We start from the raw sequence: 69,032 nt of genomic DNA on the forward strand, positions 1-69,032 counted from the left end.
CTAAGGTTTCGTAACATGGCGTTAGTAACGCGATCGGGTCCCGGTGCTGTGTTGGATTTAGCAGATTGTGCCGCAGCAAAAAGTTCAGCCCTTGTGATAGGCTCGTCCAGCGCTGCATTTGGCGCGCCCTCGTATCCAAGCGTGCATGGCGGACCACCGCCGTCACCGACGTATTTCGCATGGAGGATTTTCAAGAGCTGTTCTTCCGTGCCTGTGAAATCTCCCACCAATCTCCGGATCGTCCGGGATACCGTAGATTTCGTGCTGCCAGGGTCAAGCAAGCTTCGCAAAATAGCCCATGTCTTCGCCGTGCTTAACGTATCCCTCATCGAGTCACAGAACTGCACCCAGCTTTCCGTCTCGAGTTTGCGAGCATATTCGTTGGCGCGCTCCGAAACTTCGGCTATTTTGAGACGCAGCCTACGATTGAGGCGCTGGCGCTTCCATCGCTTAATTAGGCTGCGTCTACTTTCCCACATATGAAGGAGATGCCGGTCCACAACCGGTGCTTCCGATGTAAGGGCAATGCGTTTCGAAACGGACCCATGCGCATCACGAAAGTAACTGGCCCATGCTTTAGCATCCTTAAAGGTGTTTGGTGGTAGGGGGATTTGTCTGTATTTAGACCAGTCCGTTATCGTCACCTGGCCAGTAGTACGACGGACCTTTGGCGAAGCTATGGACACACTAATGATGTAGTGGTCACTGCCTAATGTTTCGTCGAGATTAGTCCAGGTGGCGTCAGGTGAGTTTAACGTAAATGTTAAGTCGGGAGAAGTGTCGACACTGACACTGTTTCCCAACCGCGTAGGGACTGCGGGGAGTGTGATGAGATGGAGCCCGTGATTCTCTACAGCTTTTTCTAAAAGTCTCCCTTTTGGAGTGTCGCGCGTGTATCCCCAGCTTGTATGAGGGGCGTTAAAATCACCCAGGAAAACGAGGCGATCCTGCTTGCGCAAAAGGGAGACTGCCCCACCAATCAGAGCTTCGAAATCTGTGGCCTTTTCTTTGGGCGGGCTGTATACATTTACAATAAAGGTGCTGGGCTTGCTGCGCTTGCGTGCGTAAATCTCAATAACTTGGTGTGAAGTTTGACATCCTGATATGTAATGTACATTCGATGAGATATCCTTAGCCACCAGCGTCGCGATTTTTGGGAAGTCCGTACTGGAAAAGCTATAATAACCCCGTAGCGTGACTGGCTTGGCGCCTGTTTCCTGCAGACAAATAATGTCTGGTTTAACTGGTGTTGTCTGTATGAACTGCAGTAGAGCTGCCGCACGTTTATGAAAGGTGCGGCAGTTCCAATGCCAGATCTCTAGGTGGTTTACGTGTGTGCGTATATTACGCGGTGGATTCGCCATGATGGATAGTGGCGATGTCCGCGGCGTCCGCCTGTTTCGGTCGCCGGCTTGCCGGCGAACTCGGGCTATCATTCGTGCGCTTCCTTGAGATACTTTTAGCCTTCGATACAGATTCGTCGACATAAGCTTTAAGATTCTGAAATTCGGAATACAAGTGCTGCTGAAAAGCCTGCATGCTTTCGAGTTGCTGCATAATTTGTGGGAGGATACATTCAGGTGACCCTGAAGACATTTCATTTTGGCACGAAACGTGGCCAACCGGGTGGCGAAGTTGTTTCTGTGGGGTTTGTCTCTGGTGAGCTTTGAGGGACGCCAACTCTTTCTTAATCTCAGCCAGACTCTCGCGAAGGAGTTTGTTCTCGGCTACAATTCGTTGATACTCTGGATTGTTAGTGATAGGAGCAGTGGGAGACGCGGCGTCCGCTCGCCTTACCTCCTCTGGACGAGGCGACCTGGGGTAGCCTGGAGCCCTGGCCTTGTGGCCTTTGGAGGAGTGAGATGCGGGGTCTTGTTGCGGTTTAGAAGGACTTCCCGTGTGGGACCCTCGACCGGGACCTTGACCGGGACCTTGACCGGGACTGCGACTGTGACCGTCCTTGGAGCGGCTGGTCCTTGGAGCGGGGACTATCGGAGGCAGGTGGCAGGCCGGGCCAGTCCACATCCAGGTCTTCGGCTTCCGAGCTGAACCAGCGGAGCTGCTTCTTCGTCATTGTCGAACCGGGCCCTCGTGGCAAGTGCGAGGTTGACGTGTTGCTAGTTTTGGAGCGTTTGCGGCGCAGAGGTTTGAGCCTCTTCTTGCAAGTGCGATCTCCCGTGAGGTGGTCTTCGCCACAGGTGGCACACTTGGGCGAGCATTCGTGACTGGGAACAGGATCTCGCATGCCACAGATTCGACACACCGGAGTGTCAGGCTGAGGGCATACGTCAGACCTATGACCAACGTGGTAACAGACTTTGCACACTTGCGTGGTATTCTTGTAGGGGTAGCAAGGGAGCTCGCCGCCACGATAATAGACGAAGCGTGGTACATGTCCACCATAAAAGGTGATTACTGCTGTTTTAGTGTCGCCGAGCATTCGTGCCTGGAGGACTTCCACGCCTTGGGTACGCACCCTGAGATTTGCTTTAATCTCTTCCGATGGGGTGTGTGGCTGAAGTCCGTGTATTACGCCTCGGGTGGCACCCTCGCCGGTCGCCACATAGGCGTTGACTGCATGCGGCCGTCCATTGACCATCAAACTAGCGATGCGACTGACTTTCTCTGCAACCTCTTGGTGCGGCGTGGAGATTATAAAAATGTTCGAGCCAGGCTTGATGCGAAGCAAAAACTGCTCACCAGTAATCAAGCCTCCACATGCAGTGATCACCGCGTCGGCGAGCGTCGGGCTTGTGAGACTTTTTATGGGAAGGCCCTGGTGCGGCCTCACTATGACCTTGAAATCGTCTCTGGGAAGAGGTGGCAGTCTGCGATATTTCGGCTTCCTGCGCGGACACTCCTTGGTCCGTTCGTCAGAGGGTAGTGGCTGGCTGGGGACGCCGTGATGGTCCGGCGTCTGTTGCTTGCGCTCTCGAGCCCGTGCCTTTCGCTGACGTAGCGTCAGCGCTAACTGCCAATCTCCATCCAGCTCCCGCTGCCTGGGGGTGCCGGCGTCCGAGGTATTCGAGTCTGCCCGATGGCGCAAGATCATGCGCGTCTGCCTCTCGGAAGTCCATGCCATCGTTGTCGTGAGATTCTTCAGTAAGGCGAGGAGAACGCGAGCGGCCCGCGTCCAGAGCCGCCGGAGCAGAGGCGGCCATCGGCTGCTCGTGCCCCGTCAAGACGCTGGAGGCGTCGCTGCTGCCGACTCGTTAGGCTTCACACTTGGCCTGGTACGTCCAGGGTCGCAAGAAAGGGAGAAGGCAGGTTCTCACCTGCAAAACTGGTATCCAAAGGCGTCGAAAATGTTCGTGGTTCAAGTCACAACCAAAAAAGTCCGCCGCACACGGAACAAACTGACCAAAAAACCGAAAATTGCGGAGCTCCATGCGAGCGCGTCTGCACTCTTCGGCGCCCCTAGCGGCGTTTCTGTTTACAGGGAGGTGCTGGTACATAAAAGCGATGGTGATGTTCACATGTCGGCGCGCTTCTTTTTCTTCTTTCTTTTAAGAGTCGTGATATTTGATTGGATTTCGGTGGCGATAAGGTGAAGATGGTTAGAGAGTTTCTTCTGCTGGTGAGGCACGAAACGCGCCCGGGCTAGATAGAGCCTTTGATTGGCATCGGAGGTGATTTTTTTAGTTTTTTTTTATAACTTCGTATACCAGATGCACTTTCGTTGAAAATTCTTGCTGTCGTTGGCAAAGCTAAGCAGCAAAATCGGCAGTTCGAGAAACACTAGACAAGCGTAACAACGTGGTTTTTGTATCGCGTTTAGAAGAGAATGAACTATGTCATATATCATTGCGCGATTTGTCGGACACGGTTCTCGACCACGTAAAAATTTGTCTTCCTGAGGTAGTCGTTCTACACACGGAGCGACAGAATTCCTTTTTTTTTCCGTTTTCATATCGCTCATCGTATACGATACACCCCGCTGAATTACGGAAGTTTCAACCTCACGACAAAGACCTCGCCACGTCCTTTTCATGTAGTGTTCATTGAATGTTCGGGTTTTACAACGTTGGTACGCAGCAATAATTAAATGTATGATGCCGTTTACCCCGCTGCGAAATGAGGGATTTCTCGTCCGTGCTAATACCGGTATACATCAACTGCAGCGATCGCCGTGTTGAGCCGAGCTACGAAGCTAATTGTTAGGCCAAACACATCATATTAAAATGTAACATTAAAACGAAGCGAAAACGACTCAGGAGGCTACTAGAGTGGTACGTAGACGTTTTGGACTTTACCGGACAGGGCCGTACTTGACCGCTTATGTTTATTCGCAAATCTTGCCATATCCAATTGATATTTGTCTGCGTGAAACACTGGCCATTCCGGATATATTGCGGTACTTGCGGATTTAGAAACCTGTAACGTAACACAAACAATGTACCTTGAAGAGTGCGCACAACCGCAAACACTCCGCGTTCGGTGATGCACGTCGCATACTTATTCAGAGAGCAGTTTCCTTTTTTCTCTAGTTGTTAGAACAACCAAAAACGGTACAGCGGTTTCCCGTTGACCTTTCGCTGGCTGGCATCGCAATAAAAGATAAGAAAATCCGCAGGTCGGCCGAAAACACGCAAAAATTGTTCGAAAACGCCACTCATCCAAGCAATAGCCGCGCACTCCGCGCCGTCGCGCACAAGCCAGAAAGGAGGAAAGCGCTGGTTGCCAGTCCGGTCCTCCTCGCCCGATGCAACGGTCTATAAGAGCTCGTCTGGGCACTACTGCGTCGTCTTTGGATGCCAAAACATGCAGCGCAACAAGAGGATATTAGCGTTGTCTGCGACGATTACGACGCGCCACGGAAATAGTGCCGGTGCGGTTTTTAGGGGGCGAAGCTCCTTAAGGCGGCACCCGTTCGTCCCTCGTCGTGCTCGTAGTAGTGAGTAACAAGTCTTACCCTTTGACCTCCAAGGTGGTGCCGGTGGGAGATTTTCTCCTGTGCGTTGTTGAACAATAAAAAATTCGCAGCGTGCGCGTTAACTAAAAGCCGAATTCTTCTGTCTCTGTAGAAGTGTAAGTGTTAGCTAAAAGCCGACTTCTTCTGTCTCTCATTCCCATTAGCAGCCATTGTTTACCTCCAAGGTAGTGCCTGGTGAGATTTCTCCTGTGCGTGATTAAACAATAAAAATTTTGTTCAAAACGCCGTTGATTGATGAAATAAACCAACGAAAGACGCCAGATGTTTTGTAAAAACAAAACGAAAGAACGCCAGATGTTTCTAAACCAAAACGAAAAAGACGCCAGCTGCTTAACGAAAGACGCAAGGTGTTTTCTAAAGCAATGGTTTTCTAAACAATGAAAATTCACAGCGTACATGTAAAATTAAAGTGAGCTGCAAGTCGTCATAACTCATCGAACCTTTAGTATAAACGCGCCCGATCTCACGTCGGTGATGATGTACTGGGCAGAATTCACGGAAGATTCACGGTTTACCGATGAACCTCCGCAGCTTCGCCCACTCATCATCATTCACTCCGTGGATATGCTGTGATTTTTTCAGTTCGCCGCGAGTGGATAACTGTGATTCAAGCAAAAAAAAACGATGGTTGATCCCTCCGTCATAAGAATCGGAATAACACGAAAGTAAAACGTGCCCTTATAGAAGTAACTGAATGTTTACTGTACATTGATATAAGAGAGTTTGCACAATGTATATTGATGTCTGGCAGCTATAGCACCGTTTGAAGTGGATGCACCCACTTTGATGCTTGGTGGTACATATCCATGCCGACAACTAACGTCCATGTTCAATGATTAAACAAACCCTTGTGGTAGCTGTAGTAGTTAGCGTAATCAGAGAACGAGTGTAGTAGTTAGCGTAATCAGAGAACGAGTTGTCATAGCCAGAAGAGCGTCGCGTATTGGACGCAGAACTTGGTCGCCATCCTGCAGCATGTTAAAATGAGATTGAACACCACGGCCGCACTACAGCGAAACGCAAAGCGCGTCGTGCCGCCCCGGAAGCCCAGCCGCAATTTTTGTCTGGGCGAGCGCGTAGGCGGGGAACGCGATGTTACAGCCATGTGAGGCAGGCGCGCGTCGCAGAGCTATTGTTGGTTTCATTAGCGTGATAGTATAAGCGAGGTCCACGCTTTTACGACGCTTGCGTTAAGGTCGGCACCTCGCGGTATGTTAAGGTGTTGACAAAATTGCACTTCTATTGAAAACGCGCCGAATCGGACGAACGTGTAACGCGTTGCAGGTGCTAATCGCGGAAGCGACAGCAATGATGAATTACTTTACTTTGCCGCTTCCAGAGGGCAACACCGCCCCGGCGACCGGGATAGTGGTAGATATAAAAGGCGCGTTTGTAAAGCCTGTAGAGTCTGTGAGCGTGGCGCAATGGATAGCGCGCCCGGCATCTGTTGTTGCGGATCGAGCGGTCGTGGGTTCGATGCCCGTTGACGGAACTCTTTTTCTTTGGCATCTGATCGTGTACATTCTTTCGGCGTCATTTCCGTGACGGAAATACGTCACTGAAGTCTTGGTGGACCCCGGCATAAAACACTTTCGTGTTAAAAACTAGGAGCCGAGTGAAAATGCGCGAGTAAGTACACTAACTGCATGTATTGTGCAGTGTGATGACCACCTATTTTATTTTGCGAACCTAATTTGCGTGACACGCAGCATGGTTGAAGGCAGGCGCGAGCTTTGTGTGGGGGCGCACTTCATAGCTTTGAGCATTTCCTTTGACGATAATATAGTGCAAGGTAGTGCTTTCAAGCACAAGCACTCAGCATGCTTTGCCACTTTCAACGTAGTATTAGGATTTAGTGCTTTTGATGGCATCCACGCCTTCGAGATTTCGTCTTCAAAAGGTAATAAATGGCATGGTGCTCCTCAACAGCTGGCCAGAATTTCGTGCTTTCATTTCAGTGTTTGGTGTCCTCAAATTTATTTGAACACCAAGCATCCAGCTCCGCATTTTACATATATTGGCACGTAAGTAAACAGTACTCGCGACAGTTTCCTTTACGTCGCAGGCGTAGCCAACCGGCTTAACAAAGAGTAGCACAGTTTCGCTTGTAAAGCACCATCGTTACAAGAATAAAATCGCGCAGGTAGCTTCCAAAAGGGATCGCTGAACGATACTACAAATTATACTCTCTGATAGCACGCTTTTGTGAGCAAGACGCATAATTGTAAGAGCGCTCCTGAAACAAAAACTACGTTCCGCGAAACTACCCGTAAAGCGTATCTAACATTACGCGATGCATGCTGAAATGATGAGCTTTCACAAAACTTTGTGCACAACTTGTAATATGGGGCAACAAAACACCGTTTCACTCTTTCACGAGCTGCACTGCAATTACGATTCACTCGTGCTACAGCGAGAACGTTTTTTACAAATGTAACAGCGTAGGTATCTGACGAGGTTGCTTCCGCAGCCCACTAAGGACGTACTGTATACATTGTGGACTTGCATGAGCAAGATGTTCTTGATGTTCCAATAAAATCAGCGAAAATGTCCAGGCTAGAAAAGACGCAAAACACGGTCTCCGACGGGCTGAGTTTCGGGAGTTCCACGTTTGCTCTGTATAGCGTCTGCTGGCGTGGCAGCCCGCGCACGGCCGCCTGGATCATCGGCGCGCGGCGTCATCATGCGCAGCCGTGGCCCGCGCATGATGTTTAGTCGCGTGTGCGATAGATGGCGCGACGCGCGGTTCAAATATGGTGATGCGCATGGAATTCGCTGTGTTGTGGTCTATATTTTATAATGCAGGCACCGCCTCGTGGGGACTATCTGTTTGAAGGCGCATGTAACAATATTCGTCATAAATCGTCTAGGAAATGTTTTCCTGAGCCATTCATCAGAAGTAAATTCTGACCTAAATTGCGCATATTTTTTTCAGTAAGCATGCTTATGAGCGACCGGTTGTTCCAATGCGTCATTTCGAGTCGAATAGAGCGACCAGTTTGCTCATCCGTAGATCTAATTGCTGTGCAGGACGGTCATCCTTATAACCAACTTCATGTAACTGTTTTACTACGTTAATGAAAACCAACAGATAAGGTATAGGAACGTTAATTGTACTGTTTTAAGTATATTGTGATGTAGATGTGAAGAAATTAAACTGGACGAAAAAACAAACACCGGCAGGGACCGAACCTGCAACCTTCGGATAACGCGTCCGATGCTCATCTTCCTTTCTTGAGTTTCTTCTACTGCGTATGTGTTTGTAGGTGAGACAGCGACAACCGCATCGCGTGGGGCCAGCCATTGTCACGAATACCTGTTCACGTTAAACAATTTAACTGACACTGCTGAACGCGCTCACAGAATTCCGTGGCAACATCGAAATTTCTATTCTTTTGTCTTGTGCTCATGTTCTCCCTGGCATCGAGTGCATCGTGGTAATAAAGAAATATAGAGCCGCGGTAGCAGTGTACCATCGCTCCGGACACGTGAACGAAAAGCCAAGTATGCCGTCACAGTGTTCGGAAGGTGTTCAAGTTCGTGGCCATTGATTCCGCCTTGAACCGACACCGACGGGATCGTTGCCCAGGTTGACCGATGTCATGTGCCTGTTTGTGTGGATCTGGTGTCGAGTACGGCTCACCTCACGCAGTGTACCACACGGTTTCAGTGTTGGCGACCACGGAAGAAGTGGATAATACAGGGCCGCAGCTTCGGGAAGACAGGTGGGCCATTATCCCTCCACTTTCTCACGACTGCAGTACCTACCGATAGTGTACAGTACGGTCCACTGTTGAAGGGAACACTAGAATGAGCAACTTTCATTTTGTTGGCCCCCTCACGGCTAGTGGATGCGGGAAAGATTGTTTGTGCACGTTACTATTCTATCATAAGGGTTCGGAACTGTCAACCACGAGTAGTGTTATGCAGATCTAAGTCACTATGCTTTTGCAGGAGAGCGAAATTCGGACATACCCGAAACGCAAGTGTTCCCTTTAACAGTGGACACGTCAGTACATCATCGTAGCTTTAATGGCAGTTTCTCTCTATTTTATTGTGATGGCAATTATATGGACGCTCGGCGGGTTTTTGCCGTCAGCCTTGTTGTGCCGTCACAAAAAAAAAAAAAAAAAATTGGCGGACCCTTAAGCTTCGCCTTTAGGAGTTGAACGCGATAGCGAAATCCGGCTCCAGTGCGCACTTAAACCACTAAGTGCATGCTTATGATTGTGTGTTCTTACACACACACGCGCGCGCGCTATGTATCTATAGTAATGGTACAGGCACTGGTACAAGTTTTCGATCTCAAGCATTTCCCTGTGCTAGAGTCGAGACATATTTCTCACAATGCCTCACAGATGGCAGCACGTTATCTAATGTTTGCTGTTTGCTGGATCAACGCCTCCGCTAGAAAGGAGCATGGCCTCCAAGATGGCGGGGACGCCGCGCGCCTGCCATCTCGGAGGCCATAAAAGGAGACGTTGGCTTGATATGTTTTCCACTAGATGGACATAGTTGTCCATTTTTGGAGCTCTTTGACAGTTCGTGTGTGTTTTTAGCGGCGATAGCTGCAATATCCCGGCTTTTTTTTCGAAGCATAGCGTCGCGCAAAAAACGTCGTTTGATGGCCTCGCCGATGCGCCTACAAATCGCCGAATGGTCTCATTTTCGTCGTGACACCTGTAAAAAAAAATGCGTTAAGGAGACTCCTTCCACTACATGGCATTTATGTTTGTGTCCTTTCCCGAAGCCGTTGCAAGTAGCACCTGCTTGCAACGCAAACGGCCCAAGTTCGATCCTGAACGGGACCGAAGATTTTTATTGTTTAATTTATTTGCATCTTTCTCGATTTTTCGGTCACGGACGATTTTTCGCTCACAAGTGACGTAGCGACGCCGACACTGACGGCGGCATTTCTGCGAAACGAGCTCTCTAACGCTATCGCGTTAAAATGTTTGCGAAGCGAGCGACGGGGGATTCGAACTTGCGACCCCTCACTCCGCAGCGTGCCGCGTTAAACGACTCAGTCACGAAGGCATGCATCCTCCCGCACTATAACGGCTAGCTTGCAGGCAAGGAGCGAAAATTCCGCGAACTGACAATAATGTACCAAGCTGGAATAAAGATGCTATTTATTTTCAGCATGCATGTCACAAAGTTGCAATTTACAAACGTGGGTTACAAGCATGAAGCAAGAAAACTCTTTCAATACGACTTCTGGTGCTGACCATTCTTAGCAACCCCGCAAGTAGAGTGTACTGTACCGCAAGTATATACGTCAAGGTTGCTCACCGACAGACGCAGAAGTTCGCGGAGGTGTTCGTCAGTTAGTCGGGTACGCAAGTTTTATTTGATAAACTTCATTCTCGAGAAAGTATGTTCACATACATATGTACTGCCAAACACTATTATCACAGCAGAAATAGACAATGACGAAAACATCAAAATTTCGCTCGTAAGACGCGACTGTTCTGATAAACAGAGTTTATTTCGCATATTTTTGAACAGTCGGCTGTATTTTTTGTGCATTGCGAGTGCGCAGCGGCTGCACGCCAGCGGTAGCCGTGAGGTCAAATGCTCCTGCCGTGGATGCCGGGTGCGCGTTTTCCCATCCTGCAACTCGCCCTTTCCCCACATCTCGTTTACATCCCACTGCCCCGCTTCCACGAAGGTGCTCAGACGTGCCCCACCTTTTAGGGGCTTTACCGAACCCGGGAGCACTGTTCACTGCCGGTGGCGATCGTAGTGGGTTCTAGGAACCGTATAGTGGGAGCTGAAGGGGTTAAGATACATTCCGAATAAACTTGTGCGCACCTGGACATCTTAGTTTATCACTGGAAGAGTTTCGTGTTAGCGTTTTCCTTGTTTCGGAGGCTGAACATTATTTCTAGAACTTGTGCACTTCCAAACATCTTGTTTGACTTTCACATATTAATCCTTTTGTTTTTTTTTTCGACAGTATTGCTCTATTTTGTACTGACGTCATTGCTTACCGTAATTTTTGATTGAAATCGTAACATCACTAACTAATCTCAGTCTTGTCTAACCAAACGATATTACCCAAGAGAAATGTCTTCAAGCAAGGTTTGGGAATGAGCAGTCATGTAACAGACTTCATTGCAACAGCGCAATCAGCCCACCAAAGAACATAGACAACGCCAAGAGCAAGTGTTGGCTTTTATGTTTTTAAAGGGTCACTAAAAAGAAAAACGATTTGTCTCATATTAACAAAGTACTCTTTCACGATACCGAAAACACCACGCTTGCTGCGAGAAGACGCTTAGTAAGCGAGAATACGCGCAAAAACAAAATGTGGGCCGCGACACCACTTTGAAGTTTCCGCACCATTCGCCGTGACGTCACATGTTTTGACGGCGCCTACTAAGGACTACGTAGTTCCTAATCGGTAAAAATGAAGTCCATTGTTCTCTGAGGGGCCATAGACTTTTAAAACACCATGTTTCGGGTAATTTTGTTGAGCCAATGGCGCCAAAATACGACAAATGCACTTTGAAATTCGTGACGAAACGCGAGGAGATTTCGGCGCGATATTTAAAAATGAAACATTAAACTTGATTTTCTCCTCTAATAATGATGGCGAAATTAACGACGTTATAGCTCTCAGAGCACAATTTATTCATCTAAACCAATTCAATGTTTCTCTTTAGTGTCTCTTTAAGAATAAAGCTTAATTACATGCAAGGTTCCTTGAATACATCGCAAACTTTATGGATAAGTATGGTAAAAGCTTTGCTTATTCTAAATGAGAACCATATGTTCTTTGTGTAAAACCATGAGAAATTTACTTGATCTTAGTTTTTTTTCAGTTCGCTGCGAAATTTATTAAGGCGGATCTATTTATGAGCGTCACAATAATTAACCACTGCATCTTCGATGAGCCCTTCATTGCGTGGTGCCTTAAATATATCACGCCATGTCACCTCTCCAATTGAGAGCCGAGAGAGCGCCAGAGATATCCAACTATGCGGACCGTTATGGCGTATGCTGTGCTTGTCTACCCGTATTTTGGGCAAGTAAGGTGGCCGCTTGCTGACTTCAACAAATGTCCGTAATTTAGCCCCTTTAGGTACACAGCGTGCACTCTCCTCGACTACCGTAAAATCCTGAGCAAGCGCCCCACTTTCTTCCTCGGGAGATTTCAAATATGGGCAGGCTTCTCCGCTCCCCCCGTTTTAACTGTTTCATTTACTGTTTTTGTTCGCCCGACGAGGGCGAATGAAAACAGCGAATGCATGCGCAGTCAAACAAGCATTTCAGTAGAAGCATGGGTGTGCATTCTTTATTCATAGGGGCTCTTCCGCCGCCATCTTAAATTTTGCGAGGCCCCACTCCCCCCTCCCCCCTTAAAGTCTTGTAGGATTACCCTTCACCGTAAGGGGGGCGGGCGATTTCTTGGGAGTTTACGGTATGTCACATGACGCGGTGATCATTTTACTGCTAATAAGCATCCGTGAGAAGATTGGTTCAAGACAGCGAATATTAGAGATCTCATTATTAACCTGTTCAAACGATGGCGTTCCAGACACTGCTCACAAACTCAACTTCGTCAGACAGGTATAAGGTAAAAGACACTTTTACTGAGCTGTGCTTGAAACTGCTCTGCCCTCAGTTCCGAGCGTGCCCGCCTTGCTTGCTGTTGTGCTCCTCTTCTTCGAGCCAGCCCGGAAGATGCAATTAAACAACGTTCCCGGCCACGAAGTTAAGCTGCACACACACTTCAAACGGTTAAAGCATTTGTATCAGCATGATTTGAAGACCTCCTTGCAATTTGATCTCGCAGGACCAATGACACCATCGGCATTGTGGCATACTTCAATAACCCATGCAAGCTTCCACAGCTGGCATGGCGTAGTGTCAGCATGCACGTTCACGAGGTCTTCTTTCACTGCGGTGGTGGATATTGTATCGAAGTGGGCAGATCGCAGTGCCAGTGACAATAACATTTATTGAAACCTCCTAAGGAAAATGATCACAGCTTAGCTGCAACAAGTACGCTTTTCGCCGTGGCTTCCGAAATGTTTTTATACCAGTAACTTTCTGTAGGTGTGTCTGCGTACGGCATCTGCTCGTTTAAAATTATCGGTTAAATATGTTAGTTGTTTCGGTTTAGAGTCCCAAAATCGCGATATGATTATGAAGGACGCCGTAGTGGAGGGCTCCAGAAATTTCCACCACCTGGGGTTCTCTAACGTACACCTAATATAAGTGCACGCGCCTCAAGCACTTTCGCCTCCATCGAAAATGCGGCCCACCGCGGCCGGGATTCGATCCCACGACCTTCGGGTCAGTAGTAGAGCACCATAACCACTAGACCACCATGGCGGGTACGGAATTATTGGTGGCTTCAGTGGGCGGTCCCATATGAAGATGAAGTGAACATTCGTCCAAGGAAACGTTCAGCTGGTGTTAACGTGCAAGGTTCTCCTACTTATGTCTCGGTGAATGTCAGAGACCTAGAGTTTACAACTCCATCGACCTTAGCCAGCATTGTCAATATCTACTCGATCCCGGTCGCGGTGGCCGCATTTGCTGTGGAGGCGAAAATATTTGAGACCCGTGTACTTAGATTTCAGTGCACGTTGAAGAACCTCAGCTGGTGGAAATTTCCGGAGCCCTCCATGACGGCGTCCCTCATAATCATATTGCGGTTTTGGGACGTTAAACTCCAACAATTATTATTATTTCCTCGAAATTGAGATGGACATTCTCAGTATTTTTTTCGCAGCGGAAAGTTCAGTGACCACAGGAGACGCTCCTACCATCTACACCATCAAGGAGCATTGGGCTGAATAATCTTCCATGAAATGCCGTCGGTCATGACGTCACCAGCGAGTTTCTCCTAGATTATTTGGCAGAGTCACCTTATGTCCGCCAGTGCCTTGTGCATTGTCAGTTTGGTGCATTGTCAGAGTAGATCGCGCTAGGCAATCTCCTTCGAGCTACAAACCACCGTAGCGACGGTAAGAAAGCCGCGGGTGTAATTTTTAGACGAGTTCAAGGTGTGCTTCATTAGAAATGGCGTAAGTAAGAAACTAATGAAACCGACAGAGAAATAATTGTCTGTCGGTTTCATTATTTGAGTGCGATACAGAAAAAAGCGAGCACGCTAGGACAATTCCCCTACTTTCCTACGTAAAAATGGCAACGTAATATTTTGGTCGCCTTTTTCCGTACATGCATAACGGGCCCGGCGAAGTCAACTCTTAAAACATTGATCGTGTTTGTCGGTGACACTGGATGACTTGCAAACGAAGCGGTCTCATCTCTTCCTGGGCCCAGGCTGAAACGCTTGCACACAAGCAGTCATGCAACGCTCTATTACTCAAAGTGCGCCCTCGGTCGATCCAGTAATGTTCTCGAAGCTTTGTAAGCGTTTATCTCACTCTATGCAGGAGCTGAAGATAAGCTCTGTTTACCAAAAGCGTCGAAGAGTGATGGTTTGGCGGTAGTGTGCGGAAACTTCAGGGTTGCGTTGCCGCCTCATTTCCATTTTGTGCGTGCCCTCGCTCATCAAGCATCTTCTCGTACAAGAGTGTTGCTTATGATACTGTGAAAGCGAAATTTACGAATGCGATGAAAAATTGTTTCTCTCTTTATTGTTCGTTAACATAAGGATGAGTATTGTTAAACTGGACAGTGAATGTGTTTAGCAAACTTATGTTCTCTTCACATATAATAGAGACACCGCATATGTAACTGCAGATAAGTACAAGTGCCCATCGGAGATGTCACAAAAGCTGTTAACTAAGTTCTTTCACACGGTGACTTGAATTTTTACGCAAAGCTTGTTTAACCTACAGATTTCGGCGTCGCACGCAAAAAAATATAGGCAGCTTGTACTAGTGGTGCAAGATTGAAACCAACAGCGGAGCTAGTGTTCGACCTAGCTTAGTAGTATTAAGTATGGCTAGGGTTGCCTGTTATTCTCCGATTTTGATCGTTTCGCCACACAACCCACGTGTTACGTGTTTCTTTCGGGAGCGTGTCACGTGACTGTTACGTGGTTTTGGCGGGAACAGGTCATGACTAGCTGTCACGGGATTTTGTGATTTTAGGCATGCGACTGACTACCTACGTGTTTTTTGGCGCGCACATGTCAAGTGGCTAGTTGCTACGTGATGTTACGTTATTTTAGTCACGTGACTAGTTGTTACGTGATGATAGGTAATTAATAGTTATGTGACTAGATGTTACGTGATATTACATGACTGTAAGTCACGTGACTAAATGTTACAAGATGCTACATGATTGTCACATGACTAGTTTTTACGTGCGTCTAGTCACGTGACTAGTTCTTAAGTGATGTTGCGTGGTTTTAGTCAGGTGACTAGGAGTTATGTTATTTTAGTCATGTGACTAGACCTTACAAGATGTTACGTGATTTTAGTCAGATGACTAGACGTTGCGTGACTTTAGTCACGTGACTATACGTTGCGTAATGTTATGTGATTTAGTGACGTGGCGAGCTGTTACGTAATCTTACATAATTTTAGTCACTTGACTAGTTGTTACGTGGTGTTAAGTGATTTTTAATCACGTGACTAATTGTTACGTGATGTGACGTGATTGTAGACCCGTGACTAGTTGCTACGTCATGTTACGTGACTTTGAGTTACGTAACATCATACTTTTTAGTGACGCCCATGACACTCATTGCATTCCACGCCGGACAAATCGGCGCCTGTGTTGAGGATCGATGCAAAAGATGAAGAAGAGGGCGAACCTAGCGCCTGTCTGTTCACGTGGATACTTTCTGTTCACACTACCTGGCAATACGAAATGCTTAAACACTTGTGCTGTGAAAACCCGGTGCCGGTAAGCGTAATGCGGCCGTTGTAGATGCGCCGGTCACATGCGTATTCGCATGCACCGTTTTCCAAGAATTGAGGCGCTCTCCATCGCGGGCTTGTCGGCGATGAGCCGTTTCTGACATGGAAATCTGATCATTTATCGAGGTCGCTTGTCATTTCACGTTGCCGTATTTCATTGTTGCCTGGATATGAACGCATTACCATCCTTGTTGCCTACAGCAATTGAAGTGCTGCGCTGCTTAGGGCGTGCGTGGATGAAGGGCCGACTCCCAGCGTCGACGAAGGAATCAGTTAGTAGGGAGCGTTGCTCAATGCGATGGAAAGAAAGAAAGGAGGAAAAGTTGTGCGTCAGGCACGCAGACGAAAACTTCGCTTGCCCTCATTTTCCCGATAGCGCAAGGAATCCTAAGTTTGAACACCTCACAAAGCCTGTTTGCTGCGATACAGTGTGGATAATTGATGATTTACAAATTCTCGCCGGTATATTTCGAGGTATCGGTTGAAGATGCGCCGATGAACAACTAACCAGGGTGCTTGCCGCTAGTCACCGAGAAAGTTTTGTCGTGGTCAACCCCGCTGACAGTATGTCCGCGGCCTAACTACAATTCGATTTTGAGCATTCTGATGTGCGCAGCCCTTTACCGTAGCGATTGTCTTTTTTATTATTTTTTCGAGAAGTCGTTGATTTCGTTGTTCTTGAAAGCTATGCAGGGTGTTTATTTCAGACAATACAGATTTTTTAATAAAAATGCTAAGATAGCCATGCCCCTGTCGTCTTCGCAAACGAACTCTACGCCGAGGCGGAAAAACTCTGCCCCACCTAAAGTGACTTTCAAATGAGTATTTAACAAAACATCGTTAATTAAGTTCTTTTATTAATAACTTCAGTAACTTCAGGGACGTTGTTTATATAAAAAGAAGGCCCACTTTTTTTAAATCGCGATAAACGAATGTAATTGTACATAATAATCACCGATATTGAAATCCCCATCGAGGCGAAACCGAACGAGCGCACCGGGCGCGCTGTTTCGTCAGACCGGAAGCTCCCGTGACGATTTTGAAAAAAAAAAAGTGCTTTGCCGCAGAATATGGTCACGAAAAAGGGCAAGCCGTCTCGAATACCCAACTGGACCCCTTATCCTTGCTTTTGGTGAGCAGTGCTTATCCGTTTCTTTGGTTAATTCGGAAGAAGTGCGAAGAACTCGTTCGCTTGTCTGCAACGAGCAGCGCCGCAGTGGTTGCAGCCTAAATTTAAGCTGTGCAGTGAAAGAAAAAGTGGAAGTTGCGGTTTGCTTGGGTACAGCGTGAAAGAAACATTTGAGCACTACACACCAAACGCAAAGAATAAGCGGTCCATTTGGGTATTTCGGAGGACTTGCCGTTTCAAATGCGAAGCATTTCTTAGCGAACCTCTGGCACTTTGAGCGTTTCTATATACGTATCTATCAATCTACTTAGCCGCCTACGTCTGGGTGCTCTCATGATCGCCTTCTTAACTTGGTGCAGACCAAAATTGGCATGGAAGGGTAAAAGGATTTGATCAATATGACTGTCCGGTCATGATATGAATAACGTGAAAATACTGTCACCTACGTCGTCAAACCCTTTCCTCCAGACACGTGTGGCACTTCCCCGTTTACCATGGGCCGTGGTGTACGGGTATGCGCCACAGGTGATTGATAGTTTATATCAACCCAGGAACGGCGAGAGCAGACATTGGTCATTTAAATGAGAAAGCGTTAAGAAAAACCGACATCGGCAGCGTTGACTCGACGAATGGAAAGAATAAGAATTAGGATCCCAGCAGGAATGTAACCCAAGCATTCTGTGTGGCAATCGGGTATTCTACCACAGAGCCACGCCAGGTCTATAAACTGGTTTGGAAAAACAGCCTATGCAGGCGTAATGTCGGTGCAACGTCAGTTGTGTTTGTGGTGCTGGCCTCGGAGGAATACATTAACGAAAGTTATGTGTGATATTTACACGATTCCTCCATAAAGTTCACTTAGTTTCGATAATACTGACGTATGTACTCTAACGTGACGGCTGACGTTACGTCGCGCCATGTTACCATTTAGGCGCCAGTGTTGTCGACGTGCCTGGTAAACCCACGATGTGCACATAGCTACTACACTTACAAAAACACGCCGATCCACCTCGTCACGCTTGGCACAAAGCCATAACATACAGCATAGATGTACTCGCTGACTGCTTCGCATGAAACCGATTCCCACAATGCGTGGGATCTGCTGAATTTTCTCTTACCATTTTCTGCCTCGACGCGCCTGTTTTCAAAAATCGTCACGTAAGCTTTCGGTCTGACGTAACAGGGTGACAGATTTCCTGCAAGCCCGGTGCGTTTTTTGCGATTTTTTTTTTAAATGGGCATGTGTGATAGGAATTTAGCGTACTTGACGTGCGCGGCCAAGTGCGCGTGTATGCGTATAATGGCGCGACAACGAAGAAGACGCCGATGAGCGACTCTCACGGTGGACAGTCTTTTACTTAATCTTCCAATTTACATTCTTCCTTAGTCAGCTTGGGTTGAGGTGGCGGGTACACCCTGCGAGCTAGGCGATGGTGTTGCAGTATCGCGTTATACATCGGTGGTACGGTCTCCACTTCTGCTGCAGCGTTGCCTAACCGCGGTTCGAGCGAGGCGGTGAGGGAAGCCCGGTTGACGTATTCCGAAGACTGCAAAACAACACGTAGACGCACTGTATCCTGCTACATCGCATCTGCCCGACGCTTCGTGCATACCACTGCCCGATATGCGACGTTCCCGATACACTGGCACACCTAATACTCGAGTGCCCGTGGCGCCACCAAGATGCTGATGGCAAGCCCGCAACCACCGCACGCATCAACCTCCTTGCCGAGACGTGGGAGGCCAAGATTTCCGAACGAGGACTCGTCGCCAGGGCCTGGGAGGCAATCGCGGCCAGAGGATTCCTGGAATGAGGGGCCACCTTGGGTGACCCCGAGCTTACGAGCTCGGGAACACTGTTTCCGCAAATTAAAAGTTTATGTAATCATCATCAAATTTACGTTAACCACCGGCTTATTGGCCAATCTCCCGATATGGGTGTGAGTCAGATGCAAGGAACAAGCAAGCAAGCCAGCAAACTCTAGCCTGAGCGGCCTGGACGGGGCCCGCGTTCCCGATCAAGTGTTGAGCAACCCAAGACTCGTACCCAGGGTCCTGGGTGCAACAGTCGTCGGCGTGTCCCGGTGAGGCCGAGCCGCCACATTGCTGGGCGACGTCCCAGACCACCCCAGCGCCGGGCCTCCATTCCGACGCACGCTTGGACCTTCGGTGACAGCATCGTCGTGCGGCCCTACGTGCCGTGCGTGTGTCATCTTCGCTCTGATAGACGCTGCGGGCTAGGCGACAGATTGTAGTGTGTTTTTCTGCTTGTGTTTGTGCAACGTGCCCGTCAGTTGCGTCCCCCGTCCGCATTAAAGCCTTTATGTTTCCGTGAAACTTTCCTTGCGTGTAAGAGGCCTTAGCCCACATCATCATTGCAGCATGCCATAAAATGACACGCACTACAATTATTTCATATAAACAACGTCTCTGAAGTTAGTAAAAAAAAGTTAATTTACGAGGTTTTGTTAATTACTCGTTTGAATGTAACTTTAGGTGTGGTACAGCTTTTCTGCCTCAGCGTAGAGTTTGTTTGCGAAGCCGACAGGGGCATAGCTGTCCTAGCATTTTAATAAAAAATCTCTATTGCCTAAAAAAACCACCCTGTATGCTAACGCGTGAGCTATGAACTAAGTTGCGTTAAGCTGGCATTGTGACAGCTGCTGAAATTGAGACCTTAAAGTTGCCTTTGACTGCCTCCGTTTCATTACGCACTCCTATTAGCCACACGAGCCTCCTTGTATTGCTGTCTTTGTTTTTTTTGTACTTGCGGAGCAGGCAACCGTGCCTAGAGGTAAACATCACGATTTAATGCCGGGTGGCTGAAGACCGAAGCGGATGAAACGCCACGAGATATGATAGACCAAGAAGGTAAAACAGAGAAAGTGTGGTTCGTGCAAAAATAGGCTGCAGTGCGCGTTAAAATGGCACATAAAGGTGTGCATCGCACGTTTCCAAGTAAACTGTTTGCTCATGGTCTGGAAAGCCCTCTTCGAGATATGCGCAACGGGGCCTTGCTAAACGCTGGCCAATGCGTCCTTGAACTTTTCAAATAAAACACAACATGAAGCGCACACGTAGATTCCACGTGCTGTTTTCATCGACGGAATGCTTAATAACTTACGGTTTGCCGGGCCGTTTGCGCTATCGAGATACGCCAGTGCACTGAGTGGACTTGCATAACGGGAAAGAGAGAAGCCGTTTTTTCCAACGACATGACCGGTATCACATCGAAACGCGTCATTAATTTCCTGCCTGTCGAGTTTGCAGCCCCCTGCTTATTTTTTATAAGAAGGAGCCTATGCTGAAATTCATTTGGACGTATATGCTCTAGGGAGAACACTCGCGTTTGTGAAACAGGCCAGAAAAGCTCGACAGTAATCGGTAAGTGAAAGCTTTTCTTTAGAAGGAGGCGTGCGGAAATTGCGGCACTAAGCGCCGTCGCATCATTGAATGCGTCTTTAAGAGAGTGCCTTTTTTTGCGAATTACCTCGTTTTGCATTTTCTTTATTGAGTATTTTTACATGGGAAGCAGCATTTGATACGTTATTTCAAGCTGATTTCTATGAGACGAGTTTCATTCATTTGAAGTAGACTTCGCTTTGTTGTTAGTGCATAGCAGAATAAACAAACAGAACTGGCAGAGAGGCCAACCAGACTCACGTCCGCTTGGCTACAAGGGGTAGGAATTAAGGAAAGGAGAGAAAGTAGAGACGATTAAAGGAGACAAAGCACTCATGGTTTCCTTTCGTTCGGAGGCACACATCCAAGCTGCACTCGGTCATGGAAGGCTGAATATTTTGGTTATTTTTTTATTTTAAGATACCCTGAGGGCCAATACGGTAATAAAGAGGGGAGTGGGTACAAGGAAAATAGGTTGATACAGCGAACAGGAGTTAATAACGCAAAACAAAAATGTATACAAAAACAAATGGCATCTAGATATACAACTTCAGCTATGACGTCCATATATGCAGGCTGAACAATTTGGCGAAAATGGTTCCTATAGCTACGCAATATTAGCTATGACGTTCTTGAATAACTGGTGACCACTGACGGTGACCATCGAGCCAGGAAGGCGATTCCATTCAATCGAAGTGCGCGGTACAAATGATTGCAAGAAGGCCTTAGGTCTTCATGATGGAATCCCAACTTTTTGAATATGATCTAGTCTGGGTGATGGGGCAATGAAACGAAGGACACCGATAAATATAAAACATTAAACATGAATAAAAGACGCTTTGTCGGGCTTCCGTCGAACCATCGACTTCAGTCTGGGTGATATATACGGAAGTGGAGAGATAAGTTTGTTACGTACATGCGGGTGATGAAAATAACTTATGAAAAAGGCACAGACGAAACATTTTCCGACGTGATTTCACTTATTGCCTAAAAAAAAGATAGCCTGAAAATGGCTTCACCCCATGGCAATATGCTCAAATAGGGCAATAGAATGAAAGCGGAGACACATATGACACAACATGAACCAGTGTGGCCATCTAGCGTCAAGAAACTCAACTATGACGAGCATAGTCGTCACTCGTTGCATGTGGGACCAATTTTTGTTGATGACGAGTATAGTCGTGATCGGTCATTTTGGTACATTTCATGGCGACTATACTGGTCAACGGGAGAGAAAGGGTTCATGACCTGGATCTCAGGTTGACGCGGCATACTCAAGTTCTGGGCGTATTGGGTGTTCTAGAGGATTAGTTTTAAGGAAGAAGGTGCTTTGGAAAAGTTGCTTCGTAAGTAACCTAGCATACGCTTAGTATTACGTATAACAAGCGCGATGTCTATATTCCAAGTGATATTGCATGTTATGTGACGACCGAGGTACTTGAATGGTGTTACCAGATTTACGGGAGTCTTATTAAGGAAGTACAGAGGTGTGTAATTTTAATATTCACCTCCATTAACCACAAGTTGCACCGTGGAAAAACGGCCTTAATGTCAGCTAGAGGCCTGGTTACGTCATCATCGCAAGTTATTTCATTGCAATTTACGCACTCATCACCAAATAGGTGACTGAGATGAAACGCGGGAATTCAACAGCAAAAGCTACGTAAACTTTCGTTACCTGCGGAACGACTGTTATCGAAGTCCAACTAGTTTTTTCGTAACTGTGGACGGAATAACCTACAGCTAATTCGTCCGCATTTTGTTGCGTTCTGGCTGACGTCACATTTGCATCAGCGCCAACGCAAGCACGGGTCAGAAGCTGCAACATTTTCTCGAAAGCCTAATCGAATCATGTTCTTGCTTTTTAGAAATCCCCTTTACTTGCCTCAAATAGAGGTGCCTGCTCTGTCATGACCGATTGTCCACCGGCTGATATGTCTCGATAAGCGTGCAGAAGTAGAAAGGGTCTAGTTGGGCTGAGCTCTCAGAACTGAAGCGGCGGGATGAGGATAATACCCGAGTCTCCGATTGGTTCTGCTTCCTATTATTTATTGTGCTCTAGTTTGCAACGATCGCTGCAGCTTGCGACATGGAGTTGAAAAAAAAATTCTTCATCAAGGAAGAGCGCGCAAAGTCGACTCGACGGCATTACAATTTTAAAATGGTGGTCATGCGTGCTTGTTAGTACGTGCGCATGCTGTTTAAACGGCGTATAAGCGGGACGTAGAAAATAACCACACTACACAGGCGCTATACAGGGCGTCTGTGTCATGATTATTTCATGTGTTTCGTTTATGCACTGTCTAAAGACGAGGCGTTATAGCACCTATCAAAATATTTAATTTGCTTTTAGCCAAAAGGCCCGAGCAACCACTGAAAAAATGATCGGCAGACAGCCTTATTTTATTCTGTTTGGATGGGGCACTGTTGGTCTATGCCGTGAAAATGCTTGTTTGTATGGGCATACAAATAAGCTTTTAAGTGCGCAGCATTTTTTAGCGAACCTTTGCCATTCTGAGCGTTTTTATCTATCTATCTATCTATCTATCTATCTATCTATCTATCTATCTATCTATCTATCTATCTATCTATCTATCTATCTATCTATCTATCTATCTATCTATCTATCTATCTATCTATCTATCTATCTATTTAGCCACCTACGTCTGTGTACTCTCATGATCGCCTCCTTAAGTTGGTGTTGACCAAAATTGGCATGGGAGGGTAAGAGGATTTGATGAATATGGCTGTCGGGTCATGATATGAATAACGTGAAAATCCTGTCGCGTACGCTGTCAGACACTTTCCTCGAGACACGTATGGCACATGCCCGTTTACCACGGGCCGCGGTGTACAGGTATGCGCCACATGTGATTGACAGTTTATATCTACCCAGGAACGGCGGGAACAGACGTCGCCAATTTATATGCGAGAGCGTTAAGAAAAAACGACATCGGCATCGTTAACCCGACGAAAGGAAGGAATAAAAATTAGGATCCAAGCAGGAATCGAACCCAAGCATTCTGCGTGGCAATCAGGAATTCTAGCACAGAGCCACGCCTGGTCTATAAACTGGTTTGGAAACACAGCCTATGCAGGCGTAATGGCGGTGCAACGTAAATTGTGGTTGTGGTGTTGACCATCTAATTTTACAAGTAAGCAATAAACTCTACATATGTACTCCTACGATACAGGCGTCATATCAGATTACCGTCTGTGGTTCCGGTGTTGGCTCCGATTTCATAGCAGTCTAATAAACATTAGATTTGTATTCCTATGATTCAGCAAGCTATATTGAAGCAATGGTCGACCCTGGGGGAATACATTAACGAAACTTACCTATGATATCCACATGACTGCACCATAAAGTACACTTAGTTTCGATAATACTGACGTATGTACTCTAACGGGAGGGCTGACGTTACGTCGCACCATAAGTTACCCTTTAGACACCAGTGTTGTCGACGTACCTAGTAAGCCCGCGATGTGAACACAGCTACTACACCTACAAAAACACGTCGATTCACCTCGTAACGCTTGGCTAAAAGCCAGAAAATACAGCATAGAAGTACTCCCTGAGTGTTTCGCATGAAACCGATTCCCGCGAGGCGTGGGATCTGCCGAGTTTCAAACACAAAATTCCTGTTTAGTGCGTGCACGTCGTTTTGACGCCGTGAGCTTTCACTATGTGGCATCGCATGACAAGCAGGCGATTAGCGCACACCAAATATTTCTGAACAATGGCGAAGGACTATATGTGTGGGTGATGCAGGATCGCAGTAACTTATTCTCTTACGTTTAACATGATTGTGCATAAGGACTCATTATACGATCGGGCTATTTCATGATTTTTGCTGCATCACGTGACAAAGAAGCGCTGTGGGCCTGGCTCACGAGATTTCGCCCCGTCATGGTCAGTTAGTGAGGAGCATGGAAATTTTGTACATCATTCCAGCCTTTAATTCCGCGCCTGTCATTCAGAACGTCATTCGAAAGCTTGCCTAAATTTTGCTGTATTTTTGGTGTTTACATGCTGAGTCACTTTTGTGTTGAGTGAATAAACGTTCAAGAGAGGCGAAAACAAGTCAGAATTGTCAGCCATCGATGAATTTACTGTTCTCTATAAGATAATTCAAGCAACAACTGTAATTAATCGTGGACACACGCAGACACACACACACACACACACACGTATATATATATATAAAACGACAAGTAGACAGACATATATATATATATATATATATATATATATATATATATATATATATATATATATATATATACGACGACAGGTCCGGGTATTTTCTCTATTGAATGAACTAGCAGACAGCCCATTTTGAAAAGGAAAAATGCCGTGCCACGGCCGAGACATTAGTAGAGGCATTTTTCCTTGTCAAAATGTACTGTCTGCAAGTTCATTCAATATATATATATATATATATATATATATATATATATATATATATATAATATATATATATATATATATATATATATATATATGTCTTCAGCACTGGGAAGAACCTGAAAACCACCTTTGCAGATAAGTTATGTATCCAGGGGGACACAAAGTGGACAACAATAATCCCTGTCAGATGCCCAAATAACTAAGATTGAATAACGACCTTTTTATTAAGTGCCGCGATAAGAATTAATATCTGGGATTTAACGCCCCAAAGCCACGATATGATTATGAGAGACGCCGTAGTAGAGGGCTCCGGAAATTTCGACCACCTAGGGTTCTTTAACGTGCACCTAAATCCCAGTACACGGGCCTCAAACATTTTTGCCTAAATGGAAAATGCAGCCACCTCGGCCGGGATTCAATCCGGCGACCTTCGGGTCAGATAAAAAACTAGACCACCGTGGCGGGGCTCAATGAGTGCCGCAAGCGGGCATGTTTGTATTAAAAAGTTGGAGGCAGTCGCGTTTCCATACATTTCCACATGGAAGAATTATTGTAGCATGTCTGTGCCCGGACATATCCCGCTGCAAAGTTTGCAAGACGGTGAGGATCGGAGCAATGTTCCTCCGTGATGTGACGAGCAGTCATTGCTTGCTGTCGCCAGCCGGCAGCAAAAGGGTAACCGTTATCATCTTTGCCTTTGCGTTCAATCCGTTGTCAGATTAAACGCCGCATGCAACTGCCGCAGCACATCGGGGAGGATCTTTGTGCCAGTGCTCACTGTCTTGCGTGCGTAATCATGCAAGCTGCAATTAACCTTTGCCGCGGCATATCTCGGGGTACAGGCAAGCTGGAAGAATTCTTCCAAGTGGAACTGTGTAGAAACGGGACTGCATCCAGCTTTTCAATACAAACATGGCCGCTTGCTGCAGTAATTAAAAAGTTCATTATTCAATCTTAACTATTGTCTCACATTATGTCCATCCGAATAAAAACACTTATCTGCAAAGGTGGTTTTCACGTACCTTCTAGTGCTGAATTTTAAGAAAACCAAAAATCTTATTTTTGAACACCCTGTACATGAGGCCCCTAGCCCGAGGAGGCGCCCTCGGGGCCCGGGCTCCCCCCGAACTTCTGATGACGGGGGGTGTTTTACCGAAAATGAATAACGAAAATAGGTGTTTTTCTAGAATAGTCAGGGCCTTCAACAAGTGCACCCCCGCCCCCGAAAAACATTTCTGGCTACGGGCCTGATATATATACGGGATATGTAACGCTTTGACGCCTGGTGCCAGTTATTTTTATGTGGGAGGTGTCGGAAAGCTCCATTTTCATATCATGCTCTCTTTATACGGGCACTCGAAAACTATGAAACTTTTGCATTGCAAAGCCACATACCAGTATTCTCAGCATTTCTACTTCATTAGACAGTATTATATGGAGCAGAAAGAAGTGAGTCATGTGCTTATTTCCTAATTGAGACAAATAATTCATGGCGAGAGAGGTTTAGTTTGCCAGGCAGCCCAGCCCTTTCCGCAACTATCTTCTGAACAGCAGTAGCTTAGTAGTTTATATTACATCAATATTCGCATTGTTTTTTTAAAATATAATATAGATCTGAAGTTGAAAGAGGGAGGGGCGAGTTTTCTGTTTTAAAGGGGCCCTGCAACACCTTTCTTAGTTATATTGGAATGGTCTCATTATTGACGTATGACTCTTCACGAGTCATATGCCGCAAAAATTTTTCGAATCCGTGAAGTCTAAATGGTGTTACCAAATTATAGAGATCACGCTCCGCAGCTTTCTCCCTCTACTCAACGCCGCGAGCGCGCGGAAAGGGGCGCGGGGCGTGAAGAGAGGGAGGACGGAGGTGCGAGGAGGCGCCGAAGAGTTACGTCAGCGCCGGCGGCATTTTTTTCATTTTTTTCTCTCTGGCGCCTCGGCGCAACCACGTGGTCTGTGGCGCCACTTCCGGTCGGCTTGCGTGGTCGTCGCCGAGCGGAGCTCATCGCACCATGTATCGCGCGTGCTTGAAAACTGCGAGTCGGTTTGGTAATGTTGTGTGTGCACCTCGAACTGCCGTAGTGTTTTCATCGCTCTGCCAACCATGGACGCAAACCTGCGTGCGCGTTTGGAACGAATGACAGCTGAGATGTGTTTCGACCCACACTCCGATACACCGCCTCGTCGCACTGCTCGCGCTTGAATCGTATTCAACACGGCAAAGCTGCGTGCACCCTTCTCCCAGTGGCGGTACTTCGATGCTGTTTGCTCTTCGAATGCGGGCGCACAGCGAGTGCGGGCTGACAACAAAGAACTAAAGACTAGAAGAAAGGATCGTGGGGCATCGGGCCGGCGCGGACCCATCCACCGGCTGTCTGCAGCTACCGTGAAAATGCGAGTCTGCTTGGTTGCTGCGTCGCGGTTTCTCGGGAACTGAGACTACGGGGAGGATACGCCGAGGTACGGCTCGATGACATACTGAACAGACAGTGAACGGGACTCTCGCCATACAGCGAACACATGTATCTTAACCAGGTGCGTAGCCAGAAATTTTTTTCGGGGGGGGGGGGGGGTTCAACCGTACTTTATGTATGTTCGTGCGTGCGTTTGTATGTGTGCGTGTATATATGCGCAAGCAAAATTGAAAAATTTCGGGGGGGGGGTTTGAACCCCCCCAACCCCCCTCCCCCCTTGGCTACGCCCCTGATCCTAAATTAGCCGGCGCCAGCATTGTTATCGGAGAAATGCTGCACCGCTTCCTCGGTCGTTTTTTTTTTTTAGGGCAGAGCAAGCGGGACCACGGGTGCGACATCAAGCACCGTGATAAATTGGTCGACTGTGGCAGAGGGGTAGTATATCATATACCGTTATCGTGTGGTAAATGCTATGTCGGCCAGACGGGACGATGTGTGAACAACAGACTGTTAGACCATAAAGCTTCATTGAGGGGAACACCTTGTTCTAATCTGTCTTTACATTGCAGGGAGTGCGGCTGCGCACCCTTGCTATCAGAAGCTAAGGTGCTCTCAAGATTAAAAGAGAAGGTTGCGCGAGAAATTGAGGAGGCTTTCTTCATTAACAGATCGGGCGAGACATGCGTAGCGAGGCCATCTATCACGTTGCATGCCACAGAGATAGATTACTTGAACGCCTGCCACTAATCGAGTTTATTGTTTGCTAAGGTGACTCGTGACTATGACCTGCTCGTTTATATATGTGTGTGCTTTACGAATAAAATCAGTTGATAGTTTGCGCTTGTTCGTCCCCCATCTTCTCTCGTCTTGGTATTTGCGCTATTCTACCGAAAGAATGAACCAACTCGCCCAACAAGCCACCTTACTGAACTTCCTCGGTCGGTCGTGAGAACGTGCCGACGATGCAGTTTCCAGCTAACGAGACAACACTCGAACGGCTGCCACTCTCAACGGCAACCGGCGATGGTCAAAAGCACAGAAATATTCACGATTTCGGCACTGCGCAGGGTGAAGAAAACGCAACAACGCAACTACGAGCAGACGAGCTGTTGGTGAGACCGGAAGTGCTAATATTAATGTTTGTTCGGTGTTTTAACGGCATAACACAATATAAACATACATATTATCTACTTATTGAACTCAGATGTAGCAACGAAGGTAATAATGAGGGTGTTATCGTGATTATAACATCAGCCAATGGTGGAACTGCCGACAATCGCGTCATATTTAGCGGACTAATACATCATTTGTCGAGAGAAGAGGGAGCGATTTTCAGCTGACTTTGGGAATTTATTGTAAATTCCAGGCCGCTCGCTTCGCTATAATATTTGGCTCGCGTGTTCTCGGGAGCCTCGACTACCGATTGACAGTGCTTTTTGACCCTGCCCAAAAAGTGTTGCAGGGCCCCTTTAATGTACAGAAGAAATACATCTGCTATTGTTGAGCCTGATGAGAAGCACTGAATATTGATTACGACAACTGGGGAAACAAAAAAACAAACCCACGAAACTGAAGCCTCAAGCTTGTGCTTCTTTTTAAAACAGTACACATGAGCTACGCGTATCTTGTGTTTCTTTAAAAAAAAGTGGAATGCGAGGAATTGGTTAAGAGCACGGATAGATCCTTCCTTGCGTAGCACAAAACTCGCTTCAAATTGCGCTTCCTATGTTGACCTCGCTATATGTATTTTTTTTTCAGATATTCTTTGCAAGCCAACCAGTTTCTATTATGACATCAGCACCAAAAATTGCGACAAATATTTTACTCCAACTTCTGTGCATAGCGTTGACTTCTTCTTTGGGCGCAGAAGAGCTACTCGAGCGCAAGCCATATTTATCAACCTATCAAGATGCCTGGAAGGTAAGCAAAATACGTTCGGGTGTTGTCACAATATCGCGGGAGTAAGACGTTCGTGCAATGAAATTTCGGTGTGTTATCAAGGGCGCATATGCCTTTTTGCTACATTAAATTGGAATTGGAACACTTATAATTGCGTCTTCCTAAACTACAGAACTAAAAATAGCGGGTAAACGTTGCAAAGAAAATATTCCTAACATTCGTCAATGCATTTGGTGATATCTCGATGTACAGTGGGGATGGAAAGAAACACGAACATGCGGTATATGCATTATCTGCTGTTTCGCATTTCAGTTGTAGCATGGATGGTGATGAAAATTACACCATTTCCCGCTAAAGGAGACCATGAGGCGATGCGAAGCCGGAGCACTTGCACGATCGCGTTCCATTTGGCGTTCGTTGGGCATACTACCGACCTCGCGTCGTGGAACGCGAAGAGGGACGCTACGCGCGTCGTATCTTCCATCTAGCCTGGCCGTTAATTCTCACAGGGCGAGCGGGGAACGCGGTCGACAGGCGGGTGAGAGGGGAGCAGCGTAGGAGAGGAGAGACAAGGGGAGGGGACGCGCATGCGCTCGAGCTCATCGCGGCGTTGCGCAGGAGAGGATTTCGGCATGTCTAGCCCGCGTTTCAGAGGAAGAGTGGAAAGGGGGAGGGGAGAGGGGAAGTGGAGAGGGGGAGGGAGATGGAAAGTGGAGAGGGGAGGGGAGAGGGAAAGTGGAGAGGGGTGTGGGGAGGGGAGTGGATAAGTGGAGAGGGAAATGGGAGAGGGTGAGGGGAGAGAGGAAGGGGGGAGGGTGAGTGGAGAGGGAAAGGGGAGAGGGGTAGATGACATGGGGAAGGTGAGGGGGAGTGGAGAGGAGGTGTGTGGAGAGAGTATGCGCATGCGCAGTAAGGGTGGTCACGCCGCACACCACCACCACCACCACCACCACCGGATTGAGCTCGGCCTTAAGATACTTCGCATCTAAAAACCACTGGAGCAATCCATGGTGCTATCAGTAACCATTCTAACAATTTTTTATTGCCACCAAGGTCGGAGCAGGATGAAAAAGATGGCTGACCCCTCCGTCATAGGAATCAGTATAACACGAAAGTGAAACGTGTCGTCGCAGAAGTAGTTTATTGTTTATAGTGAATTGGTATATGAGAGCGTGTACAATGTCTACTGTTGTTTGGCAGATATAGCACCACTTGATCTTGACGCATCACACTCATTTTGACGCCTAGTGGCACATCTCCGTACCGACGACTAACGCCTATGATCATGATTTAGCCCTTGCGGCAGCTGAAGCTCTTAACATATACGTGGACATCGCATATGATGAATCGCGCGCAAAGATGTCATCAACAAGCACATAATAAACACTAATACTCGATATTGCTCCTTCAAAGCGTCATGAAATGCGAAGAGAAACGCTACGCGCGTCGTGTCTTCCCTCTAGCCGTGCCGTTACTTCTCACAAGGCGAGCGGGGAACGTGGTGCGACAGCCAGGCGAGCGTCGGAGAGCTATTTTTCGATATGGATGGATGCTATGACCGATGCTCGGGCTAAAGCCCCTACCTCACGTTGTGTTGAAGCGTTGACGAACTTAAACTTGTATTGGAAACGCGCCGAATGAGACGGTCGTAGCAACGGCGCGTTCTTTTTTTTGTTTTTTTGTTTTTGAGCCTGGTGGTAGAGATGTCACCGCCCCCGTATAAGGGGAACGCTCATACAACCATCCATCCATCCATCCATCCATCCATCCATCCATCCATCCATCCATCCATCCATCCATCCATCCATCCATCCATCCATCCATTAATCCATCCATCCATCCATCCATCCAAGAGCACTGTGAGATGAAATTGTGAAAGATAAAAGATGCGTTCATGTAGCCTCAGTAATGTGTTTGGCTGTAACTCAGTGGGCTAAACGCCCGCCAGCCGTCGTCTCTCACCGAGAGGTCATGGGTTCGACTCCCATCAACGAAACGTTTTCTTAGCTTTTTTTCTTTGCCATCTGGTGGCGTTCATTTTGCTGACGTACTTCCGTGACGAAAATACGTCATGAAAGTCTTGGTGGACCCCGGCATAAAACACTTTCGTGTCAAAACAGTCAGCCGCGCTGTGCGCGTTTCTTCGGCAACTTTCGTTGCAACGAGAGACACGCCAAGGGGAAGTGGAACGCCTTCCTGCGTTCACGGCTCAAGCTAGGAACTCGACCTCTCTGGTTCATGAAGCGCTGTGTGGCATATGCATGTGCACAGACGTATAGGCCAACCTATTACTGAGGAGCGCACATCTTGGCGTTTGTGTTCTCGAACGACGACGCTTTGGATGAGTGCATATCGAGTACCAATGTTATGTGCTTGTTTATCCTATCTTTGCGCGGGATTCAGGGATATGCTGCGTCTAGGTGTATGTTAACTACTTCAGCTACCACAAGGGTTAATTCATGATCTTTCACGTTAGTCGCTGGGATTGAGATGTGCCACTAGGCGTCAACGTGGGTGCATCCACGCTGAACGGTGCTATAGCTGCCAAACACCAATAGACATTGTGCAAGCTCTCATACATCAATGCACAATAAATAATCAACTATATTCCTACGAAGACACGGTTCCCTTTCGCGTTATACCTTTTAGATGGAGGTGAAAATGATTGAGGGCTGTGTACTTAGATTTAGGTGCACGTTAAAGAACCCCAGGAGGTTGAAATTTCCGAAGCCCTTCATTTCGGCGTCCCTCATAATCACATCATGGTATTGGGACGTTAAACCTCAAAAACTATTATTGTTTCGTGTTATACCGATTTCTATGACGGAGGGATGAACCATTTTTTTTCTTTTCTACTTTTTTTACATTGTGCGAAACTCGACGAAAGTACGTAATCGCTTGCATTTTCTTTCTATCGCCTCTGTTGACCGGCCTTTGTCCTTGTATTTTTGTACTTTCAGACTTTTACGAATACTCTGAGACGAATTAGAAATCACTCCACGGGGATCGCTCCTGCATTCGAAACGCTTGATTTGCTGATCAAAGCTGCTTGACCTCAGCGCACACAATATTTGCTTAATGCTGAGTGCAAGCAGTTTATCGCGATATCGAGCTTTACCAGCTTTGAATGTGCGCTGACGTAAAAGCAAATGTTTTTGCCTGACCTGCGCACGCACTGCCAGCAAATATGCTTGGCAGTAAAATGAAGATCGATGTCATGAAACTGAATGATTTTTTTTGTGGCATGTTTTATACGCCAGGCGTGAAGGTGTTTAACGAGCTTGCGTGTTAACACAATTGAAATGTTAGGAACCAATTTGGTGGGCAGCTTTCTTTTCATTCTAAACAGTGCAATTGCACACCTCTTTTTCGCGACACCACGTTTATGAAACGGGCCCGTTATAAGCTTAAACAAGATATCGCTGAGGCTTATTTTATTAATATTGAAGGAAGTAATGATGTCACCACGTCATCACTAGCTATTACTGTTGAAAAAAAAAGAAGTCATCACTACTTACCATAATCAACGCCTTCATCATCAGTTCAACGCGTTCATCATTAATATCATCATCATCATCCTAAGCGTTCACGTGGCCGCTTGGTAACGACTCTGATTCAACACTTTCGTCATCATTGTTCATTATCGCCGTCATCAACGCGTTAATCCTCATGTTCAACGCTTTCACCATCACCATAATTATCACCATTCAAGGCCTGCTTGCCCACAGCTCTACTTCAACGTGTTGTCATCATCTTTATCGTCGTTCATCATCCTTACCAATGCGTTCGTGGTTTCGTCCACGAACATGTTTTTGTCCACATATGTGGACGCCGGGATACAAAGGGTTAAACATTGAGCTGAAAGTCAGCGCTCGTTCTGCTTTCATGTGTCTCTTCTTGTCGTCGTTTATTCCCTCTGTAGAATTTCTTCGCTGTCGACCAGCTAGCCAATTCTTTGATTCTTCTGCCTCACACTTTTGAAGTCTGCGCTAGCCTCTAAAGATCCTCGCTATTATAAACATGCTCACTTGAAACTTAATGATCGACATTTCGATGGTGTCGTAATAGTTCTTGTTTCGGTTGCTTTTGTTTTATGCTGCGTTGATGTGTAGTATTCATTCATCGTCATTGCACTTAGACTGCTCGTATTCCCTTTAAAATAATGACACTTTAGACCCCACCAATTATTAATAAATGTCATTGTAAATGGTTTATCAACCGTTCACGCAGTGTTTCACATACTTTTTTTGTAGGATGTAACTTTTACTAAATTGTGATATGCTTCCGGAGGTGCTCATCTTTAGTTTTCCCGCTTTATTCGTGCAGATTTTCTCCCGCGTTTTCTGAAGCTGTGTTGTAGGGAAAGAAAAATGTCACGGAAAGAATTTCCTGCTAGAGAGGTAGTTCCAAACAACGTTTTGAAAATGATTAGTTGGTTGGTTTGTGGGGTTTAATGTCGCAAAGTAAGTCACGCTATGAAAGGCGCCGTAGTTTAGGGCTCCGGATAATTCCGACCACCAACGTGCATTGATGTGCATTGACCTCGCACAGTACACGAGCCTCTAACATTTCACCTCCATGGAAATGCCAGCGCCGTGGTCGGTATCGAATCCGCGTTTTTCGGATCAGCAGTCACCAAAGAAACTAACCACCGCGGTGGTTAATTTGTTTAGAAAAAGAGATCAGCTCTTCGTGGTGTCGCAATACGGGCAGTTCCCGTCGGCTTTTGACGAGACGTCATCATTGCATTATTACTTTTTCAGGCACTAAAAGCGCCAGGAAAGTATTACCTCTACATGAGATCCTATGCGGAAGAGCCATTTTACGGAGAGGGAAGCAAGTGCGTTTTTACTGACCTAATTTCTGTAAACGAGGAGGAAAAGTACACGACGAACTTATTTGGATACACCATTCCATGCGATGGCTCAGTGTGAGTATATCAGCGTGCAATATTGTACCTTCGTTATCACAGGATGCTCGCGCGAAGTGTTGTATTCACCTTAATATTAATTTTCATGTGCTGCTAAAGCTATACTTACTGCCTTGATGTATAATTCGAAATTGCTTAGCGAATCACCCTGCTAGGGCACGTCTATATTTATGAATTGAAACTTGATACCCGCTAATATCCCACAATGTCGCCACAATCGCATGCCCACCAAGCTTCATGCAGAGCATATGAAATGTGAATTGACATCGATCATTACGGCAAGCTTATCGATTTTATATTAACCCACCCTTTATATAATACCACCTCAGGGGTCTTTAAAAGAAATAAAAATGAAATTAAATCCCAGGCTTCGGCTTTCATGCTCTATCAGTATCTCGCCGACTAATATATAACCGAGCTGAGCGGCACCTGATAGCAACGTGGGTCGACGCCCGGTTGTCTGTAATCACGTTCCGCTAGCGCCGGAAACTCCTTAATGTGAAATTATGAGTGTAGGCACCTACACGCTGTACTGCTGCAGTATATTTCTAGTTTCACGTAAGCCCCAATTCAAAGTCTGTCCAAAATTATCATTGGAAGGCTGTGACTTTTGTCCTAAGTAAAAGAATATATGTTAGACGGCTGTGCATCGGATTGTAATCGCTCAGGTATGTAAGCCAAAAGCTGAAAGGCTGCTTTCAGTATTTCCTTTTTTTTATTTAACAATGTCTATATTTTTCAAGGCCAATCGACCACAAATTCTTGTTACAGATTATATACATTGGCAGTCAGTGTCTCTCTTCGTCTTGCAGAGTAAGTTTTGGAGGCTAGCACAGGTCATAGCATTACTTGTGGCAAAAAGCTTTAATTTGAACAATGCCCATCAAAAGGAGTTGACGACCGCATTGGATGACTTACTTTCCGCCAAATCCACACTTCGTTGCAGCTCACCATGCCGTATTGTATAACACGCGCTTACATGAACCAAACAGCGACACAAGCTTCGCTAAGCGTTCTTTGCTGATACTGTGGATTTTCTTTTCTTCAGGAAAAACCAAACCGTGTACGCATGGGCTCGTGCTTCGGATGGCTATGACACTCCAAACGTGATTGAATCATCCCCGTCGATCGGTTAGTGGCACTGATACGTATACAGCCGATGGTACCACCGAAATATAAATGCAGGGATATCTTTCGTTTTAAATGCGAAGCATTTCTTAGCGAACCTCTGGCACTTTCAGCGTTTCTATCTATCTATCTATCTATCTATCTATCTATCTATCTATCTATCTAGCCGCCTACGTCTGGGTGCTCTCATGATCGCCTCCTTAACCTGGTGTAGACCAAAATTTGCATGGGATGGTAACAGGATTTGACAAATATGACTGCCAGGTCATGACATCAATAACGTTAAAGTCCTGTTGCGTACGTCGTCAAACCTTTTCCACTAGACACGTGTGGCACATACCCGTTCACCACGGGCCGCGGTGTACGGGTATGCACCACAGGTGATTGACAGTTTATATCTATCCAGCAACGGCGAGAACAGAGATTGGTAACTTAAATGCTAGAGCGTTAAGGAAAACCAACATCGGCAGCGTTGACTCAACGAATGGAAAGAATGAAAATTAGGATCCCAGCAGGAATCGAACCCAAGCATTTTGCGTGGCAATCAGGTATTCTACCGTTGAGCCACGCCAGGTCTGTAAACTGGTTTGGAAAAACAGCCTACGCAGGCGTAATAGCGGTGCAACGTCAATTGTGGCTGTGGTGCTTGCTATCTAATTTTACAATAAAGCAAGAAACGCTACATGGTAACTCTACGATGTGTAAACCCTACGATACAGGCGTCATATAAGATTGACGTCTGTAGTTCTAGTATTGGCTCCGCTTTTATAGCAGTCTAATAAACGTTACGTTTATATAACTATGATTCAGCAAGCTATATTGAAGCATTGCTCGACCCCGGAGGAATACATTAACGAAAGTTACATATGATATCCACATCACCGCACCGTCAAGTGCACTTCGTCCACCAGAACGACGCGGTGTCCTCTTCATTTCTTACGAGGCTGAGCGATGACCTCATGCTGACCGAGAAGGATGCCAGATTGATAGACAACCGCTTTGTAGACTAAGCTACGTAGGCCATATACGCCCAGGTAGTCTACGAATACGACAAACACCATCCACTGATGTTGGTCTACGTAGCACTATCCAGGCCTACCAGCCTGGACGGCCTATACCTCACCAACGCTTCAGGTTCCGACATGTCGCCGTCTCTATCGACCGACAATTTGTCGACAAAATGACCGAGGCATCCACGAATTCCAACAGCTCTACTATACCAAACTTCACTACACATGGACCCCCGTCACCACGATCACGATCGGATCCTATAACAAGTCATGACCAGCTGCTGGTGCTCACTGATCACGGTGATGATGCCCTTGTTCAAGAACTGTCAAGAACTTCTTGCACACATGCACAGGGGTTCGTGAAACGTGCGTGCGTTCTCGGGTCACGTATAAGCACTATACATATCAACTTACCGCTTCTGGTGTAGGTAATACACATGTTGCCATTGGCAGCGTTACCCAACCGTAAACAACTGGCGTATATAACACATATGCGGCTCTTCAACATATATATGTGTGCGTATAAAATTTATACAAATCTTTACCGTCATTTTGTAACGTGTCGCTCCGTAAAAAAGGTTATGCCGCAGTCACCTACCCGCCGCATGCTTCGCATAACATGGACTCCCACGGTACGTCGGATCTGCCGAATTTTCTTTTATACATTTCTTGGAAACACCTCAAGAATAGGGGAAAAATTTGTTTGCACTAATAAGTATGGATTCACGATTTGCATAGATATCTTTCCTCTTATTTAGTGAAACAGTCGCTTCAACAGTCCGCCTGGCTCCCATACTCATCTTCGCTCTAATAATCTAATTAAGTTCCACTCAAAGAGAGCTCACGACACGCTTGGATAGAGAGAGAATAGGAATATAGGAAAGGCAGAGAGGTTAACTAGACTACGCCCAGTTTGCTACCCTACACATGGGGAGGAGAATAATGGGGTAATAGAAAGAGACAGAGAGAGAAGACATTTCACATTACAGCGTATCACAGGCTCAATTCTGTTGGCTTCAAGTACCTCTGGAGGGTCCATGTGGCATCCCGGGCTGATGTGCTGTCAGGCCAGGTTCCCAAGATCGTTCCTTCAGTAAATCACCGATCATCAAGTCTCCTCAAGGCACACTGGAGAGTCCGGCAGTGTTGTTGAAATTGGGGACAGCAGCACAATGGATGATCAATAGTCTCTACACAGTTGCAGTTATCGCACATGGATGAATCTGCCATACCTGTGCGATAGCTGAATGAGTTGGTTTCAGGTATTAGGTAAGGGTACAGGAAATATATAAGATTACGCACGTCCACGTGTAATTAGCATTTCGTCACAAATCTGCACTAAAATGCATAAGTGTGAATGACTCAAAGACGCGTCCGTGGCACAAATTTATTGAAAAAAAAAATGGAATACATTGGCAATCGCTGCATGAAGGCACTATAAATTTTCCAGTGCATCATATGACTTCAACATGATCGGAGTCAATCATTCTCGATCATGATGATGACTATAGTGCCCCTTAAAGCTCTCTCCTTAGGCGCATGAAATTTCTCTTAACATATATTGTGCTTAACGTCACCTTTATGTACTTGTTTGAAATATAAAACCACAAAGATTGATCACGGCACCAAGCGCTATTATTCGCGCGAGTCAGACACCGCTTGTCTCGAAAGCCATAGAAAAACTGGGCAAGATACTTTATTTTTCTTTTTTAGATAGTATATCGTCAAATAAAAATACGTCAATATTGTGTTGAAGATATAATCGAGCACTTACCTAACACAGGAGGTAAAGTATGTTCTTCAAAAAGGAAACAAATCATTAGGAAAATTCGGGCAGCTTCGGACTAGTGGTGCTGCCAAGCCTGAAAGAAGTGCCAAGCTGGGCAGCCTTCTTTGTTTCTCTTCGGTTTTCTCTTTCTTTCCTCCTCTTTTTCTTTCTTTTTCTCTTTTCCGGTTCTTTCTGTCTTTTTTTCTCCCTTTATTTATATCTATTTCTATTTTTCTTCCTATTTCTTCCCTTTCTTTCTCTCTCTTTCTATTTCTCGCTTGCTTCCTCAATTTTTTCTATTTTTATACGTGGTTTTGCCTGCGTTACGCCAAGCGACGACAGCAATCGACAGCATACGAGGGCCCGGGCCCCTAAAGTGCTCCGCACTTCATATCATCGTCAAGGCTGTTCTGCGTCAACAGAACAGCCACCACCTGTTCTATCTTTACCAAAAACTCAATTATGCATATTAGCCATATGGATTGCAGTTCAAAACAGCAGTAGTAGTAGTAGTAATAGACTTTTATTCAGCCAAATTCATAGGCCGAGCATTTTGACCGCCTGCGCGATCAGTCGACGCTGTTCTTCTTCCCCTTCGGCGCCGATCCAGTCGAGCCAGGTGGTGATGTAAAGGGAAGGGGGAGGGTAAGAGATGGATTGCTGAGCAGTTGGGCAGTAGAAAAGGCAGTGTGGCAGGTCTGCATATGTAGATGGGCAATTGGGACAGCAGGGGTCCGATCTATATTTATAAGGAAAAAGGCGAGAGGGGGTGATCAGGCAATTCATTTGAATTAACATTGGTGCAAGATCCGCAGGTTCTCGGTGAGCTTACCGTGATTGTACGTGTATGTGGGTTCTCGCGGTCGGTACATGCGACAGATGACGTTTTCTTGATTCTCTTGAAAAAGTGAGACTTGCAGGCAATGTACAGGTGTAGTCGACGTAGCCTTGTTTTTGAACAACAAATGTGCTTGTAGACTACATAACTTCCGAGACGCGACATAATATAATTAGGTTTAAAGTGTCGAAGACTATGTGTGGCCAGAAAATGCGTTTCTTAGCCTGCGTAGCAATGACACACCGTGTATCGTTTTACCGTATCGTTAAATGTTAGAACTTGCTGAGGAACAAGTGGTGACGAGCACATGTGCCTAGCCGCTATTACGTTAACGGAAACCTGTCATTTCTTAATTGCAAGATATTGCTGTCCGCTCGCGATAATCTGCTGCCTTTCTTTCTTCCGTTAGAAAAAAAACATTTCCTGGATTATGCACTGGCCTTTTCTGAGTACGATAACTGCGACATCCTGAGGCTACCACATCGTCAGAACGGTAAGTATTGGCGTACCTCAGATATAAATTGTTTAGAATACACATTGCTTGACGACTAAAACTGAACAGCGTTTTAATAGTTTATTAGCGTGTAAGACTTGTTCTATAGTTCCTGTCCGTTTCGTCTTTCTTTCGCAGCCTGCGAACTCTGGGCAAAAGAAGGCGGCGTCGACAAAATCAAGTCACACTGCTTCTTCATATTTCACCTGCTCTGTGGGCCGGAAAAGCATGTCGTGTATGAGAAGGATTTATGCGAAAATAAATAACTACATTGCGCTCCATGACTGATGTCTCGACGGTAACTTCTGCTTCAGTACCGGGGTCACGCCATGCCTGCGTCGAGAAATGTTTCGTCAGAATATTACCTTTTTCTTTAAAAATTCTCCCAATTTTGTTTAAACAGCGCACACAGACGGATAAATTACCTCAGCACAATAGGCAGTTATTGTTTAGCGTTAGCGTGATAGCGGAGGTTAAGGGAATAGCGTTACCGTGCCGCAAATGTTTAGTGAGGACAGCGCGTTTTGGTTTAGCGGGATAGCGTTTACGTGCCTAAGCTATGACGGTGACGCCACCTAGAGGAGGGTGAATGCGTAAAAAAAAGTGAAAAGAAATAAAAACTGGGAATGCTCGCCTGTATCGCCGCACGCAGCAATATTACTACTTCTTTTAGTAAAAATAAATGTAAAAACATAAACCGCACCAAAAGTGAAAATGTTTATGTTACAGATTTGTTTACAACGATCTTCTAGTTAGGCCTACAGGGACGTTCGAAATGGGAAGCGATCTCAAAAACTACGCTAAGCTATCCGTAATACTCGGTCGTCGAAGCTACCTGAAGGCAAGCGAAGCCATTTCGCACAGTCTATTGCTACGAAAGAAGTAGATGCGTCCATATCAACGCTAAATTCAGTTCGAAGCGGGCGTCCAAACCACCGCCATCTTTTACGTACGCTACGTTAACCACGCAAACACGGTAACGCTAAATTTTAAAAATAGCGTGCGTACGGCAAACGCTACGTGTCGTTTATTGTCCTGCGCATGCGAATTTCTATCCCGCTATTCCGCTAAGCCCGCTAAACTATAACTATCTAATGAGACGTATGCTGCGCTTGAAGAAACATGCGTGGCAGAATACGGTCCATTCCATAAGGGTCGGCCACTTTATTCCTTCATTGTTGTTCTTTATTAATTGTTAATAAGGCTAGTGGAAGTAGCTCGTAGAAATATCGGCTACCTGTGATTAACAATGAGCACTAGTGAACATTAGGTGGCAAGAAAGGCAGTCAAATAGGTGACAACCCTATTGAAAATCGTGGGTTGGTGGATGCTGGAAATCTTGGTGGACATGGTGGAAACAATAGTGGACAAGGTGGAAAGAATAGTGGATGTGGTGGAAGCTGTGGTGGTCATAATGGCTGATGATGGCGAGAGTGGAAAAAATGGTGGCAGATGGTGGTGGTGGTGGCGAGCTTCTTTTGGTGTTAAGTGGAAAATGCTGGCTGATGGTGGCGAGCAAAACATGTTTTGGTGGATGACTAGGTGAACAAGCTGGATGACGGTGGTAGGATGGAAGCATGGTGGATGACGGTGGCATGATGGAAGTGCACGTGACATTATGTGAAGTCGCTGTCACTTCTAATGTTTTCCTCTTGAATGTGCAGAAATATATGCAGTTCAAAGAAGCAAACACCGATCATTAAGCTTTACAGCACTATTTTTGTTTATTCATACGGCGCCAATAACCGCCACAAGTTTTCTGGAGCACAGCAGCCGTGAATGTTTACATTTTACGCACGTACTTATCAGGTTTACATCCGCGATGTGCTGCTGCATTTTGATGTTTACAAGTCTAGAAGTGTCGGTGTGAACAGCGACAGTAACTGTGTTACATCGCCGAGCATTTCCCGAGAAGTAAATGAGTCCTTCCAGCGCGGAGACCAGAAAACAGCCTCCGCTTGATACCGTCACGCGTGAAACGCAACTCTGGCAATTCTTGCACACTCACTTACCTCAGCGGCACTTTAAGGTAATAGTGAAAATACATGCAAAGCTAAAATGCACGAACGTTTACCTTCGGCCTGCGTCGAGATAAGCCCCACCAAGTATGACTACCACCATCATATTCTACCACCATGATTGCCACCAAAGGTTAGGCATAGCGAAGCGACCGAGTCCGTCTACGTGTTATCGGCGCTTCTGGTTTCAGTATACACGATTCCGGTGAGTAATGACTTTACAGCACACCTGTGGCATCGGCTAACCTAAATGAAGCATTTTTTTCTTGTGTACGGTGTCCGCACAAGAAGCGATGAGCATAGATGGGACGCGCTTCCAGCAAACGCCTCCGGTCACCAACCGCCGCCGGTCGCACTCGCCGGCGCTTCTCTGACAGTATGCGAGAACATAGAGTTGTCAATTCGTACGCCTTACTGAACCAATATGATGGCATATTTTTCCTGCGCACTGCACTTGTTTTGGCCCAGCTGTTATGCAGTTGCAGCTAATGATACAGCGTCAGATCAGTGCGCTGGCACGGCTGCGCTGTGCGTTGCGCGAAAAACAAAACAATACAAAAAACATCACAATACTCAATCAATTGTACGCGCGTATTTATCGAATGAGGTTTTGTCGACAGAAAGCCTCTGCACATGTCGCACTTTGGAAAAAGCGAGAAACGGCTATTAAAACTTCGCAGTAACACCCGGTTGACTATACTCGCGCTCCCCGCTCCACTTGACATATTCCTTTGGAGTTACGTTGTGAATTCTAAAAGAAAGTTAGCGCTGTTGCCATTATCGACTTGCCATTCGTTACCGGCAGCAGTTTGTTTGCGTTTAATAACTACGCAAATTTAGTAGGATGTGAAGATCGCATCTGTCTCCAGTATGAGACATACAAAGATGAAGCCAAACGGTGTATTAGTATGTTGACTAGTCATTTTGCAAGTCGCCACGCAAGTGTCAGCGGACGCCTTTTTATTTTGGGATGTTCTCCAAAGAACACTTAAGAAAGAATTCCCACTTACACCACGCGGGATTCGGTTCTTAGCAATAGAACCGGTATTTTTAAAATATGATATGTTCTTTCTCCTTGGCTTGCACAGTATATGGCGAAGCCGCATGGCAGTTAGGCATTGTGATTCAGATGCTCGGCCAGTTCGTATTTACTTTATTGAACAAATGTGCAAGTTGCGAGAAGTATTTGCAAAACTTTGTTACGATGATGAACTACTGAATGTTATGGACGACCTGTGTCATCTGAAACCATTTTAAGCGTGTGTGGCACGTGGCATATTATGTTTAAGCTATAACACTAAGCTTGAAGCTTAGTGGGGACGTATTTGTCTTCGTTTGAATGTTACATTCTGCAATAAAGACAAAAAAAAAAAGTCAGCGTGGCGTAGTGGTAAAGTACTCCGCTCGGGACCCGCAGGTCGGACGTTCGATTCCCGTTGGCGGAAGTCTTTGTTTTTTTTGCATACGGTTTTTCTTTCATTTTTTTGTACTAGTGCTTTCTACATCGCCTTCTATACAATTATTTATGTGTGACAGCTAGGCACGATGGTGCCGACGCTGTAGAGCCGTTTTACGCTCCGTCATTCTCCAGCATCCATCATACGCCAGCATCCAGCATACACCACGTGCCACCATCATCCAGCACCATAATCCACCATAATGGTGGATGGTGGAATCCACCATTCCTCATGGTGGATGAATTTTCAATAGGGAAGAGCACTAAAAAAAGAGAAAAAAGCCCTAAATAAACAAGATATGTTAATACTCATACAGAAAGAGAGCTACAGTTCATGTGCGCTTTCACAGGAATATGATGAAATCTCATCAAGGTGCATGCTGCAAGATGACATATTTAGCCATTAAAAGCAAGAAGTTACAGAGACAGCTGTCTCCACACTTTCACTGAAATCGAAAGCCCGGCGTGTCTGGTTTTCACGACTTTATCGGCGTTCATACTGTTTCGACGCCAACGTAACGTGACATTATGACATGACATCATCCCTTAGTTATGTGTTTATGGCATCGCCACTTCATCACTTAACGTCACACTTTGTCACGTGAGTATTTCTACATCAAGTGCCAACGCCGCTCGACGGGCGGTAGATGGATTTTTTGCTTCATGGAGCAAATAATAAGTCCGCATTACATCAATGAACACTGTACGCAAAGTACAAAAATCACGAAAACTACAGCCACTATACGTAAGACAATACCACGGTAACGCTCCACCTGCATTGAGAACTCCCCAGCACGCAGAGAGCACAAGAATTACCACCACCACAGGACTGTGGAAGAAAAATGTTGCATTGGGCCGAAGGTAAACAATCACCACAGTCATCATGTTCTCCATTATCTCACCGCCCTCTTTCTTCCCTCCGCACAACTACTTTACCATTGTAGAGTAGCAGGCTCCAGGCGACTGAATCAGGCCGACTTTTCCATGTTTTTCTCGCTAATGTTCTCCTCTTTGTGTATATGTGACATCAAAAGCAGATTCAATGAAATTAGACAAGAGTCTAATTAAGAAAGTATATTTCTGAGATATGGAGAAAATAGAGAAACTATGACTGCTAAAAGGAGCTTTGCTTCGAAGCCTAATTCCTACACATTAGTGGTATCGTTGGCGGCGGCAAACGCAAAGCGGAGCAGCAGCAATAAAGAGATTTTTTTTTCTTCTGTTTATCGCTTGCACAGAGGTGACAGATAATTTCAAATCTTAGCCGATCACACTACCTGCAACTAAATCCGAGATGTCTGTCCAGAAAGTTCGTTTAGAATTTAGGGCGCGCTTCTTTAAAATTTCCCATTTGAGCAGTATTCGTCTTTTTGCAGCGACATGCGTCGGCTTGTGTGGCTCGCCGCATGCGCGGGGCTTTTCGTGCACGGCCTTAATTGGTGATTGCCGCTCGTATGTTCCCTTCTTCTTTTGTAGCAGACCAATGGTGTGCAGTGAGGTTTCCCAATTTCCGTGGCACATACCCGCGCTAAGGCACAGCCTAGCCACACACACATACACAGCCTAGCCACATGCAGCTTCGTTGTGAAATAACGACTGCTATCGGCGTGCGCTTCACGCACACAAGGCCCCATTGAAATGCGGAATGCGTAGCCTCCACCAGCACGGCAAGGAGGAAACAACGCAGGCGCTCTGAACGGCCTTGATCTTTTTTTTTTTTTTTTGAGCGGTCACATTGTGCCAAAGCAACCGTGGGCTGTTATAAAAATGCTATTAATCTGCCTTGGAACACACGCGGTCTCGTACCCGTCTAGTTGTGGCCAACAGCTTCTATTAAGGGCAGGTTTCAAACATCACACTGCTAATCTGGATCACGCGTTTTCGATTCCCGCCTTTGGCGGCGTTATTTCGCTGGCGGCGAAGTGCAAGCGCAGCCATGTACTGGGTTTAGATGCACGTTCAACACCCCTGGTGGTGAAGATTAATCTTTAGCCCCCCCCCCCCCCCCCCCCCCCCATCACGGCGTACGTCCTCACGCACATTGTTGCTTTCTTTTTTTTGGCACGTAAAACGCAACAAATAACTTATTCTCTCACATAATGCTCGTGCTGTAGGGTCTATAGGAGAGTGACCGCAACCAGCGTTCCTTCTTTTATTCATATTTATAAAACATTCACCTCCTCGATCTTGCTTCAAGTGAAAGAAAATATAAAAACAATTAGCAGCCCTTCACCAATCGAGAAAATGCGGGCACGCGAAGCTTGACGTGTGCGCGCCTGACCTACTACTTTTCTTTCTTTCCTCCTTTTTTCCTTCTTTCTTTCTTTCTTTCTTTCTTTCTTTCTTTCTTTCTTTCTTTCTTTCTTTCTTTCTTTCTCTTATCCGCCACGGTGGTGTAGTGGTTACGGTGCTCGACTGTTTTCCCGAAGATCGCGGGATCGAATTCCGGCCGCGGCGGCATCATTTTCTATGGAGGCGAGAGCGCTTGAGGCCCGTGTGCGGAGGTTTAGGTGCACGTAAAGAACCCCAGGAAGTCGAAATTTCCGGGCCACTCATCTACGGCGTCTCACATAATCATATCGCGGTTTCGCGACGTTAAACTCCAACAAGTGTTATTATTATCCTTTCTTTCTATCGCATAGCGCAACGTCCCTTCCTAACTTTTCCTCGCTGCCGGGAATTCAACCACGTGCTTAGCAGAGCAACATTTCTGTTGCTACAGGCGACAACGACGATCATGCGTGAAACAGTGAAATTCAAATATGAAATGCAACATTTAAATGTGGCAACGTCAAATAGTGACATCGCTAAAGGATTAGATACACGGCTGATCGCCGACAAGTCCGCGATCGAGAAAGCATAAATTATTGCAAAACGTTGCGTACAAATTCGATGTGACTGACGCACCTTCGAGGGCCCGTTTGTGTACATCGATGCTTCCGTGCACCTGTCGGCGCCACGTCTTTTGTGATCCAAGCCGCCGCCACCACCCAAATCTGTACCTTAGAGAAGCTGCGCTTTTAAATCAAACTTCGGGAATTCTGTTGGCTCTGAAATCAGTCACTGCAACAGCTGCATTCTTGAAAAAGATCAATATGGTCGTGATACGGTCATGGCGTTTTCCTATCTCTAGTATCCAGCTACTATACAAGATAGACTATGAACTGGGTGGCATTTTTAAAAAGATCACAGGTATAGTAAGTAAGAAAATAGGTATGAAAATAGAACCGTGAAATAAATTTCTATAAAATGAAGTACAATGGTGTCAGTAGTATTCGTAGTGAGCTTTGCAGAAAAATGATATAAGGCACAATTAAGAAATATGTTTGCCCTGTAGGCGACAAGGCGTTTTTTTCTTTTTTTTTCGGTTGAGAGGTTCGGTGTTATGCAACATAGCGCCTTAAGATACTCTAAACATTTCCATATCTTCAATGGTTTTAGAGTGACGAAGGGGAATAAAAACAGTAAATAAATAAAGCATTTCATTATAAGCATGAATGGGGATTTCTTTATTTTTAGCGGCTCTCCCGCCGCCACCTTCAATTTCGGTCCAGGACCGAGCAACCGCCCCCCCCCCCCTATAAATCTGGTCGGATTATCCTTTACCGCAGGGGGTGGGGGGAGGTCTTGCATTTTACGGTATGTATTTGCCGTAATGTTTGGGCACTATTCGTATTTTAGTTTATTATTTGTGTTATAACAGTTCTAACGAAAGACAAGCAGCCAAAATTCTGAAGAACTTGTTTGCGAGTTATTCATTTTGTGCCGATCATGCAAGTCTTGTTTCTCTAGTACCTGATTTATCGAGCTTCCAAAAAATTCTAGCAGAGTCAAGGCATTGTGGAAATCGATGAGCCAAGACTTACGAGGTGTATCAACATATATGTGCAAATTGAGAAACTGTGTTCACATTCTGGATGTATCACGCAAGGCTACTACACTGACGCCACCTAAAGGGTATGACGTATGGTACGACGTAACTTCAGCATTCACGTTACAACGCAGGCGTGACCTTCAGTGAAACAAAGTGTAAGCAGTAGTGGTAGGCGTATTCCTGCGGAGACGGGCAATGCTAGGCTATGGGCTATTTTCCACAGATGCGCACGGGCGCGGCCATGTTTGATCACGGGATCATAAGTGGCCTTCGGCCAGCGGAGCGGACGTGGTCGTTCCACACAAGCTGCATGCAGCAGGGTGTAAGCAAGTCACATGCTGGCCGGTGTTGCGGAATGGGCGCCTTCATTCCATTCCAATTCTATTCCGGGCAATTATAACTTGCCGCAATTCCATTTCTTTCAATTCCGCGGAATGAAAAAGCTTAGCCCATTCCCACTCTGGGAATGGACAGGCAGTTCAATTCCATTCTTATAATTCCTCAACGTCTTGATAGTTTTATCGAGATAAGAATGAACGCCCCATAAAGCTGATGTGACCAGATGCGTTAAGAACTGCAAAAGTACGCAAAACACGTTTAACAGCATCGAGGGATAGTAGCTTGGTGACATATCTCGTGCAGTACAACCACCCTACTAATTCCCATAGGGGCAGTTCTCCCGCTACCTATAGTATTTGCATGGTACGCATGCTTGAACGAATGGTAATGTTTTAATATTCATCATCATCAGCCTGTCTACGCCCACTGCAGGGCAAAGGCCTCTCCCATGTTCCGCCAATCAACCCGGTCCTGTTGTTTAAGCTTAAATGTGTTAATGCTCAAATGACGACACACCGCATTTTATGCTGAAAAAAGTAGTCTTCAAGAAGACTAAGCAGTTTTGCCACGCGTCCGGAGCGATCGTGAATACGTAGAAAACTAAGATTTGGTTCGGAGAACAAAACCCTCTAGATCTGCTGGTATTATTTGGAACAGTGCACCGCTCGGCCACCTTGTGCCTTTGCATCGAATACGGAACATGGGGCCGCATTGCTCGTCAGCACTCACGCTTGTCAAGCGCGCCTCGCGGGCATGAATGGGATGAGGAGAACTTTCTGTGTTCGCCTGTGCGCAGTTATGCAATTTCTTCCTTGTCGCAAAGGTTATTTATATGTGTCAGGTACTAAACTGCTCGTGCGATAAAGATCAGGCTGTGCCACTTTCGTGTGGGGGTATCAATGGGAACCAACGCGCAGGGATAATTTGTTTCTGCCTTCAGTATCTGCTGGGATAATGCATTTCTTTGTACACTAACGTATGCCTCGGTTTGTAGTAGACGCGTGGCTTATAAATGTACCGTGCTTGTAATCAGCCAGGCTATTTTAAAAATGCTGCTTTATTGTTAAATTCGAGGCTCTGACTGGCTAATGTTTGAAGTTTCAATAAGAGCGCGTAGAAGAAAACGTGCTCTATCTTCGGAAAAAGGCCTAATTCCATTCCCATTCCATTCCTCCAAGCGTTGTCTCCCTTCCATTCCGGGGTCGCGAGAATGTGGAATGATTCCGGAGTCATTACAATTATGGAATGGCAACTCCGCAACACTGATGCTGGCTAATGAAGCCATGTGTAGCACAGCCATGTATAGGATAGTAGAGCAAGGCGGCTGGAAACGAAAGTGAAAGTGAGGACTCGGGAGGGAACGGAGGAGGGCTGAGGGAAAGCATAGCAATGTGTAGCCTAGCACAGCCACGCGTAGTACGATACAGTGTCACGCTGTCGTGACAGCGAAGAGAAGCAGGACGCAGTCGGTAAAGATGAAATGCTTTTCTGGGCGAACTTGTGTCCAGTAGAGGAAAGACTCGAGTACAAGCGACACTAGCTGTACAACCATAATGGCGAGCACGGACGTCGGGCGTCGACTATCATCTATGAAATGCGCCGGCTTTATTTACGCCTCACCGAACCTTCCAGAGTTATCGCTGGTGTTCGCGTTAGATCTAGAATAAACTCGGTTACTAATGGTCTACGCGTATTCCTGACAGAACAGCCTGAAACAATCGCGAAGTTACTGAACATTGCGGCGCGGCTTGCGACGAGTGGTGGTAACAGTTTTTGTGAGTGAAACCCGATCGCATCAAAAGTAAATGAATGAACGCGCGTGGCATTGCCCCCCTCTGAAAAAGCATCGTCCAGGTGCTGCAAACGAACACGAATTCGGAAAAAGAAGCACTAAAACACCTGGAAAAATCAAGCTCTGAAAGTTCGGTAGCACGCATAGAACGGCTTAAGGCGCGCCACATGCCCGACCTCGGGGCGTGCACGGCGCCTCTGAGAGTTTGTCATGGCCGTCGGGGACAACCTCGTAGTAGAGTGCGCCGAGACGTCGAAGTACCCGGTACGGTTCGAAGTATCGCTGAAGAAGCTTCTCGCTAAGTCTGCGTCGGCGTATCGGTGTCCACTGTCCAGACCCACACACGGTCTGCCGATTGATATTCCATGTGACGTCATCGAATATTGTAGTGGCGGCTGTCCATCCTCTGCTGGTTATTGATACACAGGCGGACGAGCTGTCGTACTTCTTCGGCGCGTTGCAAATAAGCGGCAACGTCGAGATTGTATTCGTCTGTGGCACCCGGCAGCATGACGTCAAGCGTCGTTGCCGGGCACCTCCGTAAACCAGGTTGAACGAGGTCATGTGCGTTGTTTCTTGCAGTGCCGTGTTGTCCATCGACACCATATCTTTTTTTTTTTTTCGGAAGTCTGCCCTTAGGCATAATATTTATTCAGAAATACACATATAAATTTGCTTCGTGTATGAAGTCCAGTAACGAGCGGTGGTGAGGTCCACTAATCCAGCGGTCAAGGTCGGGTGGTCGGCCAGGCCTGAGGCCTGTTGCACGTAGGTGACGACGACGGCTTAATTGTAGACCCGTGCATGTCCACAATAGGTGTGTGACAGTTACGTCGCTGCATGAATGGATGCCTGTTTGCGGCGGCTGTTGTGAAACGCGCCCATGTGTTGCCTTCCGCAGTCTCCCGGTTAGCGAGACAGTCGCGCCTCAACTTATCGCACAATCAAGTTAAATAGTGTTCATTCGGGCTATGATTTCGAAAATAGGCATTTATAGGCACTTATTCGCCTCGTGCGCCACCGATGGCGGCGCTGCGAACGGCGCTCCATTGACGCGAAAGAGGGGATTCGGCTTTTGTCGTCTGCCAGGCTCTGGCTAAAACAGCAGCATTTTCCTTATAGTCCGCTCGCGTCGCACGGCGTTCCCCGACTACTAGCTGTATTAGGGGCGAAGCTCCTTAAGGCGGCACCCGTTCGTCCCTCGTCGTGCTCGTAGTAGTGAGTAACAAGTCTTACCCTTTGACCTCCAAGGTGGTGCCGGTGGGAGATTTCTCCTGTGCGTTGTTGAACAATAAAAAATTCGCAGCGTGCGCGTTAACTAAAAGCCGAATTCTTCTGTCTCTGTAGAAGTGTAAGTGTTAGCTAAAAGCCGACTTCTTCTGTCTCTCATTCCCATTAGCAGCCATTGTTTACCTCCAAGGTAGTGCCTGGTGAGATTTCTCCTGTGCGTGATTAAACAATAAAAATTTTGTTCAAAACGCCGTTGATTGATGAAATAAACCAACGAAAGACGCCAGATGTTTTGTAAAAACAAAACGAAAGAACGCCAGATGTTTCTAAAGCAAAACGAAAAAGACGCCAGCTGCTTAACGAAAGACGCAAGGTGTTTTCTAAAGCAATGGTTTTCTAAACAATGAAAATTCACAGCGTACATGTAAAATTAAAGTGAGCTGCAAGTCGTCATAACTCATCGAACCTTTAGTATAAACGCGCCCGATCTCACGTCGGTGATGATGTACTGGGCAGAATTCACGGAAGATTCACGGTTTACCGATGAACCTCCGCAGCTTCGCCCACTCATCATCATTCACTCCGTGGATATGCTGTGATTTTTTCTTCTAATGATAGTTCCTTATATGGCTGCTAGCGTTACAGGAGGTTAAGAAACATTAACATTTGACATATATTCTATATACCCACAGCCATCGCGGTTAGGATCATGCCCCCGAGTTCGTAGCGTCACTCACTGGGCTCGATGGCGTTGAAATAGCTTGCGTGAAAGCGCGAACGTCCCACCAAGCGAGTTAGAGTCTACGCTGCTTTGGAAGCGAAGCGTGATCAATTTTACGGCTTATTCGCAAACGTTAGCGTAGTGTAAACAGACTTGAGTTGAACGAAAATTCACTCTTCCGATTGTAGTCTTGTGAGCCTGTCTACACAAATCGTTTGCCGACAAAATATAATTGTTAACTTATCGACCAGCGGGTTATTGAGGAGAACCAGCGTAGATTGGGCAAGTTGGATGCACACTAAAACTTGTTACCCGTACTATTGGCTTCGAATGAAACGCCAGCAGCGGTGTGCGTGGTGCAGTTCACACCCCTATGATAAGAGATAGATACGCTCATGCGGTTTGCCGCTCGTGAGCCTTATTCATGCTTTCTATCGTGCAGTGCTGCCTAATCGGGTGAGCGGGCCTGTCAGTGGTGATGACAGGACGGCGCGCACTATACAGTTCCAAATGCTTGAGCAACGCGCTCCGCTGTTCATGTTTCATTTGGCACCGATAGTACAGCTTGGTAAAAAAAAAGGAAAAATACGCGAATGTGTCGAGGAAGAGGAGAAAGAGAGCTCTTTCCCACTATTCTTATGGCCCCTTGGCCTGCTTAATAACGCGATAGCGTTAAAGCGCTCGTTCCGCAGAAATTCCGGTGTCGGAGTCGGCGTCAGTGTCGTTGGTTGTGAGCGAAAAATCATCTTGTGCAAAATAAATGATAAAAAAAAATTATGTTCGAGCTAAGGGTTGACCCAATTCCACGGAACGTTCACCCGGAGCACAACCAAGGCAGAAGAGTGGCCAGGGCCAGAGTTCTCCTCCACACTTACGGAGACGAAATGGGGGCGCGGTTCGTTGACGCCGCTGAATACGTAGAACGCTCACGATTCGCGGTCGCGGTCGTCGATTGGAAAGGCCAAACGAGAATATCGGCAAGTATACCGTGCGAGCACGCACAAGAAGCGGAGGAAGTGGAGGTGGCGCTTGCACTCACGGATACGACGTGCACGACGGTCATCTGCGACTCGAGACAAGCAATCAGAAACTTCGCCAAAGGATGGATCTCGCGACGAGCGGCCCGAATCCTACGCAATAGCCATGTCCATCGAGCGGTAGAATGTCAAACCAGGCTCATCTGGTTTCCGGCTCACATGGGAGAGGTATCAGAGACTCAACGCAACCTAAACGAGACGGCACACGCCAAGGCGCGCGAGCTCACAAACCGCACCGGCGACCGTCGTCTATGGGGCAACACCAAAGACCGCTTGACCAGCTATAATGAAATTACCAAGGCCCTGGCCCGCCGAACCTTTCCTCCGCCCAGCGACAAGCTGAACAGGACGCAGGCGGCGGCCCTCAGACAACTGCAGACGTACACGTACCCCAACCCCGCACAGTGTAACAGGCTCTACCCGAGTACATACCCGACAAATATATGCAAGGTCTGCCATACTGAGGTCGCCACATTAAATCACATGCTCTGGGACTGTGACAAAAATCCGGAAGGTGCTAACTCCGGAACCCTTCCGCCGCGGTGGGCCGCTGCCTTGCGCAGCCCCAGCCTCGGCGACCAACTTTGGGCTGTCCAGCAGGCCCGCGAGGCGGCGGTGAGGCAAGGCCTCGACGTCCCCACGTGGGAGACCTAAAGCCCAGTCGGCGAAAGCTCTGCCGGACCATCAATAATGTTGTTACCAACCAAAGTGAGAATCAAACCCAGGCCGTCTGCGTGGCAAGGAGGTGTTCTACCACAGAACCACTTCATTGCTTGAAACAGCATTGAAATGAACTTTAATGCTTCACAAACATACTCGTCCTGTGTACAGGTGTCACAGCACGAGACTGCATATTGCATATTGCTGCATATTGCATATTACTGCATATTGCAGTAAAACGGGGTACAGGCGTATTTTACCATCGGGCGTCACACCATGTGAACTGCATAACGAGCTGGTGGTTTAAAGCCGGCCACCCATTACAAAAGGCACACACGATACTGGTGGTGGTGGTGGTACCAACTTTATTAAGAACTCCAGCAAATTCGTGGCCTGGGCCTAGGCCGCCCCCGAGGAGGACCGGAGACCCTGTCTCCGCGCCGCCTCACGGGCTTGCTGGATGGCCCACAACTGATCTTGGACGTTCGAGCTGCGCAGCGCGGCCGTCCACCGCGCTGCAGCTTCACATGGGGAGACAGCATTTTCTTCGCCTATAACCGCGCATTCCCAGAGAACGTGCCTAAGAGACGCGTGAGTCCAGCCGCATAATTTGCAGTTATCGTCTGAATGGACGCCTGGGTATATCCTCCTGAGGTGAACGGGGTTGGGGAAGGTCTGTGTTTGTAATTGCCTCCAATCTACCGATTGGGCCCTGTCGAGTTTGGGGCTTGGGGGTGGATAAATACACCTGGATTTTAACACGAAAGTGTTTTATGCCGGGGTCCACCAAGTACATCCGTCACGGATATGACGTTGATAAAATGGACGCCAACGGGTGAGAAAGAAAAAAACCAAGAAAAAGATACCCCGCTGGGAATCGAACCCACGACGTTGCGGCCGCGACGGCAAGCGCCCGACGCTCTACCGACTAAGCCAACTCGGGAGATGCGAAGCACGGCGCGAACGCGCCTTATATCTTTCACACCTTCTCTTTCGCGGCGGGCGGAGCGGGGCGGTGCCGCCGTCTGTGAGAGGTGAAAAGAAGTAATGCTTCACGATCGACACTTACTAGCGCTTACTCCGAGATTGCACGTGATATCGGAGGTCATGGTTAAAGCGTCTCAATACCAGAGAGGTAGACTGGCCGCGCTGGCGTCGCCGAGGCACCCTTGACGCACTTACGTTCTTTGCCTTTGGATTCGTGTTAGCGTGCGTCGGCTCATCGGAGTAGTGCAGCTTCCACGTGCACGAACGGGATTTCTCTGCCGCCGACTGCTTCAATTGCGAGAGCACCGACTAACAAAACTGCTGCAATATGCGTTGCAGAAAGGACGCGATTTCGACGGGCGAATGTCGTGCCTTGGTGGAGCGAGAGCAGCGCCTGCGAGACAGAGGCCAGCGGGACGCACGCGTTTGCGGCTCAGGCTACGAACCTCTACCTCCCGCGTTGCTGAAGCGCAGTGTGTGTTAGTGTATGCATGAGCACAGGCGTCGGCTACCCATTACTAGAAAGCGCACACCGTGCCGTTTCTCTCCTTAATTGACGACGCTTTGAAGAAGTGCATACCGGGTACCAATGTTGATTATGAGCTTGTTGATATCATCCTTACGCGGGATTCACGATTCGCTGTGTCCAAATATATGTTCGCACCGTCAGCTACCACAGTGGTTTAATCATGATCATGGGCGTTAGTCGTCGCGATAGAGACATGCTGTCAACATGGGTGCATCTACGTCAAACGGTTCTATAGCTGCCAAACACGAATAGACATTGTACAAGCTCTCATATATCATAAGCACTACTTCTGTGAAGACACGTTTCACTTTCGTGTTATACCGATTCCTATGACGGAGGGATCAGCCATGTTTTTTTGATTAAATTTTGTAACGTCACAGTATCTAGTCATTCTGTCCCTCTCTGTCCAGCCCTGCACTGGATTTCCATCCCCTGGAGAGGAACTTTCACACGAGCGCGGAACGTGAGACCTCGCGCTACGCGATGGACCTCTCCATTGAGGTTGGGTACGGGGGTGTGGGGGGACGTACGAGCTGGGAACCATATAATGTTTCGTTCTTCCGTCTCTTCAGAGGTGATATAATTCGCGTTCGCTTTGAGGATAGCCGCGGCCTCTGGTGAAATTCTGCCTTGTGAATAATTTCTGACCGCCGCCTGTGAGTCACTTATTATATATCTGCAACCGGGGCAAACGATGGCTAGGGTGATCGCCACTTCTTCCACTGCCTCAGGGTTTTTGCCTCGTGCACTGCACGAGCTGACCAATTGTTTATCAGTATTGAGGACTGCCACTGCGAATGCACGTCTATCCGCGTATTCTGCTGCGTCTACAAACAGCGCTTCCTTGTCCCTACCGAATGCTTGTAGTAAAGACCTGGCTCTACTCTCTCTTCGACCCTGATTGAGTTCGGGATGCATGTTCTTAGGTAGGCTCGCCCCCTGTAGCTTTTCTCTGATCGAGCTGGGGAGGGATGTCTTGTCGCCGTGCTGCTTGTGATAGGATATCTCCAGTTTGTCCAGGATGCTCCTGCCCGTTCATGTCCTGGTTAGTCTCTCGAGTTGCGAGATTTGTTGAGCCTCTATCAATTCTTCGAGCGTATTGTGGATGCCCAGCTGTAGTAGAAGTTCCGTGCTTGTGCTATCAGGAAGGCCCAGCGCCATCTTGTGCGTTCTTCTAATTAGAGTGTTAAGCTTGGCCTTTTCTGCAGTGTACCAGTTGTGGTAGGCGGCCACGTACACTGTAAAAAATTTTTCTTGAAAAAAAAAAAAAAACAGAAATTGTCTGGCAGCTGGCCTGCCAGCAAATTTCTTTTCTGTTTCTGTTTTCTGTTTTTACGTTTTTGTAATTTTACATGCCTCTTCTATTCCTGCTAATAGAAAATTTCTTTAATTTACATGTTTTTTTTTCTGTTTTCAGTAACAGAAAATGTCTGTAATGTTACATGTTTTTTTTTGTTCTCAGTAACAGTAAATTTCTGTAATTTCGAATAATTTTTTCTGTTTTCAGTAACAGAAAACTTCTCTATCTTGACATGGTTTTTTCGGTTCTCACTAATAGAAAATTTCTGTAATTTTACTACACTTTTGGTTTCTTAGTACGGAAATCTTCTGTGACTTGACAAGTTTTTTTCTTCATTTGTTCAGTACAGTTTCCGTAATTAAAATGATCTTTCTGCTTTGAGTAACAAGAAGTTTTTGAAATTGTATTTCTTTCTCATCGCAGCAACGTCAGTTGACAAATATTCTGCAATTTGACAGGTTATGCAAACTTAAAATGTATGTGGCGCAAGAACAGAAAATCTCACAAACAGAAAGCACCACAATTTTTCGTATCTGCATTGTCCCTTTTATAGCACGCATCCTCTCTCACAAATTCGTTAATTCAGTACACCATAGAGTGAAATGCAAACAAGTTTATTGACATGAAACACTGAAGTTCAGGCAGTTGCCAACATGTGCATCTTGAAATACGAGATATGCCCAGACTATCTCAAGCGGTCACTATGCGTTAATCGAAGGTCGCAGGTTCGGCCCCTGCCAGTGCCATGTTATCTTTTCGTCCACTTTGCTTTCTTCACATTTGCTTCGTAATGACTACAAATAACATCGCCTGTAGTTGCCTTAGTTTTCTTGTCTGTTGTAATTAATGTTGTGTCTAATAAAGAAAAACAAGCCATTACAATTCCCGTTTCGTTAACTATGCCAACAGTATCACAACGGGTCCAGATTAAGGAATCTCCCGGGGATATTGTTCGAGTTGACAGGCACAGATGTTTAAGTCAAGTCCTTGAGGAAGCTAATCAGTGACTCCACTTTCGGGTTCGTGTGCTGTTTCCTTCGTGTATGCTCAGTCCTTGTGCCATTTCCGAGACTGACAGTGGCAATTGACCTAAAAACAAGAGGCAATTCTGTTTAGCAGTCCAGAAGTACCTAAATATTTTTAAATACAGTGTAACTACGAAGTTACCCACTAGCTCTTCATTAAGAATAGGCTTTTCCGCATACATCCATCTCTACTTACATTACGTTCACTTTAAATACAATATTGCCACAGCAGTCTAAAATGAAACTCCTAACCTATCTAACACTAAAATTAGAATTTGAACCTTCTAATGTCTAAGTACTGACAGCCAGTATGTTTGTGGATACTCGCAAGCAGTATGCCATAAAACAGGTAGCTTCTCATTGAAGGGATAATGGTTTAGTTTTAGTAATTTTGTTCCAAAACGCTTTCTTTTCCTTTTAACTAAATGAAGCCATCTCAATAAATAAAGGTATTTTATGTGAGCAATATGCCATACATTTTATTTCAATGTTACCGGAAAGCTAGAGTTATTGATAGGTGTGTGCGAATATTCGAAAGTTTCGAATATTCGTCGAATATTACATTCGAAATATTCGTATTCGATTCGAAAATGGTTTATTCGAAAAGTTCCGAATATTCGATAACTTCGAATATTCGAAAAATTCGAATATGCGATTCGATTATCATGGATAAAATAACTCGTCTTCCACATTTCTGCTGCGTTCGTATAGCTAAACGCGTTGCCGAGAGGAGCGACAAACATCGTAAGTACAGGGAGGCACGATATCTGCCTGCGACGAGCGCCCCAATACGTATGATTTATTGCTGGTGCATCTACGACGTGCAGCGCTGTTGGCGATCATGTAACCGTACATTTTCAATATTATGCGGCCGTAACGTGCAGCACTACCACTCGTTCACTATGCGGGACCACTTCTGAAGAAAGACAGTGACCCACGTAACTGGTGGCGGACTGTAGGCACCTTCAGATACCCCAGTCTGGCAAAGCTTTGCCCCATGTAACTCCCTATAACAGCCACTTCTCTTCCAAGCGAGCATGCCTTTTCAGTGGCAGGGGGGGGGTGTCTCTGTTACAAGGGAGCGCCTGCTGCCTGAATATGTGGAGCAACTCATATTTCTTCATGATAACATGTTGTCATTACTTTCATTGTGCCGTGATATTTGCTTGTGTTGTGATGTGCATTGTGCTAGCCTGGACATTGTGTTCTGGACATAGCAGTGTATGTTTTGTTGCCAGTCAGGCTGTTAATGTTTTTTTGTTTTCAAATAGCTACATGTGAAATAAAATATCGTTACTGGGGAGGCATTTTTTCTTTGATATTCGATATTCGATTCGATATTCGAAGGTGGATATTCGTATTCGATTCGTATTCGAAAAATTTGATATTCGCACACCCCTAGTTATTGACCAAAGTAGTGTGCCCAAGATTTAGTTTCAATCTCACCTATGAGTGAACTCCAGGGTAAGACTTCCCTCTTTTGGGTAGGCAACGTTGACGCAAAGTCTGCCAGGAATAATATCTTGAACGCCTCTCTAGGACTGCATGCTTGCATGAGAGGAACGTCGTCAATGCAAACTGTGAAGGACTTAGCTGTCAGGAAACCACCACCTGCAAGTTGAAAATTTGGGTTCAAGATTTACTCATATTTAGAAGGGGAGAATAGCATACCTTTCGCAAATATGAAAGGCCAACTTGGCATTTCCTGAAGGTCATCATCCCAGATGGTATCCTTGAATAAAGAAACGAGCATTGATCGAATAAGTAGGCACGAGGCAAAATAGAATTTGTTAATTTGTTAATAACAGGAAACAGCGCGGGCAAACGGGACAAGAAAGGCTTACAGGTCTTTCTTGTCCCGTTTGCCCGCGCTGTTTTCTGTTATGAAGCAAAGCCAACAAGCTCAAGCTCATACCATTTTAAACAATTTGTTAAAACTGGATGTTTCCACATATTTTAACACTGCGTACTCTCAAACACTTTGATCGCTCCAGCGATGCTTAATAAGAAGCACAATGCAAGAAAGAAGATAAAAAATCAACAAGCGATTTTCAAGCTGCATTAGCACCGAATCTCTTGCCCTAAGTGGAAGTGAAATGGCGCATTTTGAAAGTGCTGGTCTGCACCTGCGATGGTTCACTCTATTTTCGGTGTACAATCGAGCCCGGATATATCAAACTCGATGGAGATTGTGAAATAGTTCCATATATACATAATTCGATATTCGAAATTGTGCTCGTAATAAAAACTTAGCACGCCTCTGACAAATGTGTAATCTTGCAAAAAGACGGCAGATTACCGATTGGCGTATCCGAAAGCAGCAACGTCGATAAGCACACGACGGTGATAAATGATTTATTTGATAATTAAAAAGCCGATCAGGTCAACGGGGCTCAAGTGGCAGCACACTTGAATTGCACAAGAAGGAAGAGCTGCTGTATAAGAAAAATTGTTGCAGTGGCTTAGCTCGGCTATGCCAGGATAACGTAGCGTTAGCAAAGGTTCAGCTAATTATTCTTAGTTTTCCTGATTGTCTAGAATTATCAGCCTTCTTCTGTTCATTCTTCGTACGCTGAACCACTAATTACCAGGCAACTACTTCGGGATCCGATGAGATAAGCTTCTCGCCTCTTCTGCGCCGTTGAGCAGTATTTTCGCTCTCCTTCGCCATGGCTTTACCCACCTGCAAACGCCAGTCAGAGGCGCCATCACGCGGCTCCAGCGCTGTGTCAGACGGTGACTGCATAGCGAAGGCGAATAGCTGCGCTCACGCTGGCGCGAGTGTGTCTACTATGGCTACGACGTCACTCCTATCGAATGCGCAGACCAGCAGCGGCGAGTCGCGCGCGGCGGTGGCGGAGAGCGCGTGAGATCGCGGTGGCGGAGAGAGCGCGGTGGCGGAGAGCGGTGAGCCAGCTGTGTGACATCACTGAACCTTGCGAAAGCGCAGCATGGCTCATGACGATCCACGCGAAATCGGCTTTGGCTAGGCAAGTGTAGCTAACGCTACAAAAAAAAGTACGCCATTTCCTGCTAAAGGGGACCATGAGGCGATGCGAAGCCGGAGCACTTGCACGATCGCGTTCCGTTGGCGTTCGTTGGGCATGCTACCGACCTCGTGTCGTGGAAGGCGAAGAGGGACGCTACGCGCGTCTTGTCTTCCCTCTAGCCTGGACGTTATTCTCACAGGGAGAGCAGGGAACGCGGTCGACAAGCGTGCGAGAGGGGGGCAGCGTAGGAGAGGAGAGAGAGCGGGAGGGGACGCGCATGCGCTGGTGCTCATCGCGGCGTTACGCAGGAGAGAATTTCGGCATGTCTAGCCCGCGTTTCAGAGGAAGAGGGGAAGTGGAGAGGGGGTAAGGGGGAGGGGAAGTGGAGAGGGTAAGGGGAGAGGGTATTGGAGGGGGAGGGGAGAGGGTGAGTGGAGAGGGGAAAGGAGAGAAGTGAAGAGGACAGGAGGAATGGTGAGGGGGAGTGGAGAGGAGGTGTGTGGAGATGGTATGCGCATGCGCAGTAAGGGTGGTCACGCCACACACCACCACCACCACCACCGGATTGAACTCCGCCATAAGATACTTGGCATCTAAAACACTTTGCACAACCTACCAATATTTCATATCACCATCGTGCATCCCCTTTTGGCTCGTGCTCTCAGCCTTTTTATTTATTGTTTAAATTTCAAGTACTTATTACGCGCTTACACAGCTGCTGCCGAAAACTTGGATTTAATCAAAGATTGGTGCCTCTAACGACCATTTGATTTATTGGAATTACATCATACGTCGTTTGTACTGCATTTAAAACTCCGGACAATGGAACTGAACCAAAGAAGCAGGCTTGGCAACCGAACAGGCGCAGCACGCGGTGTACATATATTGCACTTTAACGCAGACACGGAAGCCGAAGCCCGAACACTGAGGCTAGTGATCGAAAACGGGCCGGAAAATCATTTTGAGTGCACCATGGCCATAGAACAGTCGCGAAAAGGAATCGTCGCCATACATGCAGATGTACGCATTTATGGCTAGCAGACGACACCAGGATCAATCGACAGTGAACGTGTTCCTGATGGCAACTCCGCTGGATTTCGCTGAGCATTTTGTTTGAACATTCAGTACAAATTGCTTTATGAACTTGCCCACTAATTTTTCAATAACTCGAGCAGGAGAGTCTGGCCGGTAGCGTCGAGCAGCCTTCAAGTAGCGAGCGCACGCGCGAAGAGTGGCACCCGAGTCCTCTCTCTGACGTCACACGCGAGAGGGCGCCCACTCAGAGATCTCCAGGCGAATAGACAATCAGGCACAAACGCCAAAAACAGGCATTTATAGGCACTATCAAACACCAGAATTGCCCTTCTTAACCTCTAATTCCTGCTCATTGACCAAAGTGGCGCGATAGGAGCGCGAGGAACAAAGCAGACATTTGCCTACAATCTGGTCTCTAGTAATCACCGTCATTGATGTAGATCCTTGTTATGCGCTTCTCCTGTCCGATATTTTGTCTTCGCTTGCAGTATCGAAGTTGATGTGATAATTAGCCTGATCACAGTATTACTGGATACCTTCTGGAATTCTGTATGAAATCGTCATTAAACTTCTCTTTCAATACATAATGTCATGCCGAAGAAGTTCATTTCACTTGAAGGATTATGCGTGAAATTTAATCATCATTATCATCATCATCAGCCTGTCTACGCCCGCTGCAGGGCAAAGATCTCTCCCATGTTCCGCCAATCAACCCGGTCCTGTGCTTTCTGCTGCCACGTTAAACCTACAAACTTATCAATCTCATCTACCCACCTAATTTTCTGTCTCCCCCCACGCGTTTGCCATCTCTTCGGATCCTGTCAGTTACCCTTAATGACGAGCGGTTATCCTGCCAACGTGCTACGTGCCCGGCCCTTATCCATTTCTTCTTCTTGGTTTCAACTATGATATCCTTAACCCCCGTTTGTTCCCTGAGCCACTCTGCTCTCTTCCTGTCTCTTACCCCCGAATGCAGAGATGTTACTTGTCTCGTACTTGACTCGTACTTGACTCAAGACAGCTCTGCCGCTCGCCATAAATCGTTCTCGAACTTGCGGACGACTTGCGGGCGACTTGGCTCGGTCGAAGTCAGGACAAGTTTCAAGTCTACTGCGGGGCTAGCTTGAAACAGTCTTGATGCGTTATTCCAACATGGCCGCCTCTCGAATGGACGTCGCGCGGAGGTTGTCCGCTTTTGAATTTGCTTGCCACGCTATGGACGTAGCATTTTCTGAGGTACATTGCCTGCCGAGGATTCCGCGACCCGCCTTACGTGACCGAGGAAATCCGATGGAGTTGTACGACGAGGAACAATTCCACGCTCGCTACAGGTTCACCAAGAACGCCGTGCGGCAGCTTCGCTCCAAGAAAGCGGGGACAACCGAGGACAGCCTGTGCCTCCCATGTTGCAGCTACTGATGGCGCTCAGGTTTTACGGCCCTGGCACATTCCAGACAGTCACCGGTGATCTCGTACGCATTCCGCAGTCGACAGTGTGCCGCGCAGTCTGAAAAGTGACCCTAGTCATAGCAAAGCACTTGCACTCCGCAGCCGGCGGGATTTCCTAAAGTTATGTGTGACTTTTATGAAGTGGCCGAATTCCCTGGCGTTACAGGATGTGTCGACTGCACACACGTGCGCATTAATAGCCTCGGTGTATTTACCCTCACCAATCACTCATCTCCCGAATACAAAACATGTGGAAGGTCACAAGAATAATAGCTCAAGTGAACCAGTCATGCAAAAAAATGTTGTTCTTACCAGTTTTGTAGCGCTCTCGCTTTTCTCTTGCAGCTTCCTCTTTCCATTTCTGCTTGAGGTTATTCCAGCATTTCTTGAGCTGCAGGTGGTGGCGCCTGGTAATCCCGTGGTTGGCGTTGTAGCGTTTGGCTATGTCTTTCCACGTTTCATTTCTTTTTTCGCCGCTGACCAGCTCTGGGCCGTCCAGCAGGCCCGCGGAGCGGCCGGCAGGCTTGGTCTGACGGTACCGACGTGGGAGTCGCCCGCTGCGCGCTGACGCGCGCCTTGCAGGACCCAAATAAAGTTTTTCAACCAACCAACCAACTGACGCCACATCAGTTTTTTTCCCACTCGATAATGTGCCTGAACTTCCTCACAAGATCGATCAGCACACTTTTTTTGTCCTCGGTGAAGTGCGGGGCCGCCTTGCGTTGGGGTGTCTCGTGGGACCACAACGTGCCTTGCTGCGACATCTCAGCGAATGGTTCTTTCTCCTTGATTCGACGACTTCGCTTCGGAAAGTGACGTGGGCGACGTAGCATAAGCAGGAAAATGTTTTCATAGTACAAAACATTTTACGTCGTTTTTGTCTCGTTCGGTGCAGCTGTGTGGAATTGAGAAACTTGACAGGCATCAGTTTGCAGCACAACGATATGAAAAATTCCTTAAGCTTTTCTCAGAAAAAAAGAGCTTCCCCTAGTGCGGGTTTAATCCACGGACCAGCACAAATTTTTTGGTGACAAGGCGAAGCTTTTCTTGGGACTTCCTCGTAGCTTTGTATTACAAACAGGTGCTCTCGTACAAATACGTGGATGAGCTCTTCGTTCACCTCGCAGGACGCACATGGCAGGCCTGTGTCTTTTTCGTTGTTCGCGACAAAGCTTCCAGCAGATAAAATATCCTGACCATGTGCGTCCCCTTCCCCTTCACCAACATGCAACGCGGCATTGCTGCACACCGCGAGGCAAAATTCCGCCGCGGCCCATGATCCCGACCCCCGCTTCTTGTCTTGTTTACCAAGAATCAGATATTCAACGAAAGTAGACAAATAATTGGCATTTCCAGTTCTATTCTTTAGCTTCTTTTGTTGGGTGGCGGCACCCACATGGGCCTGAATAAGGGCTTTGTACACTTTGTTTCCAGAACCGGTTGCATTTTTTATTTATTCATATATAACTGCGACCTAGCTCGCTACAAGCATGTCCATAGGCGAATAGAAAGGCTAGTACCTTGAAAATTCGCGATACTTCGCTTAAAACTTGCGAGCCAGGGCAGTGCATATACACTCCGCGTTCGATAAGAAAAAAAAACGACGAAAGGACACAACGCAAACCATGCCTTGTTTCGCATCTTTATGGGAAATTCTATTAGCGCGCAGGCCAAAACAAGCAAGCTTGGAGTAACGCGCCGCGCTTGGGCGGCCACTGAAACCAGCGGGCAACGGACGCTTTACACAAGCAACACTGCGCATCTCTGCGGCGGCGGGAACCACGTGCCGCTCGTTAACAGTAAAATGACAAAAATATGCTTGTAGCACTTTGATAGGATAGTCCTTTTCAAATATACGAACTTTTCTTGCTGTAACACGTGCCTTACGCCAACAACTTCATTATTAACCTCGGTGCCAGGCGAGCAACGTGTTTCTGCATTGAAGCTTGTTCTTGACTTGACCAAGCAAGACAGCCTAACGTCTATGAAACGCGAAGGCCGACTTGGGCATTTTCAAGTCCGCTGCTTGCTTCGGGCCGACTTGCTCAAGTCAAGTTGAAGGCACGAGCCAAGTAACATCTCTGCATTCGGGGGTTAAGGTTACACCTATCATTTTCCTTTCCATCGCTCGCTGCGTCGTCCTCAATTTAAGTTGAACCCTCTTTGTAAGTCTCCAGGTTTCTGCTCTGTAGGTAAGTACCGGTAAGATGCAGCTGTTATATACCTTCCTCTTGAGGGATAGTGGTAGACTACCATTCATGATAACTGTCTGCGTTGCATTGACCCAAAAGTGAGAGCGAAAATTTCCCAACCCTTCCTCGCCAACTTGAGACACTGTACCATCGTCTTCGACTGAACGTGGCATACACGTAGAGTTATTTGTACCGCATAGGGCGCACCACTAGTCCCTGCTGTGATAACTGTGGCAGCATAGAGACAGTAGCGCACATATTACTGGACTGCTCCGCGTACCGCGATGAGAGAGCATTGATTGAGAGACAAATGGACATGATTTGTCACGATCAATTAACGTTGCACAACATATTAGGCCCAGTGTCCGGCCCTTCTAAACAGCGACGGATTTTACAGTCCCTGTTTAATTACTTGTCAAACATTGGCCTAGTAGGAAAGCTTTAATGATTGCATGATTATTTCATACAGCAAAGGCTTCACTGACCTGACACACTCGTTGTAAATATTTCTATCAGGTTCACTTGCGCATTTCATTTTTTTTATATTCTTTCTTTTTATTATTATTTCCTTCCCTCTCTTCTTTAGTCTGTCAATCCCGTTCCCCATCCCTACACAGAGTAGCATGCCAGCGCTATACTGACGCCGGCAAAAATCTCTGTTTTTCCAATAAAGAGTCTCTCTCTCTCTCTCATGATTTGAAAATGCTTGCCGCATGAGCCCCATCCCATCCTTATTCTTCTAGTTATTTCACTCTCATGGTTCGGCTCCGCGGTTACTACCCGTCCTAAGTAGACGTACTCCTTTAAACTTCCAGCGTCTCGCCACCTATCGCAAAGCGCTGTTCTTTGCCAAGATTGTTCCACATTACTTTAGTTTTATGCATATTAATTTTCAGACCTTCTCTTCTACTTCCGTATCCAGTTCAGTAATCATGAGCTGTAATTCGTCTCCCGCGTTACTCATCAATGCAATGTCATCAGCCAATCGCAGGTTACTGAGATACTCAACATTAACTCTTATCTCTATTTCTTCTCAATCTAGGGCCCTGAAAACCTCCTGTAAAGACGCGGTGAATAGCATTGGAGAGATCGTGTCTCCCTGCCGTATGCCCTTCTTTATTGGGATTCTGTCGCTTTCCTTTATGGAGGACTATAGTGGCTGTGGACCCGCTGTAGATTTCTTCCATTATGTTTATATAAGCTTCGTCGATGCCCTGATTCCGCAGTGCCTGCATGACTGCTGATGTCTGCACCGAATCAAACGCCTTCTCGTAATCTATGAAGGCTATGTATAGGGGTTGGTTGTATTCCGCGCATTTCTCTTTCACCTGATTGATAGTATAAATATGGTCTATTGTTGAGAAGCCTGTGCGAAATCCTGCCTGGTCCTTTGGTTGATTGAACTCTAATGTCGTATTAATTCTGTTAGTAATTACTTTTGTAAATAGCTTGTAGACAACGGACAGTAAGCTGATGTGCCTGTAATTTTTTGGGTCCTTGACGTCCCCTTTCTTATGGATCAAGATGATGTTGGCATTCTTCCAAGGTTCTGGTATCCTCCCCGTCGAGAGGCACTTCGTATACAGTGTGGCCAGTTTTTCTAACATAATCTCTCCACCGTCTTTCAACAGGTCTGATGTTACTTGATCCTCACCAGCGACTTTGCCTCTTTGCATTCCCTTTAGGGCTTTCTTTACTTCTCCTGTCAATACTGGTGGGATGTCAGATTCCTCTGGGCCATTACTGCTTCTTACGTTATCATCCTGACTGTCTCGGCTGCTGTACAGATCTCTGTAGAACTCTTCCGCTACCTCAACTATTCTATCCATATTGGTTGTGACCTTGCCTTCCTTGTCCCTTAATGCATACGTATGATTTTTGCCTTTGCACAGTTTTGTCTCCATAGCTTTGAGGCTTCTTCCGTTCTTTAGAGCATGCTCAATTCTCTCCATATTATGCTTTCTTATGTCGGCTACATTACGCCTGTTGATTAACTTCGAAAGCCCGGCCAGCTCTATTTTGTCTATTGCATTTGAGGCTTTCATGGCTTGACGTTTCTTAATGAGGTTTTTCGTCTCTTGGGATAGCTTGGGATAGCTGGGATAGCGTGAAATTTAAAGGGGGCTAAATATAAAAAAAAACGACTCAGTTTAGGGTGAGAAATTATTACTCGATCACTTTCTTGTCATTAGTTCCATGATTATATTAATAACTATTTTTGGGGTTTAACCGCCCAAACCCACGATATGATTATGAGGGACGCCATAGTGGAGGGCTGCGGAAATTTCGACCACCTGATATTCTTTAACGTGCACCTAATTCTGATTACACGGGCCTCAAGCATTATCGCCTCCATCAAAACTGCGGCCGCCACGGCCGGGATACGAACCCGCGACCTTCAGGTCAGCAGTCGAGCCACTGGACCACCGTGGCGGTTCCAAGATTATAGGTTCTCTATTACAAAGAAAAATGCAAGTGATAGTTTGCTCTTAAATTTCGTGCCGAAATCTAGGCACACAAGAGTCTACGCATAACAGTATAGGTAGTGCGAATTTACGACAAAGGAAGGAGTAGAAAACGACAAGCTACGAGCGCTTGTTGACAAGAGTTTGTGGCTCGTCGACAACCGTTAGACAGTCCGTACGCCTCACAGAGGAGAAGCCAGAAAAGGTCCCGCTGGCATAAATGTCAAAGTGACGCCACTGACTTCAAGACGGGTATCGAATTCGGCACACATTGGCTCTACAATATGGCCTGAAGCTTGTTATGTTTGGTATTACGCCCCTCAGAGGAAATATGCTTCATTTTTACCGATTAAGATAACCGCAGAACCTAGATAGACGCTGTCCAGTTATATGACGGCACGGCGTGATGGCGCAGAAACTTCAAGGCTACGTCGCCACCTGTATTTGCATTTCGCGTGTGTTCTCGCCCACCGAACGTCTTCTCGCGGCAAAGTGGTGCTGTTGGTGCTGTGAAAAGGTAATTTGAGTCCTTTTTTTTCATGTACATTGAATGCTGGGCTAATGTTGTCTAAATAGCCAGTGAACGTGATTTGAGCACTTATGCCTTGTTTTCGTATAATCAAGAGACACCGCCTATGTAACTGAGATAGGTACAAGGCTCCAGCGGAGATGTTTTCATAAACTATGAACTACTAGCATTTCATGAGACGACATGCAGACGCCAACTAAGCCCCCATTTTTTTTTGCACCTCACAAATGGCGTTCGCTATGATAAAGTTTCGTGGATCAAATACTTGCAAAATTTCGCCGGCAAATTTTCGCGTTACATGTTAGCTCGGATGATGAAATAGCAATCAGAGATAGGGGTAGACAACTTCTTGGTGTGGGCGAGCCCGTTCACTGTTAGTGAAAGACCTTATTATAATTTATTTTTATTATAGCCAAATGCACGGCACTTCAGAGAAGAGATTGTATTTTTCCCTGTCGCAAAAGTGTTGTTTTTGTTGTTTTCAAATACAAGAAACTCGCACTAAATAGACAATCAAGCAACATTCACTTTCAGCTGGGATTATGGCAGCGGCTGCAAATAAGACGTCACCTTCGCTACACCAGCTTTCTCGTATTACTGGTTGCTTTTTTTTGGTCTTGGGGTTGGGGGAAGGGGGGTTTTTTGATGCGAGCTCCACTGCGTCTAAAAATAGCAATTCAACGCGACCGCTCTTTCTCCAGCCTAGTTTGCAATCTTCCAAGTAAATTGCCTGCTCAGATGCCCCCTTTCAGAAAGAGCAAGGGGCTCACTGCTACACGCAGCTGATTCGCACCCTTGAAGCGTGGGGGACAACATTGGGGCGAATATACGCGAGGCTCCACGCGCTGTTTTCAGCGCTGGAATGTTTATCAACGTCAGGCTGGCCGGGCAGCTTGCTTCTGATTATTTCGCCAGTGTCCGCACGTGGCGTGCATGAGGGCAAGAGGGAAATCGTCCTCTCCGGCGTCATGACCAGTTTCCCATCCGAGCGCCGCGTTATTTTTTTTTTCCGCTTGTCGAGTGTGTGCCCTCCTGCTGTTTTGTAAGAAGGAGCCTATTACGAAATTCTTTTTGACATACGTGATATTTGGAGAACACGCGCATTCGCGGCAGAAGGCGACGAACACTCGACGAATATCGGTAAGTGAAAGCTTTCTCTTAGGAAGGAGGAGCGTGAAGAGCGAATTTTAACGCGGTAGCGTTAGAGAGCTCGTGTCGCAGAAATTCCGCTGTCGGCGTCGGCACCGTTGGTTGTGAGCGAAAAATCATCCGTGAGCGAAAAATCGAGAAAGTAGCAAATAAAATAAACGATAAAATCTTCGGTCCCAATGAGGATCGAACCCGGGCCGTTCGCGTGGCAAGCAGGTGTCTTACCACAAAGCCACGATGTTTTTTTTTTCTTTATTGCCTCACAAAGTATTTTCATACACTAATCGTAAACCAGGGAACAGTACAGTGATACACCACCAGCTGTTAGCTGGCTATATGTTAAAACTTTGGCATGTGTAACAACAACTCCACTCTGGGAACCCACTCCGGTACATCCATCTGCACTTTCTGCATTTCGACAAAACGAGAGACACATTCGCGAAAGTAATCGCGAACAGGTCTGACTTCCACATCGGCATTGTGAAAGGCCGTTCGGGTTTTGCCATATACTATGCAGGCCCAGGAGCATAATAAGGTCGTAAGGTACGCCATCTTCATTTTCAACCGAGAGAAACCGGATTCCATGTGAATTTAACGGTAACTTCTTTTTTAGAGTTCTTTGTAATATGTCCCAAAAAAACACCCCACTCCAACATGGTTGGAAGATAAAGGCTTATTTGTACCATGGGGCCCAGATTGTTTTCTATGCAAAAAACCAGAGACAATTGAACACGTTTTCCTAGACAAAGCCACGATGTTGCTTGCAGCTGTTTCGGACAAAAACACTACATAAATGTCATGTAGTGAAAGGAGTCTCGACGCATTTTGTTCGGTAGGTGTCACGACGAAAACGAGCCCATACGGTAGGCGCATTCGCGAGGCCATCAAACTACGTCGAAAAACGCCGGGATAGTGCAGCCATCGCCGCTAAATACACACACGAACTTTCAAACAGCTCTAAAAATGGACAACTATGTCTATCTAGAGGAAAACATATCAAGCCAACGCAGCAAACGCTAGATAACGTGCTGCCATCTGTGAGGCATTGTG

General features: G+C 46.6%; 1 protein-coding gene across 1 annotated transcript; it reads left to right on the forward strand.

Annotated features, from left to right (window-relative positions):
- Positions 1-3,050: 3,050 nt before the first annotated feature.
- LOC119385588 (male-specific histamine-binding salivary protein-like) lies at positions 3,051-39,475 on the forward strand. Its single transcript, XM_037652999.2, has 6 exons — positions 3,051-3,233; positions 28,898-29,059; positions 33,802-33,968; positions 35,017-35,099; positions 39,122-39,205; positions 39,344-39,475. Exons 1-6 carry the CDS (start codon positions 3,051-3,053, stop codon positions 39,469-39,471), a joined length of 807 nt encoding a protein of 268 aa, XP_037508927.1. The 3' UTR covers positions 39,472-39,475.
- The last annotated feature ends 29,557 nt before the right edge of the window (positions 39,476-69,032 follow it).

Source organism: Rhipicephalus sanguineus, chromosome 3 (genome assembly GCF_013339695.2).
Source record: "Rhipicephalus sanguineus isolate Rsan-2018 chromosome 3, BIME_Rsan_1.4, whole genome shotgun sequence".
Lineage (NCBI taxonomy): Eukaryota > Metazoa > Arthropoda > Arachnida > Ixodida > Ixodidae > Rhipicephalus > Rhipicephalus sanguineus.

Bases quoted from the DNA above. Each gene is read 5' to 3' on its own strand.
- LOC119385588 (XM_037652999.2), top strand. From the start codon at position 3,051: ATGCGCGTCTGCCTCTCGGAAGTCCATGCCATCGTTGTCGTGAGATTC. The intron at 3,234-28,897 runs GTACGTCCAGGG...TTTTTTTTTCAG, and splicing joins TAGGCTTCACACTTGGCCTG to ATATTCTTTGCAAGCCAACC. The intron at 39,206-39,343 runs GTAAGTATTGGC...TTTCTTTCGCAG, and splicing joins GCTACCACATCGTCAGAACG to CCTGCGAACTCTGGGCAAAA.